We start from the raw sequence: 70,449 nt of genomic DNA, 5'->3' as shown, positions 1-70,449 counted from the left end.
AAATGAGACGTCATGGTGGAACGAGCTATCTAGAACCATGAATCACATTTGGTGCATGTCTATGCAACATAACCCAGAGTCCAGGCTGACTAATGCAGTACCAGCTGTGACAACCAACTGCAGGAGCCTGGGGAGGCACAGACCTCTACAGAAAGGATGATCTGATCAATTGGTCCTCAATCATTATGGGCCAGTTTTAGTTCCTCACAGTCGGATCAATGGTCTCTATGAAGGCCAATCAGAATAGATGATCACATGACGCACAATAGATCCGCTTTGATTGACGGCTCACTGACAGTTTAGTGTCCATGTCGGCGACAAAGAGACAGTGAGCAGATGTTTGTTTGTAGCCTCTTGGGGGCAAAAGCATCAGGGCTGAATCCCTCTGACTTTCTGTGGTCTGAAAGTCACTTTGAGGATTTCTCAACATTCACTTTCAACTTGTATTTCACAAACATCACTTCCACTCTGCTGTGTCCAGTCTCTCCAGTCTGGAGCCGCTCTGGGACGCCTCCCCTTTGATTTGCGCACATTGGAATGAACTTTTGGAGTTCTTCTATCGGACAAACAGGCGGCAGCACATTTTCTTTGGCGCCAGCTTCACTTGTGATCTCAAAATGTTGGTCAGTACGTTTCATTTGTAAAAGGAAGTAAAAGAGCGCTAAAAGGAGTAAAAAGTGTTCTTTGAGTGAGGACATTTGTTGTTCTATTGTTGCTGAGTTCACTCGCTCACAGAGAAAATGCAGAAATCCATCAAGACAAAGAAAAGAGACGAAAGCCACGCGGACCCCTGAGCCTGTTCCTCGTGTCTTGGTCTCGTGCTGAAGTCATGAACACTGACCTGAACATCGGTGCTATCAGAGGACGAGCCTGTTTGTCTTCTGAGCTCCGGCTTCTGCTTCTCCATCGTCCCGCAGGTCTCCGTGGTTCCTGCTGGACCGTGTAGTCCTGCTCTGACTCTGGACTCTGTCCTCGGAGACTCTCCGGGCTCAGACGAAGCAGCACCGCTGGATCTCTCGGAGCCTTTGTAGTCTCGCGATGTCACGTCGTCTCGCGGGCTCTTATTGGCTCGTTTGGGAGTGAGCTGCCCTTTCTCTAAGTCCCGCCCCTTAGTTACTGTTGCTAAGGCCGCTTTGAATCAGTGGCTCCTTGATTTCAGGCAGAAGATGAAGTTTAGTTTGGTGGTTTCCCTCCATCAAGTTTCTCCAAACTCAACAACTCCTGAATGTGTCAGATTGTTAAAGACAGTCTGGGACTTTCTCCCTGGGCCTCAAAGCAGTCGGCCTCTACTGGTCACTGTTTAAATGGTGAAACAGTTTGTTCACAGACATCTGCTAATGGGCCATAGGTGTGTCGTCGTCCTAAAAGGTCTCCCGGCCCCCACAGGCTGGATTATCACACTGAGTGTAAGGGCCCTGAACACCTTGATGTCTTTGTCTCCTCCCCACAAAACCACACTCCATACAAATGGGTATCAGCTGCTTAAAAAGGCCACATTCTCACCTCTCTTCAGGCGACCAGCTTGAAGAGGAGGGAGAGAGCTGAATATGTGTAAATCGGTGGGCTCTTGGGCTGCTTTAATGACCGGCCCAAAGAGATGCAAACACAAACCCACTGAAGAAAACGTCAGCAAGTGTTTAGTGAGTGTTGGCTTCAAACGTCCTGAGTCACTGTTCATGCAGTAGAAATGATGAAGGTGAAATCAACAGCTAAATGTGAAGCTCATATAATAGATCAATAACAGTTGGGGAGGGTCTCTTCACTGAGGCCTCTAAACGTTTGGAGGGTTTGGGTCCATGAATTAAAAAGCAGCAGCAGAATCATTGTCTTGGCTGTAAGAATCAGGCATCATATTGGTTTCACCTGAACTGACACAACAACACAATAGTAACGGTGCCCATGCCAGCTCACTGTGTACCAATAAAAACAGAGTCAATATTAGAAACACGTCTCTGGAGCAGCTCAACAGCAGCACAAACTGCAGCCTCCAAAATAAGAGCACAGCTGAATCGGCTCCTTTCTAAACTGAAAACTGAATGTTTCTTTTCTCATTAAAGGCTCATTTATTATTAGAGGGTCAAATAAACCCTATTGGTGCATATTTTGGTATCTAAATGAAAGTGCATTGACTAAAAGTTCTTTGTCTCCGTTAAGGAAAGGATCCCTACAGAGACAGACCTGTCAGATCCTTTTTCTTTAACCACACATGATCATTATAGCGCTCTCTTCAAAGCCGCCAGATTCAACTGACTAAACAGTATTTTTGCCCTCCCAGAACGCAGGACTGGTCGCTGGTCTTCCACTGCCTCCATCCTGTGTTACTGTTTTTTGTGTTCGATGTGAACGAACCCTTTAAAACACCAAAGTCACCAAATAATACAAATGAACTAACAGATCAAGGCACCAGCAGACCAGCAGCTCCTGTGTGTCTATGAGGTAAAATCAGCAGGTTTGTGGTTGTCGTATCTTCTCTCATGATAATCATGTGCAGTTGATGAAAGGAAACTTCCGCTGACAACGACTTAGTGCATAAAAATAGGTTTATTGCAAAAAGGTCAGTTGTCTAACAGGCACCATGGAGGCCTGGGAAGACGTTCAGCCAATTGTAGGAACAGACAGCGTAACCCTCAGCCAAATCTGCCGTGTCTCTGTCCCCGTCTTTCCAAGAGCCCACTCTGTGGTCACCTTATATCCTCTTCTTGACCACTCAGCCCAACATCTGCTGTCTTTATTTAAATGCAAAGGAATGTTAACATAAACATCTACTGCCTTCGGTGTCCAGATAAGAAGGCAAAGGTCAGGTCACTCCTGCTTAGGTCAAGCAGTTCCCAGTCTGTCTGTCTCCAGATAATCGATCACAGATCAGAAACATAGAAACAATGAACACTACTAACATGGTATGCCCTAAAGGCACATACCAGACACCACATGGTGAAACAAAAAGGATGTTACAGCTACTGATGAACCCACTGTTTGTCACCAGTGAAGTTAGAAAGTTCCCCAAATGTGTAGGCTGCTGTTCCCTCAGTGCTGTTCTTAATTACTGCTGATTTAACCTTCTTATGTGTGGACTGCATCATCGTTTGTGTTATGTGATTGTAATATCATTCACATTGTGATGGCATAAAGATTTTCTATGGTGAAAACCGGTGCAATCTGTGTTGCATTCAAGCCTTCGTTGTGTGCTTGTGTTTTTTTCACCCTATATAATAAAAACCACTTGACTTTTCCTCTACCAGAGTCAGACATGTACAGGTCCTGTACACCAAGAAGAATCCTGCAGAAATATTTCTTGGAGAAAAGTTCTTTGTTGTTCTGGGAGTTATTCTCTTTGGAAACACAATAAGTTTTAAAACGAGGAGATAGTTGTTAATAATGGCCCATTGATTCATAGCCTTAAAAATGATTATTATGAAGTCAATCAGCTTTTGCTGATGCAGGCAGGTATTTCTGTAGATTTTAGGTAGACTGCTGGTGGTGGTTTTCAGCTGCACAGCACACTATGTTCCTTTACTACAGAAACAAGTAATGTGACCCTCTGGTCATAAAAAGTGAAATTAGAATCATGTAAATCTCCTGTATAAAAACGTCAGGCTTGCTGAGCCAAAGATCAGTTATTATGGACAAATGTGTCGCTACAAATCATTTTCTGTTGAATGCTGGGAGCTGCCCCCGACACTTCATAAATGATGGTTCTCAGTAAAGACAAACGGCTGATGTTAGAGTCACTTTGGTGATGGTGAAAGTGACCAACAAGTAGGCATCCTATGGGCTGAGTAAAAAGCTTTTAGTGTGGCAGGAAGAGTGAAGCAGGAGTCAGGAAGAAGACAGAGGGGCAGCAGTTCTTCTGTCTCAATAAACACAGTAACGTATACATCTGTGGAGCTGCAGCTTGTTTTCTTTGGCTTTTCTTTCTCCCTGCAGATATGGGCAGAAACTCTGGGAGACCGAGCTGCTGACAATGCAGCAAGTGTCCCCGACCGACGAGACCGAGACCAAGAGCGGAGGATGTTATGTAACACGCTCAGACTTCCATACCCACACGCTCACACAGCAGCAGAACGTAGAGCGGCCGCCCTTTAATTCAATCTGCCTGCTGGACGGTCAGCTCGCAAGCAGAGCCAAAAGCAGCAGCTCACATTTAAGGCCCATTGAGTCATTCTTCACTTTCTGATTTATTTAACATAACAACAACTCTTTTGTGTCAAGAGTGAATTTAAAGGAAAATATTTGCCTGTTTTCGATACAGACATGAGGTTTTATTCTCATCGCACGCAGTAAGAACCACAAGCTTTACAGTCAACATGGCGGTGAAGAAAACACAAACAGGGATGTATTGGATTTAGTTATTAACCTTAGTAGATCTTAACATCAGATCAATTCATCTGCAGAGGCTCCAGTTCAAAAAGAGACCAAACTTTTCCTGAGCCACCACAAAGGCCTGGAACAGCCGTTAGGTCGGGCCTGTCTTTAGACTGGCTGAGTGACGGAGATCCTTTTGCTCTGTGATGTCAAACTGAAGCAGATGTTGGTGACTCGTGGCCCTGACTGGCCAGTTAAGCGAAGTGAGGAGTTAACCTTCAATGACGGTATAAAACAGGACAGTCAGTAACAAAACCAAGCCGCTCTGCTGCGACAAACTGCATCTTCTTCATCTGAGCTGACTGAAACTCAAATCTCATCAGCCCATGACTGTGCCCCCCCCCCCCTCTGCTCCCTGCCTGTGCTTTCACTTCTGAAAGAAGACATTTGCTTCAGCATCTTTTCTTAATAACACGGCGCCTCCTGCTGTCCTAAAACTAACATTTCTCTTTAAAGCTGAAATACCACAAAGGCCCAGTGTACAGACACAGATCAGTTTTTCACAGCTGCTCAGTCACTCAGATCAGGATCTCATGTTTCACTTTATTAGGTACACCTGTACTATCAAATGTACTCATGAAAAGGAGTCCAGCTGTTCTAGGATCTATAATCCTTGTGTGGTGAGTGGAAACACTGTTGGTGGATTTGAAACCACTTCAGGTTAAATGAAATAAAAGTGCAGATTTAGTGAGTTTTATGGTCAAAAAGAACCTAAATACACAGAGTAAATGTGCAGGTTCCTACTGATGGATCAAAAAATCCAGTAACATGATATTAAATTCACTGTGAAATTTCTTTGAGGCTTCCTGCTCATCTGGGCATTGTGGGTAATAAGATAGACAGCAGAATGAAAAACTCAGAATCAGAGGGAGGATAGATTGAGATAATAGAGTAGTAGACAGTGCTGTGCTCTCCTCTCCATAGAGAAGCTGTACAGATCCTGCTGCCACAGAAAGCATCCTGAAAGACTCACCCCATCCAGCACATCACCTGTTCCAACTGTAACCTTCAGGGAGACGGTACAGGACAATAAAAGCCAAAACCAGACTGAAAAATCACAATAATACATGAACACTGAAGGGCATGCCTCTTCTTCTCACTAACCTGTGCAGTATTCTACCTTGTGCCATCCATTTTAAATCTTTTAATCTTTGATTTATCTTTATCATCTTTATTTATTTCAAAGTTTGCTTTATTTGCACTGAATAGGATTGCATACAATTTGATTGTACTTTTGTATAATGATAACAAAGATTCCTGATTCCTGCTGGGATACAGATGAAAGCAGAGCTGAAACAACTAATTAATTAGTGACTTGATGTAAAAGAGTCAGCAATGACTTTAATTACCCACAAATTGTTCCAGGTAATTTTGAAAGTACAAGTTTCAGTCCTCATTTATGAAGATCTGCCTCTTTATTTGTCTCATGTGATAAACTAAAAAAATCAAACAATATAACAAAACAAAGCAATAAAAGCAGTGATGGACATGTTTTCAGGATGTAGTCATAGCCACAATAACACACATGCTGTTAAGAAAATGAGGACGCTGTCTTGGGCCATCCCTCTGTTTGTAGAGAAGCTCTGAATATAACAACACAGCAATCAGGGCATGTGGAGGAGGCAAGAGGAAACAGCTGGCTATTCTCTGATAGATGTTCAAAACAATACAGTGTGAGTGTTTTGGTGGGATCTAAGGCCACTCTGCGAAGTAAAAGTTTTCCCACATTGGTCACACCAAAATGGTTTCTCTCCAGTGTGAATGCGTTGATGGATATTTAAGGTAGTTGACTGAGTGAAAGCTTTCCCACATTGTTCACAGCTATACGGTTTCTCTCCAGTGTGAATGCGTCGGTGGATCCTTAAGTTAGCTGATTTACTGAAAGTTTTCCCACACTGGTCACAGCTATACGGTTTCTCTCCAGTGTGAATGCGTTGATGGCTCCTTAAGTGACCTGATGCAGTGAAAGCTTTCCCACACTGGTCACAGCTATACGGTTTCTCTCCAGTGTGAATGCGTTGATGGCTCCTTAAGCTAGCTGACTGACTGAAAGTTTTCCCACACTGGTCACAGCTATACGGTTTCTCTCCAGTGTGAATGCGTTGATGGATCCTAAAGCTAGCTGACTGACTGAAAGTTTTCCCACACTGGTCACAGCTGTACGGTTTCTCTCCAGTGTGAATACGTTGATGGATCCTTAAGTTAGCTGATTCACTGAAAGCTTTCCCACATTGGTCACAGCTGTGCAGTTTCTCTCCAGTGTGAATGCGTTGATGTCTCTTTAAGTGAGCTGATACAGTGAAAGCTTTCCCACATTGGTCACAGCTATACGGTTTCTCTCCAGTGTGAATACGTTGATGGATCCTTAAGTTAGCTGATTCACTGAAAGTTTTCCCACACTGGTCACAGCTATACGGTTTCTCTCCAGTGTGAATACGTTGATGTTTCCTTAAGTTAGCTGATTCACTGAAAGTTTTCCCACATTGGTCACAGTTGTACGGTTTCTCTCCAGTGTGAATACGTTGATGGTTCCTTAAGTGACCTGACTGACTGAAAGTTTTCCCACACTGGTCACAGCTGTGTAGTTTCTCTCCCAAATGAAGTCTCTGATGAACCTTTAAATCATTTCGTGTTGTGAAGGATTTGTCACAGTGCTGACAGCGGTGACAAGCGGGTCCATCTCTTCCTCTGCGTTTCTATAGCAACAGACACACAACAAAGAGAGAGTAAATGAGACGTCATGGTGGAACGAGCTATCTAGAACCATGAATCACATTTGGTGCATGTCTATGCAACATAACCCAGAGTCCAGGCTGACTAATGCAGTACCAGCTGTGACAACCAACTGCAGGAGCCTGGGGAGGCACAGACCTCTACAGACATTCACAGCCCCCCACCAATCTCCATTATCTAGTTGCATTTTAGGAAATATAAGATTGAAGGGTGATCTGATCAATCCCTCTGACTTTCTGTGGTCTCAACATTTACTTTCAAGTATTTAGACTTGATGTGTAGTGCACAGCTATAACCTACTACTTTCTAGTTCCTTATACCTGTTGCATTTCATTCATGTTTATTTTATATTTCATTGTGTCAGCTTGAAACCATAAAACCATGTAGTGTAGTCGAACAGGACTGTGGATGGTGAATCAAATCCCAAACAATCCATGAACCAATGAATGACATGTCTCGATTGCACTTCATTGTATTGACCACTAGGTGTGCTACTGAGCTCTGTGTCATTGAAGCCTCGAGGAATGAACCATTTTTTTAACCAAGTGTCGTTGGTGTTGGCCATCACTAACTATGGGCCAGTTTTAGTTCCTAACAGTCGGATCAATGGTCTCTATGAAGGCCAATCAGAATAGATGATCACATGACGCACAATAGATCCGGTTTGATTGACGGCTCACTGACAGTTTAGTGTCCATGTCGGCGACAAAGAGACAGTGAGCAGATGTTTGTTTGTAGCCTCTTGGGGGCAAAAGCATCAGGGCTGAATCCCTCTGACTTTCTGTGGTCTGAAAGTCACTTTGAGGATTTCTCAACATTCACTTTCAACTTGTATTTCACAAACATCACTTCCACTCTGCTGTGTCCAGTCTCTCCAGTCTGGAGCCGCTCTGGGACGCCTCCCCTTTGATTTGCGCACATTGGAATGAACTTTTGGAGTTCTTCTATCGGACAAACAGGCGGCAGCACATTTTCTTTGGCGCCAGCTTCACTTGTGATCTCAAAATGTTGGTCAGTACGTTTCATTTGTAAAAGGAAGTAAAAGAGCGCTAAAAGGAGTAAAAAGTGTTCTTTGAGTGTAGTGTCTGATATGTGCCTTTAGTGAGTATAAATACGAATGTGGTGTTTGGTATGTGCCTTTAGGGCATATGATGTTGGTAGTGGTCAGTGTTTCTCTGTTTTGGATCTGTGATCAATTATCTGGAGACGGAGAGACTGAGAATTGCTTGACCTGGCCAGGGGAGATCTGACCTTTGCTCCCCCTCACTAGATACTGGGGGATGGTGTCCTTCTAATATATCCTTGTACCCCTAAAACAAAGACTAGACCTGTCATATGGATGAAAACCAGATGTTGGGATGGATGGTCAAAGGGGGTATAAGAAGTGACCAGAGAGGTGGCTCGAGGAAGACGAGGACAGAGACACGGCAGATTTGGCTGAGGGTTACGCTGTCTGTTCCTACAATTGGCTGAACGTCTTCCCAGGCCTCCATGGTGCCTGTTAGACAACTGACCTTTTTGCAATAAACCTATTTTATTCATTAAGTCGTTGTCAGCGGAAGTTTCCTTTCATCAACTGCACATCATCATCAGAGAAGATACGACATGAGTGAGGACATTTGTTGTTCTATTGTTGCTGAGTTCACTCGCTCACAGAGAAAATGCAGAAATCCATCAAGACAAAGAAAAGAGACGAAAGCCACGCGGACCCCTGAGCCTGTTCCTCGTGTCTTGGTCTCGTGCTGAAGTCATGAACACTGACCTGAACATCGGTGCTATCAGAGGACGAGCCTGTTTGTCTTCTGAGCTCCGGCTTCTGCTTCTCCATCGTCCCGCAGGTCTCCGTGGTTCCTGCTGGACCGTGTAGTCCTGCTCTGACTCTGGACTCTGTCCTCGGAGACTCTCCGGGCTCAGACGAAGCAGCACCGCTGGATCTCGCGGAGCCTTTGTAGTCTCGCGATGTCACGTCGTCTCGCGGGCTCTTGGAGGCTCATTTGAATAAGATGCTGTCAGAAGTGCAGGTGGTTATTAAGAAGCACCTGAAGTGACTCTTCTCCAAATCAAACAGCAGGTTGCAACACAGCAGCCATTGTGTGGGACTGATACCTGTCAGGAAATATCAAAGGTGGGAGTGTCTGCCACTTCAGGGTGGGATTTTCATTTAATATCCTACAGTAGTTTGTCCCCACCACCTGAATTTAGCTCAAAGTTCAGCTGTAGTTTTCTTGCTCTGCACTAACAGCACCAGCTGCATCCACCCTCCTCTGCTGCTCTTTCTCAGGTTTCTCCTTTATTTTAAACTCAGGTGTGTTGGTGTGTGTGTAGCTTCTCTCTTTCTGAACACCTGTGTGCTTCCCACTGTTTCTTGTCACGTTGTGGTCATGTAACCCTGGAGTTTGTGCTTTTTCTTATTATTAGTTTTGGATTTCTTGGATAATAGATAGTTTTGTTCATTACCTGTTGCCTTCTGGTGTTTTAGCATTTGTGTGCAGCGGCCTGCAAACTGACAGTTGTGCTGCACAGATATAAAGATATAAGCCTCAGTGAATAAAGCTGACGTGACTGGAGGCCGAGGTGTGCAGCTCCTGAACAGTAAAAACCCCAGAAGAGGGGCACACTGGGCAGCAGGTGGGACTGAACCTGAACCAGTCCACTTCCATGTGGCTGCACTTTACCTTTTTCCAAGCAGGCGGAGTCACAGCTGAGTGGAAACTTTATTGTTTTATGTTTGTCTTTAATCATGAATCCAGCATCTTTCTTCCAAGGACACATGACCTCACTTTTACCTTTCATGTGTACTTTCAGCTTCAGCCATCCACAACTGTATTACTGAACTCCTACAAGGAAAAACTTCCAGTTCAGATCTCTACAAAGATGAAAAACCTTCCCAGGGAGGTGTTTCTGACATTCTGTATCTGAAGCAATAAATGTAAGTGATAGTTAAAACTCATCCGTGGTTTAATAACTGCTGCAGCTGATATTTCTCATCATAGTTTCACTGCTGAATTCACGAGTCATCGTCAACGCATGAGGAGACGCTTTTATTGTGAAGGCGGTGAGCCGGAAGTGGTGCCGCCCGCTGAAGCTGACAAACCCAAAGTGCTGCTGGACCAATGAGTGGTGAGGAGCGGCTGCAGCCTCGTTCAGAAGACACTGTGAAGTGTTGACATGTTGGATCCTCTCAGCAGAATCATGCAGCTTCTTCCTGTCGCGTGTCTCTGTCTCCTGAGCTGCTCTGCAGTCGCGGATGGAAACGGTAAGAAAAGTAAAGAGTGACTCAGTGAAGCGGCTTCTGCCTTTATTCTGCATTTAGAGCAACCAGAGAGCGGGAACACTGGTGAGGCTGCTGTGTAGTTTAGTGGGCAGGAAACACTGAGACACTGTGAGGAAATATAAAGACCATCAGCGCAGTATGACGTCATCTGTATCCAATCATTAGGATCGATACTAAAACTCATTGACATGTGATCACAGCATCCCTGTGATTGATTACAGCCGAAAACCAGACCTGCTCAGTATCATCAGCAGCTGTCGTAGAGGTGGTTTATAACTTTAAATGTGGCGTCAGTGCTGCTGCAGTGTGTGTGTGTGTGTGTGTGTGTGTGTGTGTGTGTGTGTGTGTGTGTGTGGGCGGGCGTCGTCTCCATCCTGTCTGAAGCTGCACTGATGTGCAGAAGCACCACTCTTCCTCAGAAGCTCTTCCTCTGAGAGCTGAAGTGAAAGCTGCACCGACTGTGTGCCTCTGGACTCTTTTCTTGTTTCTGCTGAGGTGTAACATCCGTGTGGCTGCTACCTGAAGCTGGCTGTGAACAAACCCAAGCAGGAAGCACAGTGACGCAGAAAGGTTTTCATGTTTCAGACGCAGCCGGTCAGACTCTGCAGGAACACTGACACAAACTAACAGCTCGCTCACATCAAGCTCTCTTTCTTTCTGCCTGCAGACACAACACAACTGGACAAAATCAGCTTCAGACTCATTTAGATTCATATTTTCCTCTTTATTTTCCTCATTAACACAAATATGAGCTTCTTCCCCTGCAGCAGTGATTCCTGGGTAATTACTGGTTAACAGGTTTATTGTAGTTCATCTATTGGGCCTCACTGACATAGAAAACAGTGAATCTTTCACCTGTGTGTGTCTCGTCCTTCTCCTCTCTCTCCCACACACATTTTATCAACCAGTGATGTTTGTGGTGTCGTGTTTGAATGTGGGTGATAAATGATAAGAGCTGTCGCGCCAACAGGGGCTGAAACAGTTTACATTCAGTCTCATTTCTACTGGAGAGCAGCAGCGTTAACCTACATTTACTAATGAACCGAGTCTGAAACACAACCAGAAATGAGACGGCAGAGGAGAAATCCAACTGCTCACTGAACTGCTCATGAACTGGTGTCTCTGAGTGATTGTTGGTGGCTCGTAGATGTTCTCTGACTTTCTTTCTACTCTGATTCATACGTGTGTTTGTCCTCCAGGGTCAGAGGTCACCAGAGTGGTCGTGAAAGAGGACGGCGATGCTTTGTTACCCTGCTCCCTCAGCACCGAGCAGAACATCCAGTCAGAGCTGTTTGACTGGAAGAAAGATGGCCGCAACGTGTTCCTGTACGATGCAGCCGACGAGTACAACAGCGGCCGCTCGGGTCAAGATGTGCAGTTCAAAGGTCGGGTCTTTCATTTTCAGGACCAGCTGAAACACGGCAACGCGTCCATAATCATCAGGAACACAAGGGTGGAGGACAGCGGAGACTACACCTGTGCTTTTCCACGTCTTCAAGGCCACGTGTTCCACATTAAGCTTGTTGTCGGTGAGTTGAGGAAACGGCTAAAGACGTCGGCTCATTTCTTCAGTTCCAGCAGTCTGTCGCAGACAAACTTCCTGTCTGAGCAGCTGGTGTTTCACAAGCAGTCTAACACGTGTTCTGTTTTGTCTTTTAGCTCCCATCTTAACCTCTTGGAGCTCGTTTTGATTCTGTGCATGTCCGTCTCTTAAGATCGTCCCATTTCAAACTGTATGATAGCGAGACCACGAGGAGCTGATGCTCGTCCACTGCATCGCTGTAAAGCAAACACTCGGAGGTTTCACTGGCTGCGTCGATGTCACTGCGGCCGCTGACAGAGCTGAACTGGTGAAAGGTTAAACAGGGAAAAATAGAAGTTTTCTTGACTTTTTTGTCATTTTGCTTCACATTTCAGATTCAGTAAAGCAGCCAAACACAGGCTATCAGGCTGAAATTCACAGGATCTCTGCCTCAGCTTGTCTGTCATGTCTGCAGCAGATTTCAGGCTGACAGACAGAAGTGGCTCTCAGATATTTTAGAAAGTGCAGTGCAGAGCATCTCCAGCAGGGGTCTGCAGAGCTCTGCACAACTTCTCCAAAGTTACCAGATGAGGATCATAAATCACTTCATGCTGCTGGAAAATGTCCCCAGGTGTTAAATGAGACTGTTGAACCTGAAGGAATCAACATTTAAATAAAGATTTACATATTTATCACCAGTGAAAGTCGCCTCCCTGAACAGATGGACAGTTTCTCTGTGGTGTGGGTGTCCCACTGCCGCTCAGAGGACAAACTACGGTCACTTCATATTTGGTCAGACAGGTAACTTTACTGGCTGCTGACTCGGCGTGTTTTCACGGTGCTGACTTACCATTGGATGAGAGGAGCTGTCAATAACACGCAGGTGGAGCTCACCTGGCGATGCTCTCCTGTGATTGGCTGGCGGAGTTAAAAGCGTGACAGTTGCGTCACGTTGTGTCGTAGAAAGACGCGGATTGGTCAGTTTAGTTCCGGGGCGTTTACTGATTTCAGAGATACTGAACATCATTGGTCAAATCTTCTGTCAATACTTTAAATTCACCGAAATCACGAAGTTTGGGAAGTTTGACGAGCGACGCTGAAAATAAACGAGAGACACAACCGACTTTAATTTTGGTGATTTGTTCTTCGTCCTGAACTGAAATGAGCTGAATTTACTCGGCGGGTTCTTGTTCTTTAAAACGAGCCCTTGTTTGTGAGTGTGAGGTTGAAGGAGCTTCTCCAAAACCACTTCTACAGTGGAAGGACAGTGCTGGAAACATCCTTCCTGCTAAAGAACCACAGTTCACAGAAAGAGGAGGCAGCTACGACGTTATCCTCCAAACTACTGTGACCAAGACAGACCACTATCACTGTGTAGTCACACAGGAGGAGATCAGCCATCAGACTGAGGCTGAGACATACGTGCACATCAGTGGTGAGTTTTTAATCTTCAAATTATTCTAATTATTCACGTGTTGTTTGTCTGTTAATTCACTTCCAAATCATGACGGCATGTTTTTCTGTCAACAGTTTCCGTCACTTTCCTGTCCCTCTTTTCCATTAATCTATTCCTCTTTTCCAGAGGACGTCCCTTTTCTCATCCACTGTCTTCTCCCACAATGCTTTGTGGTAGGAAAGTGGCCGGCTGTTGTCATGTTTATTTCTGCTGTGTGATTGGCTGTTGCATCGATCCATATCGAGTAGAAAATGTCCAGAGTTGATCAGGATCCCGTATTGAGATAATTTTATGGGCCTGACGTACAGGAAGGACTCATATTCTTTTTAATAAAATAATTATATTGAGGAAAAGTGGTAAAACCACAAAGTAAAAATACTGTTACAAGTAAAAGTCCTGCAGTCAAAGACGTCAGCAAAATGTAGTAAAAGTAGTAAAAGTGTTCTGTTTTCTGTTTTGTTAGATCAAAGTAACGAGGGACTCTGTCTGTGTGATCAATGCAGTGCAGTAAAAAGCTCAGTATTTCCCTCTGAAATGTGCTGAAGTATGAAGCAGCATGAATGTGGAACAGTCCAGTAAAGTCCAAGTAGCTCTAAAGTGTACTTCAGCACAGTGCTGCAGTAACTGTACCTGGTCTGTGTAGAAATGTTCCTGTGATCATCTGAGCGGTCGTCAGCGTCTCAAACCTGCTGCCAGAACCTGAACATGAGATCTGAGCAGCTCCACAACTTTCTCACTGAAACTGTTGAAGAAACAAGACGTTTGTTAGCTTTTAAAAACTTGAGTCTGATATTTCACAGCAGCTTTTATTTGAGTTCAGTGCAGTTCAGAGTGTTTTCTGAGTGTCAGGGAGCAGTTTGGACTCTTCTCACGTCTTCATGTTCTGTACAGAGTTTCTTTAAATGGTTCACCTCTCGTCTCATCTGGAGCTGATTCGGTTCTGCTGAAGTATTTGATCAAAGCTTCGTTTTTCTTTGGCTCTGATTGGTTTTTATGGATTTTAGAGTGATGGATGAGGAAACATGAACTAACCTGTAGTTTTCTAGATGAAATAAATGATGACGCTCTCCTTCCTGTTGGAGAAAATAAAATACAGTCCAGTGAAATGTACCAGCTGCTGTTGGCAACAAAAGAAGAAGAAGAACAAATGTGATGATGAGTTTTCCCTTCTGGCAGCATGAGCCTGTTGATCAGATGCACTCAGTGGCCACTTTATTAGGTCCACCTGTACAGTCTGACGTCCTTCAGTACAACAGCTCTGCTACAGATTCTACCTTCAAGTTTATGATGTTCAGTGTTTGTTGACTTTGTGTGAAATGTGTAAATGAAACTGTGAGTTTGTTCCTGATGGAGGTGAGACACTACAGGCTACAGCATGTTTCATGCTCTGCTCAGTTTTTGCTCTGTTTTCCTTCCATAACATGTCTTCTTTCAGACCAGTGGAAACAAAACATCCCAAGTGAACATTTAGTTTTTTTAGTTTTCTTTACTTTGTCTGTAGAATTCTTTTCAGTTTCACATCTTTAAAGGTGGTTTTTTCTCTCTCTGAGCCAAAAGTCTCCACTTCAGCAGCTCTTCCAGACTCCAGACTCTTGTTTCTGTCTGTATTCTGAAGGTTTTCACTGAGGGCTTTGTTCAGATATGATCCACAGCCTGATTCACACAGTTTATTCCTAAAAACATGGTGAACGTTGTTTTTTATGGCTGTTGGCAGTTTTGTCTGATTTATGGAGCGATTAAAAAAAACAGAGATCCAAAGTTTCCTCAGTAAAAACCTTTTGGCTCTAATGTGTCGACAACATGAAATAAGAGTTTTAAACCTGCTTCATTCAATGTTCAGATTTGTGTTCTGGAACTGTGTGAAAATTAATGTATATTTAATTAGATTCTGCCTCATTCTCATATCTAAACACAGAGTTTCATAGAAGCTGTAGTCCAGAAACTAATTGTGTTAATATCAGTGCTGAAGTGGGGAAGGTTCATGGTGATGTGTGGTAGTTAAAATGTTGACCCTGTTCACCTGCAGTGCCCCCCCCCCCCCTCTAAGGTGGGGCTGTCCTGGACTGGACTACATTATCCTGGGGGGGTGTTAATGTTTGGTCCTCCCTGTTTACAGACATGAGGGGGTCAGAATATTAGAACCCCCTCTGAATATGATTCAGTCCAGTACAACAGCACCACTGACTGGGACCTCAGTGATCAAACCCAGCTGAACTAACAGCTCTGGGACATTATAGGTGTCAGGAAGGTAAACTTAAAGGCAGAGCAGGTGTGTTGGATTGTGTTAGACTGTACAGGTGTACCTAATAAAGTGACCACTGAGTGAAAGTATCACTGACACTGTTCAGACCTGATAACACAAGGGCTGCACACACTTTTAAACTCTCTGTTTCATATTTTAGAGCATGTTTCATTTTACTTTAGTGCAGCAGAAAATGTTTTCTGCGCTTCAGACAAAAAACTTCATCTGAAGTCAATTCAACAGAATTTTTAGCAGAACAAATGTAGCGTAAAACGTTTTCTCAAATACAGTGAAGACACTGTATTTGTGCCTCTGTCACGATGTGAGTCAGTGTTTTATTTATGTGTTAAACAGTGTTTGCAGTTATAAATAGTTATCAAACTTATGGTGGAAGTTAGAAGTGTTTGAAAATATGATCCCGTTTCAGATAATTCTGGGAGGTGTAATTAAGCAATTAATCACAATTTTAATGTTATTAATCCTGTATTGTCCTGCACGAATTATTGGTTCACAGGTGCAGCTACAGAACCGTCAATTGCACTACTTGGTCCAACAGAGGACGGGGTTCTGCTGCAGTGTCTGGTTAGAGGAGCTTCTCCAAAACCACTTCTACAGTGGAAGGACAGTGCTGGAAACATCCTTCCTGCTAAAGAACCACAGTTCACAGAAAGAGGAGGCAGCTACGACGTTATCCTCCAAACTACTGTGACCAAGACAGACCACTATCACTGTGTAGTCACACAGGAGGAGATCAACCATCAGACTGAGGCTGAGACATACGTACCTGTCAATGGTGAGATTATCCCTCATAGTGTTTTAATATTCAAACAAACAGCAAACAAAATACTACAGCAACTATAATACTGGCAATATGAATATGACTAATCATTATCAACGTGGTAACAGTGAAAAACATGACAATAGTTGATATCTAAATAATGATAACAGGACCAATATTAGTAAAAAGTGTCGGTGGCCGACGATCCACAGCAGGTCCAACTTCCTTCTTTAGGAAATGAAGCAACGACCTCACAAGCAGTAGCTCTGCTCTGGACTTCTCTCAGCACAGTAAACACTCTGAAAGGTTCATCACTGAATGTACCACGACAACATTTAGACACTTTAATGTGGACGCCGCTGGGCAGCAGTCAGAGGTGGAGGAAGTACTCAGATACTTTACTGTAGTAACAGTGTGTAAAAGTACTGTTACTCTGTTACCACATTCAAAAGTCCAGTAGAGTTTAAGTATCAAAGGACAGAAAAATGTTCTTAATGGAGCAAAAGTTTGAGGAAAAGTATTTTATACATTGATCACATGTTCAGTATGTCAGATAGAGCTGCAAAGATCAGTCAATAATTTATCAACTATTGAGTTAATCACCAACCATTTTGAGAAGCGATTGATTGGTTTGAGTGATTGTTCAAGACAAAGAAAGTTACAATTCTCTGATTCCAGCTTCTTAAATGTGAATATTTTCTGGTTTCTTCTTTGTGACAGTAAACTGAATATCTTTGGCTTGTGGACAAAACTAGATATTTGAAACTGATCAACACTTTTTACTATTTTCTGACATTTTATTGACCAAACAATTTATTGATTAACCGAGAAAATAATTGACTTATTAATCCATGAATGAAAATAAGTTTCATTTTAACACAAGATTAAATGAACTAGTAACTTGTTAGTTTGATTGATGTAGTGGAGTAAAAGTACAATATTTAGCTCTGAAATGTGTTGAAGTACAAGTAGAAAGTCCCACAGACTGGAAATCCTCTATGAAGCAGCAAAGTGGTTCAAAGCTGGACAGAAACTCAGTGTCTGTAATACAGACTGTGTCCTCTAGAGCTCAGTGTCCAGCTGAGAGTCTCACTGTAAAATGTCCCGCTCACATGTGCTCACTGTTCCTCAGTCATCAGACCTGAAGGGGTAGAAATACTGTTGAAGGCTTCGTGTTTTACATTTTCTAACACAAGCTTTGTGTTCCTTTACTGCAGGAAAGATTGTGCAGATGTTGGATTTGGTCCTTAAAAGCACCACGTCTGCACTGATTCTTTTCAAGTCTTCACTGTTCAGACTGTTCAGTCTGATCACTCTTCTCTGTTGGACTAACTCAGACTGCTGAAGCTCCATATGAGCTGAAGCTGAACTTCACTCTGATGTTTGGACCAAACGAGGGCTGTGGGTTTTACCGTCTCTGTCGGTGTAGTCGCCCTGTGAAGGCTCTGTCTCCTGAGTGTGGACAGGAAGGACTTTTACAGCCACCAAGAAGTCTGATTAACGTTTATATGATGTGTGATAGACTGCAAAAAATCCAAGTCTCTCAAGAGTAAACCAATATGATGTGAACATTTATTGGAAACATAAACAGCATTCACATACAAACAGAGTTAATTATGCAGGAAGATGTATCAGTAATTCATTTGAAGATTTTTAACAAACGCTAACTTTCTAACAATAAGATGTGTCAACTCTGGAGAGCAGTCACAAGGTTCAGGTATGTCAACTCTACAGTCACAGCATCCTGTGTGTGTGATGGTTTATAATCAAACTGTGGTGGCTCCAGTTTAGTGGCACAAGAGGCAGGAAATGAGGTGACTAACCAAGACTTCCTCCTCCAGACAGAAGAACTGTCTGCCTTAAACCAAACCAACACAAGCTCCTGCTGGCTTTTCACGTAATGTCTCTCTTTAATGTCTCTCTTACGGCTGCAGGTACAAACTGCAGCCTTTCACCAACTATTATGCTGCAGCCTGAGCTTCTCCAGATACTTGATGGCTGAAAAAACAACTTAAATACCAATAATCATCTAAAAGCAGGAGCGTTTCTCGGCTGAGACTCACTCCAAATAGCAAGACATGACATCACAATGACCCAGAAGTTGGCAAGGCTTGTCCTGTCCAATAACAGAAGTTGGAACCATGAATTTCATGTGAAAAGTGGCTTCAATGATTATTGATTGATTTCAGCTGTACTAGAATAAACTGTTGGGTAGTTTAGTTAATGATTGAATATGTTTTGCTGTTCCTGCTGAGATTCATCCCACTGCTGTTTTAATCTGCTGATAGTTTTACATGTTAGACTCAGAGCAGAAACACCTTCAGTTGTTCTCTGTGTCGGCTGTGATGTTCAGTCTGCTGTAGATGATATGCAGTTACACTCAGAGTCTCACACTCACTTCCTGTTTTCTGTTTCAGATTCCACTGGGTGGATTGTTGCTGCAGTTGTCGGCCCTTTTTTAGGTGTTGGTGTTGGTGTTCTTCTGGCTGTGCTTTACACCAAAGGCTGCATCACAGTAAATCCTAACAAAGGTGAGTTTAGATAATTAGTTATATCAACATATAAAAGATGAGCAGACAACACAACAGATTCTTAACGTGTGTCTCATGTTTAGAGTCTTGACAGTTGTTTCATCTTCTCAGACATGAAACATGTTGTTGGTGTTTACACCCACAGGAGGATCAAGTCAGTCTGGATTTTCTCAAATGTAACTTTGTTTTCCTCCTGCAGGTTCACAGGCAGAGAGAGACCCCCTCTAAAAGCCCCCAGTCATTCAGGGCAGATACCTGATCCAGAGACTTCACTGTCTTTACATGTGCTGTGAAGTGTGTGTGTGTGTTTCTCTACTTTTATTTCTCTGTCTGAAAGTGAGGACATTTTTTCTGCTCCTCACTTTGACAGTTAAGACTTTTGGTTTTAAGGCTAAAGTTGGGATCGGGGTTGTGGTTGTCATGGTAACAAGGTGAAAGTGAGGTCGTCGGGGTGGCGGATGTGCATGTAGCTCCTTGTGCTTCATATGGAAACATTAGGATGTCCCATCAGCACAGTGTGTCCCTGACCTTCACCAGGTGTTTCCTCCTGTCAGGAGTCCTCCCTGTCCAGGTCATCTGGGATCTCAAACCTCTCACAAGACAAAGTGGTCTTCCTCTCCTTTCTCCTTCTTTGTTTTCAAACTGGTGCATTTGTGCCACCAAATTCAAGCTGCCAATTTAACATAAAACTGCAAAAAGCCCTGTTTGTATGTTCAGGGCTGCTGTAACAACATGGCTGACTCCATAGAATCTCTCTGGAGATAAAGGCAAGCTAAAGAAAACACAATTCTACTACTGGAAACACAGTTCTGAATGTTGTGTTCCATGTCTGCCAAGAGGTCCCTCTAAAGTCTACAGACTTTACCTTTAAATATTTAGAAATACATTACTGTTATCAAATGGAACAGGTTTATTTAGTGATTAATGTGAAATCTTTAACATGGTTAATGCTGCTGCATTCTGTCGCCCTCCTCTGCATCTTGAGATGGTCTCAGACTCGTCCAGTGTCCGTGGAAATGTTCAGTCTGATGAGGTCAGTTTATGTCTCAGCAGTTGTTCAGCTGCTTTCATTTACTGCTTTATTTAACACGGACCGAGCACCTTAATGTAGACCACTATCAGCCCTTCACAATAAAAGCTGGACAACATGCCAGGACAGTAACAGGAAAGAGACGGCGGTCAGTAACACAGACTGGAGTCACCATGGTGACAACAGGAGAGAGCTGGTTATTAATTAATCATCATTAATTAATTATGGAGGGATCGAGTTCCACTCTTGAGCAGCTTTAAGAGCACTTGTTTTATTTTTATACTCTGATAGTTCGCTGCCGTCGGTGTGTGAATGAGTGAGTGAGTGTGAACGGATGAATGAGGGATAAAAGCTCTTTATAAATGCAGCCAATGAACCAAATATTATCCTGCTGCTTGAAGTTCTTGAAGGTCTTAACTGAGCTCAACACGGACATGAAAGAGACATCAAACTGCTGTTGTTCTGCAAATGAATGTGAATATACTGAAGCTAAAGTGAAATATAAAGTGACTTCATGTTATATTTTGATATTTGTGTTATTGACATCATTTGGGACGAACCTGTGCTGCTTCTTTTTATGAGTTAAGGTGCTGAGCCAGTCTGTCAGGTACAGTCACACACTGAACTATACACTCAGTGTCCAGTTTATTAGGTCGACCGAGCTGAAACTACTGCAGCTCAGACCTGAACATCATGACCTTCATGAAGGAGGATTTACTGCAGGACTGTTGTATTAGACTGCATTAGTTTGAGCTCAGTGTTCCTAATAAACTGAACACTTGGCTGTGACATTTGAGTGGTGGCGCTCTGAAGCTTCATGTGTGTTGATGTTATTAGCTCCTGTGGGCTATCAGGTCATTTCTATACAAACGTCTGAATAAACCATGAAAAATGTCAAAATGTGTGTTGTGATTGTCTTCATGTTTCTGTGTTTACCAGTTTAGTAGGATGAGGTGTTCCCTCGTGGGCTGAGAAAACTGTCCACTTCAGGATAAATAAACTGTCAAACCCTTTTGGAGAAGCTGGAAAATGCATCATAGATTGTGAAAAGTTTGTGGTACATTAATCCTCCTTGAGATTTGAAGACTCTGAAGACATCCAGTCAGAGTTTTAGAGTCACAAGGAGTCAACACGCACCACAAACCATTCAACACCTAAGATCTCTGCTGCTCCACCCTAAAGACTGGACGCCCCTGAGGTGGTGTATGGCATCACATGTGACAGCGAGGGAAGTGTCTGCCGGTGAACACCAGGCCTGAACCTCTCACAGCATCCACTGGGAGGAGGTCAAAGGTCATCGCCCAGGAGTCACTGGACGGCCGGAGAAAGATGAGGGAGGACAATCACATCTGACAGCAGAGACCAACTTTGAACAGAGACAGAGGTTACCGTGTCCACCTGTACACAACCACCTGTTAGCATGTGATGACAACTAAACTTGATCTGTTGGCTGAAGAAGGCTGCTGGGATACAGATGAAAGCAGAGCTGAAACAATTAATCAGTTAGTAACTTGATGCAAAAGAGTCAGCAATGACTTTATTTACCCATAAATTGTTCCAGGTCATTTTTAAAGTAAAAACAGCAACCATGCTGAGTTCCAGTCCTCAGTTATTAAGATCTGACTCTTTATTGTCTAAAAAACAAACAATTAAAACAAGCAATTCATTAACATCACCCTGGACTTTTTTCAGCAGTGATGGACATGTTTTCAGTATGTAGTCATAGCCACAATAACACACATGCTGTTAAGAAAATGAGGATGCTGTCTTGGGCCATCCCTCTGTTTGTAGAGAAGCTCAGAATATAACAACACAGCAATCAGGGCATGTGGAGGGGGCAAGAGGAAACAGCTGATTATTCTCTGGAAAATGTTCAAAACAATGAAGTGTGAGTGTTTTGGTGGGATCTAAGGCCACTCTGCGAAGCAAAGGTGCTCCCACATTGGTCACACCAGAACGGTTTCTCTCCAGTGTGAATGCGTTGATGGCTCCTTAAGCTATTTGATTGAGTGAAAGCTTTCCCACATTGGTCACAGCTATACGGTTTCTCTACAGTGTGAATGCGCTGATGGCTCCTTAAGCTAGCTGGTGCAGTGAAAGTTTTCCCACACTGGTCACAGCCATACGGTTTCTCTCCAGTGTGAATGCGTTGATGGCTCCTTAAGCTAGCTGATTCAGTGAAAGTTTTCCCACACTGGTCACAGCCATACGGTTTCTCTCCAGTGTGAATGCGTTGATGGATCCTTAAGGTAGCAGATTGACTGAAAGTTTTTCCACATTGGTCACACCAGAACGGTTTCTCTCCAGTGTGAATGCGTTGATGTCTCCTTAAGTCAGCTGATTCAGTGAAAGTTTTCCCACACTGGTCACAGCTATAAGGTTTCTCTCCAGTGTGAATGCGTTGATGGCTCCTTAAATTGGTTGATTGACTGAAAGTTTTTCCACATTGGTCACACCAGAACGGTTTCTCTCCAGTGTGAATGCGTTGATGGGTACTTAAGCTAGTTGATCGAGCGAAAATCTTTCCACATTGCTCACACCAGAACGGTTTCTCTCCAGTGTGAATGCGTTGATGGAGCCTTAAGCTAGCTGATTGAGTGAAAGCTTTCCCACACTGGTCACAGCTATACGGTTTCTCTCCAGTGTGAATGCGTTGATGTCTCCTTAAGTTAGCTGAAAGAGTGAAAGTTTTCCCACACTGGTCACAGCTATACAGTTTCTCTCCAGTGTGAATGCGTTGATGTCTCCTTAAGTTAGCTGAGAGAGTGAAAGCTTGCCCACACTGGTCACAGCTGTACGGTTTCTCTCCAGTGTGAATGTGTTGATGTCTCCTTAAGTTAGCTGAGAGAGTGAAAGCTTTCCCACACTGGTCACAGCTGTACGGTTTCTCTCCAGTGTGAATGTGTTGATGTCTCCTTAAGTAACCTGACTGACTGAAAGTTTTCCCACATTGGTCACAGCTGTACGGTTTCTCTCCAGTGTGAATGTGTTGATGTCTCCTTAAGTAACCTGACTGACTGAAAGTTTTCCCACACTGGTCACAGCTGTGTAGTTTCTCTCCCAAATGAAATCTCTGATGAACCTTTAAATCATTTCGTGTTGTGAAGGATTTGTCGCAGTGCTGACAGCGGTGACAAGTGGGTCCATCTCTTCCTCTGCGTTTCTATAGCAACAGACACACAACAAAGAGAGTAAATGAGACGTCATGGTGGAACGAGCTATCTAGAACCATGAATCACATTTGGTGCATGTCTATGCAACATAACCCAGAGTCCAGGCTGACTAATGCAGTACCAGCTGTGACAACCAACTGCAGGAGCCTGGGGAGGCACAGACCTCTACAGAAAGGATGATCTGATCAATTGGTCCTCAATCATTATGGGCCAGTTTTAGTTCCTAACAGTCGGATCAATGGTCTCTATGAAGGCCAATCAGAATAGATGATCACATGACGCACAATAGATCCGGTTTGATTGACGGCTCACTGACAGTTTAGTGTCCATGTCGGCGACAAAGAGACAGTGAGCTTAAGCTAGTTGATCTCTCTGTTGGTGACCATCTTGAGTCTAACCTCGTCTCCATCACTTCATACTGGTGCTACCGAAGAAGAAAAATATAAATGTTACTCAGATGTAAAACACATAGGATTGAGGTCTGCTGCTCACAACTCAACCAAAACACAGAGATGTCAATCACTCAAAGTATTTCATTCAGGATGGGCCGAAATCAGATTAGTGTCAAACATCCTCTTCTCGTGGAACATGAGGGTTGCAGCTGATCACCTTCTCAGTGCAGAGATGTGCTGTAATCAGCTCTTGTCCCAGTCGGTAGCACCAGTATGAAGTGATGGAGACGAGGTTAGACTCAAGATGGTCTCCAACAGGCAGGACACAAAATCATCATCAACATTGGGCCTTGCAACGCGTTCCCAATGGAACCAATATGTGCATGATGTGCATCAATCTGATAAATTTTTTTTCTCTCTCCAAAGACTAATTTATTTATCTTTCAGATTGATGCACATCATGCACATATTGGTTCCATTGGGAACGCGTCGCAAGGCCCAATGTTGATGATGATTTTGTGTCCTGCCTGTTGGAGACCATCTTGAGTCCAGACCTCAATCCTATGTGTTTTACATCTGAGTAACATTTATATTTTTCTTGTGCAGCTGATGACATTTGCGTCGCTGATTTGTAGCAGAACTGCAGGTTGACAGAACTGGTGTAACGGGCTGTTTTATTGTGCCGCAGACTAACGAAATAGTGAGACGGTGTCACTCAGCACTGGGCGGTGTGGTCACAAGTTGGTCTGGCTTCCTCCTGTCTTCCGGAGACCGCTGCCTGTGTCCTATATGTCTTGTTATATGACAGGTCAGTGATGCGGCCCTGTAATGATAGTGGCGCACACAGAATGTCCCTGCTGTTTGTTTATTTTCCCAAAATGGCGCGAGTTCGAATCTCGGAAAATAAAACAACTAATTTTTCACATTTAAAAGGGGTGTGTGTGTGCGTGTGTGTGTGTGTGTGTGTGTGTGTGTGTGTGTGTGTGTGTGTGTGTGTGTGTGTGTGTGTGTGTGTGGAGGGTGGGGCGTCTACATTACAAATACTCAAACAAGACTGAAAACGACGGGTATTTAGGATATTTATCCATTTATTAAAACAGACAATCACAGGAAGGTTCGGCTTGTCGACTTCCTGTTTTCAACATTTTCCGTTACAGCAAGCAGCGTTCAAAACGTGACCCCACACCACTATGAGACACGTTTCCACAGGTACGACTCTAAAGTGGACTCAGATCGGTATGTTTAGACATTGTGATGAAAACTAAACAAAGAGACATTCACACGGCCAGCTACGGACCCGATGTCCTGATTTCAACAGCTGCCGTAACCATGACAACAACAGACGCATTCGGCTGACGGTCGCCAGTTAACGTGGTCACTCGTTGAACTGAAACACCCCTGAGCCTGTTCCTCGTGTCTTGGTCTCGTGCTGAAGTCATGAACACTGACCTGAACATCGGTGCTATCAGAGGACGAGCCTGTTTGTCTTCTGAGCTCCGGCTTCTGCTTCTCCATCGTCCCGCAGGTCTCCGTGCTTCCTGCTGGACCGTGTAGTCCTGCTTCGCTTGTTCTCGCGATGTCACGTCGTCTCGCGGGCTCTTATTGGCTCGTTTGGAGTGAGCTGCCCTTTCTCTAAGTCCCGCCCCTTAGTTACTGTTGCTAAGGCCGCTTTGAATCAGTGGCTCCTTGATTTCAGGCAGAAGATGAAGTTTAGTTTGGTGGTTTCCCTCCATCAAGTTTCTCCAAACTCAACAACTCCTGAATGTGTCAGATTGTTAAAGACAGTCTGGGACTTTCAATCAATCAATGACTTTATTTGTCCCCAATGGGGCAATTGCTTGTGCAGCAGTGGAAGCAAAACATAACATAAAATACATGCACACTTGAAACAATAGAATAAATTGGATGAATCAACCTGGAATTTTGAGAGTTTTCTTAGACAAAATAGGCGCTGCTGACTTTTCTTGTAAATTGTCTTAATGTCAGTTTATTGTCTATTATAGTTCCTAAATACTTAAAGGACTCTACAATTTCTACATCCTGCCCATCAGTCACTGTGCTGTCAGGAGAGGGCTGCGAGCGTCTAAAATCAATACACATGTCCTTTGTTTTTGATACATTCAGAGATAAAAACTGTTAACTATTGACTCTGATATTGCAACAAAATGTCTTCAATGTAAATTAGAACTTTAAATCATAAAGTGTTTCATATGTTTCTCAAACGTTGTACAGGTCAGTGTGACCTGACAGACTGGTGTCTCCTCTAGTGTTTTAAGAAGCAGATGTAATATCTTGATTGTAAGAAACAGAGAGTTCTTGTTCTGTAAACATATTCCTGATAGATACATGCCTACGCAGACAACGCTGACGGCTGGTGGAGACTGACGTACGGACCTTAGCGTCCAATCAAACAATGGTTATGTGTGATATTGTGATACTCTGCCCTTTAAAATCTGTTGGAAAACCCAGTTCTTAGCTCCTCTGACCAGAACCAGTCATGAGCCCGGCGCTGCCTGAACCCCAGAGTTGTATTGCATTGTATTTCACCTGTGAATCTGAATTAAAGGCGCTTCTGAGACCGACTGAACCCTCCGGCCGATGATGTGAATAATCTCGGGCTGTCCATTAAAGAATGCGGGTGTGTTTCTAACAAAACGAACCCTGGCACCACTTTAGAAAATAATCCACCACAGGACCATAAGAGGTTTCAGTACTGTTCAACAGACTCAGTATGACCGTGTCATCAGCAAATTTCAATATATGGTGGTTTTCAAATGTGCTACAGCAGCTGTTGGTGTACAGTATGTGCAACAGAGGGGAGAGGACGCATCCTCGCGGGGAGCCAGTAGATGTTACAGATATCAGGGAGGAGGAGGAAACAGCTGGCTATTCCCTGGAAAATGTTCAAAACAATGAAGTGTGAGTGTTTTGGTGGGATCTAAGGCCACTCTGTGAAGCAAAAGTTTTCCCACACTGCTCACACCAGAATGGTTTCTCTCCAGTATGAGTGCGTTGATGGATTCTTAAGGTAGTTGATACAGTGAAAGCTTTCCCACACTGGTCACAGCTATACGGTTTCTCTCCAGTGTGAGTGCGTTGATGGCTCCTTAAGCTAGCTGATTGAGTGAAAGTTTTCCCACATTGGTCACAGCTATATGGTTTCTCTCCAGTGTGAATGCGTTGATGGATCCTTAAGTGAGCTGATCGAGCGAACGTTTTCCCACATTGGTCACAGCTACACGGTTTCTCTCCAGTGTGAATGCGTTGATGGATCCTTAAGTTAGCTGACTGACTGAAAGTTTTCCCACACTGGTCACAGCTGTGCAGTTTCTCTCCCAAATGAAATCTTTGATGAACCTTTAAATCATTTCGTGTTGTGAAGGATTTGTCACAGTGCTGACAGCGGTGACAAGTGGGTCCATCTCTTCCTCTGCGTTTCTATAGCAACAGACACACAACAAAGAGAGAGTAAATGAGACGTCATGGTGGAACGAGCTATCTAGAACCATGAATCACATTTGGTGCATGTCTATGCAACATAACCCAGAGTCCAGGCTGACTAATGCAGTACCAGCTGTGACAACCAACTGCAGGAGCCTGGGGAGGCACAGACCTCTACAGAAAGGATGATCTGATCAATTGGTCCTCAATCATTATGGGCCAGTTTTAGTTCCTAACAGTCGGATCAATGGTCTCTATGAAGGCCAATCAGAATAGATGATCACATGACGCACAATAGATCCGCTTTGATTGACGGCTCACTGACAGTTTAGTGTCCATGTCGGCGACAAAGAGACAGTGAGCAGATGTTTGTTTGTAGCCTCTTGGGGGCAAAAGCATCAGGGCTGAATCCCTCTGACTTTCTGTGGTCTGAAAGTCACTTTGAGGATTTCTCAACATTCACTTTCAACTTGTATTTCACAAACATCACTTCCACTCTGCTGTGTCCAGTCTCTCCAGTCTGGAGCCGCTCTGGGACGCCTCCCCTTTGATTTGCGCACATTGGAATGAACTTTTGGAGTTCTTCTATCGGACAAACAGGCGGCAGCACATTAACGAAATAGTGAGACGGTGTCACTCAGCACTGGGCGGTGTGGTCACAAGTTGGTCTGGCTTCCTCCTGTCTTCCGGAGACCGCTGCCTGTGTCCTATATGTCTTGTTATATGACAGGTCAGTGATGCGGCCCTGTAATGATAGTGGCGCACACAGAATGTCCCTGCTGTTTGTTTATTTTCCCAAAATGGCGCGAGTTCGAATCTCGGAAAATAAAACAACTAATTTTTCACATTTAAAAGGGGTGTGTGTGTGCGTGTGTGTGTGTGTGTGTGTGTGTGTGTGTGTGTGTGTGTGTGTGTGTGTGTGTGTGTGTGTGTGTGTGTGTGTGTGTGTGGAGGGTGGGGCGTCTACATTACAAATACTCAAACAAGACTGAAAACGACGGGTATTTAGGATATTTATCCATTTATTAAAACAGACAATCACAGGAAGGTTCGGCTTGTCGACTTCCTGTTTTCAACATTTTCCGTTACAGCAAGCAGCGTTCAAAACGTGACCCCACACCACTATGAGACACGTTTCCACAGGTACGACTCTAAAGTGGACTCAGATCGGTATGTTTAGACATTGTGATGAAAACTAAACAAAGAGACATTCACACGGCCAGCTACGGACCCGATGTCCTGATTTCAACAGCTGCCGTAACCATGACAACAACAGACGCATTCGGCTGACGGTCGCCAGTTAACGTGGTCACTCGTTGAACTGAAACACCCCTGAGCCTGTTCCTCGTGTCTTGGTCTCGTGCTGAAGTCATGAACACTGACCTGAACATCGGTGCTATCAGAGGACGAGCCTGTTTGTCTTCTGAGCTCCGGCTTCTGCTTCTCCATCGTCCCGCAGGTCTCCGTGCTTCCTGCTGGACCGTGTAGTCCTGCTTCGCTTGTTCTCGCGATGTCACGTCGTCTCGCGGGCTCTTATTGGCTCGTTTGGAGTGAGCTGCCCTTTCTCTAAGTCCCGCCCCTTAGTTACTGTTGCTAAGGCCGCTTTGAATCAGTGGCTCCTTGATTTCAGGCAGAAGATGAAGTTTAGTTTGGTGGTTTCCCTCCATCAAGTTTCTCCAAACTCAACAACTCCTGAATGTGTCAGATTGTTAAAGACAGTCTGGGACTTTCAATCAATCAATGACTTTATTTGTCCCCAATGGGGCAATTGCTTGTGCAGCAGTGGAAGCAAAACATAACATAAAATACATGCACACTTGAAACAATAGAATAAATTGGATGAATCAACCTGGAATTTTGAGAGTTTTCTTAGACAAAATAGGCGCTGCTGACTTTTCTTGTAAATTGTCTTAATGTCAGTTTATTGTCTATTATAGTTCCTAAATACTTAAAGGACTCTACAATTTCTACATCCTGCCCATCAGTCACTGTGCTGTCAGGAGAGGGCTGCGAGCGTCTAAAATCAATACACATGTCCTTTGTTTTTGATACATTCAGAGATAAAAACTGTTAACTATTGACTCTGATATTGCAACAAAATGTCTTCAATGTAAATTAGAACTTTAAATCATAAAGTGTTTCATATGTTTCTCAAACGTTGTACAGGTCAGTGTGACCTGACAGACTGGTGTCTCCTCTAGTGTTTTAAGAAGCAGATGTAATATCTTGATTGTAAGAAACAGAGAGTTCTTGTTCTGTAAACATATTCCTGATAGATACATGCCTACGCAGACAACGCTGACGGCTGGTGGAGACTGACGTACGGACCTTAGCGTCCAATCAAACAATGGTTATGTGTGATATTGTGATACTCTGCCCTTTAAAATCTGTTGGAAAACCCAGTTCTTAGCTCCTCTGACCAGAACCAGTCATGAGCCCGGCGCTGCCTGAACCCCAGAGTTGTATTGCATTGTATTTCACCTGTGAATCTGAATTAAAGGCGCTTCTGAGACCGACTGAACCCTCCGGCCGATGATGTGAATAATCTCGGGCTGTCCATTAAAGAATGCGGGTGTGTTTCTAACAAAACGAACCCTGGCACCACTTTAGAAAATAATCCACCACAGGACCATAAGAGGTTTCAGTACTGTTCAACAGACTCAGTATGACCGTGTCATCAGCAAATTTCAATATATGGTGGTTTTCAAATGTGCTACAGCAGCTGTTGGTGTACAGTATGTGCAACAGAGGGGAGAGGACGCATCCTCGCGGGGAGCCAGTAGATGTTACAGATATCAGGGAGGAGGAGGAAACAGCTGGCTATTCCCTGGAAAATGTTCAAAACAATGAAGTGTGAGTGTTTTGGTGGGATCTAAGGCCACTCTGTGAAGCAAAAGTTTTCCCACACTGCTCACACCAGAATGGTTTCTCTCCAGTATGAGTGCGTTGATGGATTCTTAAGGTAGTTGATACAGTGAAAGCTTTCCCACACTGGTCACAGCTATACGGTTTCTCTCCAGTGTGAGTGCGTTGATGGCTCCTTAAGCTAGCTGATTGAGTGAAAGTTTTCCCACATTGGTCACAGCTATATGGTTTCTCTCCAGTGTGAATGCGTTGATGGATCCTTAAGTGAGCTGATCGAGCGAACGTTTTCCCACATTGGTCACAGCTACACGGTTTCTCTCCAGTGTGAATGCGTTGATGGATCCTTAAGTTAGCTGACTGACTGAAAGTTTTCCCACACTGGTCACAGCTGTGCAGTTTCTCTCCCAAATGAAATCTTTGATGAACCTTTAAATCATTTCGTGTTGTGAAGGATTTGTCACAGTGCTGACAGCGGTGACAAGTGGGTCCATCTCTTCCTCTGCGTTTCTATAGCAACAGACACACAACAAAGAGAGAGTAAATGAGACGTCATGGTGGAACGAGCTATCTAGAACCATGAATCACATTTGGTGCATGTCTATGCAACATAACCCAGAGTCCAGGCTGACTAATGCAGTACCAGCTGTGACAACCAACTGCAGGAGCCTGGGGAGGCACAGACCTCTACAGAAAGGATGATCTGATCAATTGGTCCTCAATCATTATGGGCCAGTTTTAGTTCCTAACAGTCGGATCAATGGTCTCTATGAAGGCCAATCAGAATAGATGATCACATGACGCACAATAGATCCGCTTTGATTGACGGCTCACTGACAGTTTAGTGTCCATGTCGGCGACAAAGAGACAGTGAGCAGATGTTTGTTTGTAGCCTCTTGGGGGCAAAAGCATCAGGGCTGAATCCCTCTGACTTTCTGTGGTCTGAAAGTCACTTTGAGGATTTCTCAACATTCACTTTCAACTTGTATTTCACAAACATCACTTCCACTCTGCTGTGTCCAGTCTCTCCAGTCTGGAGCCGCTCTGGGACGCCTCCCCTTTGATTTGCGCACATTGGAATGAACTTTTGGAGTTCTTCTATCGGACAAACAGGCGGCAGCACATTGTCTTTGGCGCCAGCTTCACTTGTGATCTCAAAATGTTGGTCAGTACGTTTCATTTGTAAAAGGAAGTAAAAGAGCGCTAAAAGGAGTAAAAAGTGTTCTTTGACTGAGGACATTTGTTGTTCTATTGTTGCTGAGTTCACTCGCTCACAGAGAAAATGCAGAAATCCATCAAGACAAAGAAAAGAGACGAAAGCCACGCGGACCCCTGAGCCTGTTCCTCGTGTCTTGGTCTCGTGCTGAAGTCATGAACACTGACCTGAACATCGGTGCTATCAGAGGACGAGCCTGTTTGTCTTCTGAGCTCCGGCTTCTGCTTCTCCATCGTCCCGCAGGTCTCCGTGGTTCCTGCTGGACCGTGTAGTCCTGCTCTGACTCTGGACTCTGTCCTCGGAGACTCTCCGGGCTCAGACGAAGCAGCACCGCTGGATCTCGCGGAGCCTTCGTAGTCTCGCGATGTCACGTCGTCGGCTCTCATTGGCTCGTTTGGAGTGACCTGCCCTTTCTCTAAGTCCCGCCCCTTAGTTACTGTTGCTAAGGCCGCTTTGAATCAGTGGCTCCTTGATTTCAGGCAGAAGATGAAGTTTAGTTTGGTGGTTTCCCTCCATCAAGTTTCTCCAAACTCAACAACTCCTGAATGTGTCAGATTGTTAAAGACAGTCTGGGACTTTCTCCCTGGGCCTCAAAGCAGTCGGCCTCTACTGGTCACTGTTTAAATGGTGAAACAGTTTGTTCACAGACATCTGCTAATGGGCCATAGGTGTGTCGTCGTCCTAAAAGGTCTCCCAGCCCCCACAGGCTGGATTATCACACTGAGTGTAAGGGCCCTGAACACCTTGATGTCTTTGTCTCCTCCACACAAAACCACACTCCATACAAATGGGTATCAGCTGCTTAAAAAGGCCACATTCTCACCTCTCTTCAGGCGACCAGCTTGAAAAGGAGGGAGAGAGCTGAATATGTGTAAATCAGTGGGCTCTTGGGCTGCTTTAATGACCGGCCCAAAGAGATGCAAACACAAACCCACTGAAGAAAACGTCAGCAAGTGTTTAGTGAGTGTTGGCTTCAAACGTCCTGAGTCACTGTTCATGCAGTAGAAATGATGAAGGTGAAATCAACAGCTAAATGTGAAGCTCATATAATAGATCAATAACAGTTGGGGAGGGTCTCTTCACTGAGGCCTCTAAATGTTTGGAGGGTTTGGGCCCATGAATTAAAAAGCAGCAGCAGAATCATTGTCTTGGCTGTAAGAATCAGGCATCATATTGGTTTCATCTGAACTGACACGTGTCTGTGATCATTTTTCTGCTTTACCACACACAGACCTTCTGCTGGCTTTGGGGTAGTGAGTCCACAGTGATGCTCAGGACACAAAGATGTTTCCACTTGATGGAGTAATGTGAGCATAAAAACATGGAGGATTTGGTTTGAATACTTCAGTGTTATTGCTGAAATGTTACAGTTCATTCTGTGAGAATAAAACAGATTTAACATGTTTATTTTATCTTTTATCTAAATATTAAAGACCCCTCAGTCTTTTGGCAACTGAATCTAAACAGTGATTCTTTGGTTAAACTGTCTGTCACACTGAATATGAACCACCATGTATTGTCTCTCTCTCTCCCCAGTTCTCTGATGCAGACTGTCCAGCTGCTTCTTCTTGTCGACTCTGATCAGAGAAACTAACTCAGTTTTTTCTAATCCTAAATATCTGTTTAACAGTGGGAGTCTTCTAATATTAATACTAATATTACTGTAAGTACTATAAAGAAAGGTTTATCTGTCCAGGATCCTTTCAACAACACAATATAAGGCAGAAAGGACGTGACGTGACAGAAATATAATCACAGACATGCGAGCGTCAGTTCAGATTAAACCAACATGATGCCTGATTCTTACAGCCAAGAGAATGATTTCACTGCTGTTTCTGAATGTATGCAGAAACCCTCTACTCATTTTTGTCTCAAGTACTTTTAATACCTGCCACTGTCACAGCGAGGAGATTATTCCCCAAATGTTATTTATCATGTGAGCATCACATTTAGCACCAAATAAATGTTGGGGTTTGGACCATTTCTGGAGCAATTTGGAGATAATTGGGAAATAATCACCAATTATGAAAGATACTTAGTGAAAAGTCCACCCTGATTGGGGTAACCACCTCGATAGCTGAGGACAAAGAGACAATTTAACTGATTCAGTCTCATGAAATACTTATCTATCAATCTGGCATTATGATTAATAATTAATTTAATATGTCAAACCAAAATTACCACCTTGATAGCTAGTTGAAGGATTCTCTGGCTGTGACATTTGAGTGGTGGCGCTCTGAAGCTTCATGTGTGTTGATGTTATTAGCTCCTGTGGGCTATCAGGTCATTTCTATACAAACGTCTGAATAAACCACGAAAAATGTCAAAATGTGTGTTGTGACTGTCTTCATGTTTCTGTGTTTACCAGTTTAGTAGGATGAGGTGTTCCCTCGTGGGCTGAGAAAACTGTCCACTTCAGGATAAATAAACTGTCAAACCCTTTTGGAGAAGCTGGAAAATGCATCATAGATTCTGAAAAGTTTGTGGTACATTAATCCTGTTGTGCTTTAACAAGTGGTAATGTTCAATTGGGCTATCAGAAATAATTAATAATTATCAAAGATAATTAATAATTATTAAAATTAATGGAACTTTGATTAAAGTCCACCTCGATTGGGGCACCACCTCGAAAAACGAGGAAAAGATAGCCGTTCTAACTGATTTAGTCTCATAAAAATACTAAACTATCAATCTGGAATTATGTTTTAGAATTAATTTAATAATTACTACCAAAATTACCACATTGATAGCTAGCTGAAGGATTTTGGAGTTCTTGACAGTGTAGAGGTTGGCAGTGTTCACCCTTGTACAACATTAAAGGAGACAGCAGGTATTAAAACATTTATTAAAACAGAGCAAAACGCAGGGACATCATTTGTTATTCATTAAGGTGAAGGACTTGTACTTTGGTTGCAAGTACAGCTGAAGCAGAGTAGGTATTAAAGACATCTGCTGTTACAGAAACAAAATCAACCAAACAATCTAACTAAGTCTCTATGACTAAACTAACACATAATAAGAGTGTGTGTGTGTGTGTGTGTGTGAGATAAGGCTGAGGAATGTGAGATGGTTCCCACAAAGGTGGGGGAGAGAGACCAAATGGTGGTGGCCAGACCCCCTGGGGTGTGGGGCACAGGAGACAAAGGAAGCTAAGTGCTGTTAGCTTAGCTTTGTCCCTCAGTGGCCTGTTGCGGACTGTGTGTGTGTGAGAGATAAAGGTGCAGGTTAAGAAAGGATGGTTAGTTGCATGTAGACCCTGTGTCTGTGTGAACAACTAACATCAACTAAACTTAATGGCTACACAGTAACTACAACACATCACAATAATCAAACTCAATGAACATTAAAGCAAGTCAATACATTAACAGGGGTAAACCATGTATGCAGTAATGCTATGCTAATTATGCCCAGTTAGAGTTTGTTACCAGTCCTTAAAGGGGAGAAGAAGTGTCCTTGAGGATGCTGCTTTCTCAGCCTGTTGCTGGAGGAAAGGTGTGGTTCTTGTCCGTTGCTGTGTGGTTGCAGGCTGAAGGAATCTGGTCGCTCCTTTGTTCCTGTTAGTTAGCAGCTCTGTGCTAACTTGCTGGTGTGCTCCTGTTGTTGGTTCTGGTTATCAGCTGGCAGACTCTGGGTCGTGCCTGCTGGCGCTGATCTGCTTACTTCAGGCAGGACCTTGTGTCGCTACCATGAAGGAGGTGGCTGCTCTGGTACAGACCACACTGAGGCAGAGTTTAGCTGAATTGAGCTTCTCTCCTCTTCAGGAGAGATCAGGAGAGCTGGTCTCTCCTCTGCAGGAGAGACATCAGGAAAAGAGAGGGGAGATGTCTCTCCTTCACGAGAGGCATCAGAAAGAGAGAGTTGGTGGTCTCTCCTCTTCAGGAGAGACGTCCGGAAAAGAGAGAGTTCAGTGGGGGTGAACTGGTTTTGTTGGCCTGAGGTCGTAAAATCATGTGTCCCCCCCGGCCAATGGTGACAGTGGAGCTGGGTGCGGGGGTGATTTCACACCTATCCGTGAAACTGGGGGACATTGGGGAAAGGAGTCCACAGGAATTCCACAGACAAAGAAACATGCGGTTTCACCATATGCTATTCACCGTTTCGTGAAGCACAACAATCCTTGAGATTTGAAGACTTTGAAGACATCCAGTCAGAGTTTGAGAGTCACAAGGAGTCAACACGCACCACAAACCATTCAACACCTAAGATCTCTGCTGCTACACCCTAAAGACTGGACGCCCCTGAGGTGGTGTATGGCATCACATGTGACAGCGAAGGAAGTGTCTGCTGGTGAACACCAGGCCTGAACCTCTCACAGCATCCACTGGGAGGAGGTCAAAGGTCATCGCCCAGGAGTCACTGGACGGCCGGAGAAAGATGAGGGAGGACAATCACATCTGACAGCAGAGACCAACTTTGAACAGAGACAGAGGTTACCGTGTCCACCTGTACACAACCACCTGTTAGCATGTGATGACAACTAAACTTGATCTGTTGGCTGAAGAAGGCTGCTGGGATACAGATGAAAGCAGAGCTGAAACAATTAATCAGTTAGTAACTTGATGCAAAAGAGTCAGCAATGACTTTATTTATCCATACATTGTTCCAGGTCATTTTTAAAGTAAAAACAGCAACCATGCTGAGTTCCAGTCCTCAGTTATTGTGATCTGACTCTTTATTGTCTCATGCGATGAACTAAAAAAACAAAAAAAATTAAACAAGCAATTCATTAACATCACCCTGGACTTTTTTCAGCAGTGATGGACATGTTTTCAGTATGTAGTCATAGCCACAATAACACACTGAAAAATGTTCAAATCAATGAAGTGTGAGTGTTTTGGTGGGATCTAAGGCCACTCCTCCGAGCAAAAGTTTTCCCACATTGTTCACACCAGAACGGTTTCTATCCAGTGTGACTGCGTTGATGTCTCCTTAAGTGAGCTGATTGAGCGAAAGTTTTCCCACACTGGTCACAGCTATACGGTTTCTCTCCAGTGTGAATGCGTTGATGGCTCCTTAGGTGATCTGACTGACTGAAAGTTTTCCCACACTGGTCACAGCTATACGGTTTCTCTCCAGTGTGAATACGTTGATGGATCCGTAACTCAGCTGATCGAGTGAAAGTTTTCCCACATTGGTCACACCAGAACGGTTTCTCTCCAGTGTGAATGCGTTGATGGCTCCTTAAGCTAGCTGATTCACTGAAAGTTTTCCCACACTGGTCACAGCTATACGGTTTCTCTCCAGTGTGACTGCGTTGATGTCTCCTTAAGTGAGCTGATCGAGCGAAAGTTTTCCCACATTGTTCACACCAGAATGGTTTCTCTCTCGTGTGACTGCGTTGATGGCTCCTGAAGTTAGCTGATTGACTGAAAGTTTTCCCACACTGGTCACAGCTATACGGTTTCTCTCCAGTGTGAATGCGTTGATGGCTCCTTAGGTAAGCTGATCGACTGAAAGTTTTCCCACACTGGTCACAGCTATACGGTTTCTCTCCAGTGTGAATACGTTGATGGATCCGTAACTCAGCTGATCGAGTGAAAGTTTTCCCACATTGGTCACACCAGAACGCTTTCTCTCCAGTGTGAATGCGTTGATGGTTCCTTAAGCTAGTTGAGTCACTGAAAGTTTTCCCACACTGGTCACAGCTATACGGTTTCTCTCCAGTGTGAATGCGTTGATGGCTCCTTAAGTTAGAAGATGCAGTGAAAGCTTTCCCACATTGGTCACAGCTATACGGTTTCTCTCCAGTGTGAATGCGTTGATGTCTCCTTAAGCTAGTTGATTCACTGAAAGTTTTCCCACATTGGTCACAGCTATACGGTTTCTCTCCAGTGTGACTGCGTTGATGTCTCCTAAAGTTAGCTGACTGAGTGAAAGCTTTCCCACACTGGTCACAGCTGTACGGTTTCTCTGCAGTGTGAATACATTGATGGATCCTTAAGTTAGCTGATTCACTGAAAGTTTTCCCACACTGGTCACAGCTGTGCAGTTTCTCTCCCAAATGAAGTCTCTGATGAACCTTTAAATCATTTTGTGTTGTGAAGGATTTGTCACAGTGCTGACAGCGGTGACAAGCGGGTCCATCTCTTCCTCTGCGTTTCTATAGCAACAGACACACAACAAAGAGAGAGTAAATGAGACGTCATGGTGGAACGAGCTATCTAGAACCATGAATCACATTTGGTGCATGTCTATGCAACATAACCCAGAGTCCAGGCTGACTAATGCAGTACCAGCTGTGACAACCAACTGCAGGAGCCTGGGGAGGCACAGACCTCTACAGACATTCACAGCCCCCCACCAATCTCCATTATCTAGTTGCATTTTAGGAAATATAAGATTGAAGGGTGATCTGATCAATCCCTCTGACTTTCTGTGGTCTCAACATTTACTTTCAAGTATTTAGACTTGATGTGTAGTGCACAGCTATAACCTACTACTTTCTAGTTCCTTATACCTGTTGCATTTCATTCATGTTTATTTTATATTTCATTGTGTCAGCTTGAAACCATAAAACCATGTAGTGTAGTCGAACAGGACTGTGGATGGTGAATCAAATCCCAAACAATCCATGAACCAATGAATGACATGTCTCGATTGCACTTCATTGTATTGACCACTAGGTGTGCTACTGAGCTCTGTGTCATTGAAGCCTCGAGGAATGAACCATTTTTTGAGTGTCGTTGGTGTTGGCCATGTAGTGTCTGATATGTGCCTTTAGTGAGTATAAATATGAATGTAGTGTCTGATATGTGCCTTTAGTGAGTATAAATATGAATGTAGTGTTTGGTATGTGCCTTTAGGGCATATGATGTGGTAGTGGTCATTGTTTGTATGTTTCTGATCTGTGATCGATTATCTGGAGACAGACAGAACTGCCTGACCTGGGCAGTGGAGATCTGACCTTTGCTCCCCCTCACTAGATACTGGGGGATGGTGTCCTTCTAATATATCCTTGTACCCCTAAAACAAAGAATAGAACTGTTATATGGATGAAAACCAGATGTTGGGATGGATGGTCAAAGGGGGTATAAGAAGTGACCAGAGAGGTGGCTCGAGGAAGACGAGGACAGAGACACTGCAGATTTGGCTGAGGGTTATGCTGTCTGTTCCTACAATTGGCTGAACGTCTTCTCAGGCCTCCATGGTGCCTGTTAGACAACTGACCTTTTTGCAATAAACCTATTTTATTCACTAAGTCGTTGTCAGCGGAAGTTTCCTTTCATCAACTGCATATCATCATCATCGGAGAAGATACGACAGCCATCACTAACTATGGGCCAGTTTTAGTTCCTAACAGTCGGATCAATGGTCTCTATGAAGGCCAATCAGAATAGATGATCACATGACGCACAATAGATCCGCTTTGATTGACGGCTCACTGACAGTTTAGTGTCCATGTCGGCGACAAAGAGACAGTGAGCAGATGTTTGTTTGTAGCCTCTTGGGGGCAAAAGCATCAGGGCTGAATCCCTCTGACTTTCTGTGGTCTGAAAGTCACTTTGAGGATTTCTCAACATTCACTTTCAACTTGTATTTCACAAACATCACTTCCACTCTGCTGTGTCCAGTCTCTCCAGTCTGGAGCCGCTCTGGGACGCCTCCCCTTTGATTTGCGCACATTGGAATGAACTTTTGGAGTTCTTCTATCGGACAAACAGGCGGCAGCACATTTTCTTTGGCGCCAGCTTCACTTGTGATCTCAAAATGTTGGTCAGTACGTTTCATTTGTAAAAGGAAGTAAAAGAGCGCTAAAAGGAGTAAAAAGTGTTCTTTGAGTGAGGACATTTGTTGTTCTATTGTTGCTGAGTTCACTCGCTCACAGAGAAAATGCAGAAATCCATCAAGACAAAGAAAAGAGACGAAAGCCACGCGGACCCCTGAGCCTGTTCCTCGTGTCTTGGTCTCGTGCTGAAGTCATGAACACTGACCTGAACATCGGTGCTATCAGAGGACGAGCCTGTTTGTCTTCTGAGCTCCGGCTTCTGCTTCTCCATCGTCCCGCAGGTCTCTGTGGCTCCTGCTGGACCGTGTAGTCCTGCTCTGACTCTGGACTCTGTCCTCGGAGACTCTCCGGGCTCAGACGAAGCAGCACCGCTGGATCTCGCGGAGCCTTTGTAGTCTCGCGATGTCACGTCGTCTCGCGGGCTCTTATTGGCTCGTTTGGGAGTGAGCTGCCCTTTCTCTAAGTCCCGCCCCTTAGTTACTGTTGCTAAGGCCGCTTTGAATCAGTGGCTCCTTGATTTCAGGCAGAAGATGAAGTTTAGTTTGGTGGTTTCCCTCCATCAAGTTTCTCCAAACTCAACAACTCCTGAATGTGTCAGATTGTTAAAGACAGTCTGGGACTTTCTCCCTGGGCCTCAAAGCAGTCGGCCTCTACTGGTCACTGTTTAAATGGTGAAACAGTTTGTTCACAGACATCTGCTAATGGGCCATAGGTGTGTCGTCGTCCTAAAAGGTCTCCCGGCCCCCACAGGCTGGATTATCACACTGAGTGTAAGGGCCCTGAACACCTTGATGTCTTTGTCTCCTCCCCACAAAACCACACTCCATACAAATGGGTATCAGCTGCTTAAAAAGGCCACATTCTCACCTCTCTTCAGGCGACCAGCTTGAAGAGGAGGGAGAGAGCTGAATATGTGTAAATCGGTGGGCTCTTGGGCTGCTTTAATGACCGGCCCAAAGAGATGCAAACACAAACCCACTGAAGAAAACGTCAGCAAGTGTTTAGTGAGTGTTGGCTTCAAACGTCCTGAGTCACTGTTCATGCAGTAGAAATGATGAAGGTGAAATCAACAGCTAAATGTGAAGCTCATATAATAGATCAATAACAGTTGGGGAGGGTCTCTTCACTGAGGCCTCTAAACGTTTGGAGGGTTTGGGTCCATGAATTAAAAAGCAGCAGCAGAATCATTGTCTTGGCTGTAAGAATCAGGCATCATATTGGTTTCATCTGAACTGACACAACAACACAATAGTAACGGTGCCCATGCCAGCTCACTGTGTACCAATAAAAACAGAGTCAATATTAGAAACACGTCTCTGGAGCAGCTCAACAGCAGCACAAACTGCAGCCTCCAAAATAAGAGCACAGCTGAATCGGCTCCTTTGTAAACTGAAAACTGAATGTTTCTTTTCTCATTAAAGGCTCATTTATTATTAGAGGGTCAAATAAACCCTATTGGTGCATATTTTGGTATCTAAATGAAAGTGCATTGACTAAAAGTTCTTTGTCTACGTTAAGGAAAGGATCCCTACAGAGACAGACCTGTCAGATCCTTTTTCTTTAACCACACATGATCATTATAGCGCTCTCTTCAAAGCCGCCAGATTCAACTGACTAAACAGTATTTTTGCCCTCCCAGAACGCAGGACTGGTCGCTGGTCTTCCACTGCCTCCATCCTGTGTTACTGTTTTTTGTGTTCGATGTGAACGAACCCTTTAAAACACCAAAGTCACCAAATAATACAAATGAACTAACAGATCAAGGCACCAGCAGACCAGCAGCTCCTGTGTGTCTATGAGGTAAAATCAGCAGGTTTGTGGTTGTCGTATCTTCTCTCATGATGATCATGTGCAGTTGATGAAAGGAAACTTCCGCTGACAACGACTTAGTGCATAAAAATAGGTTTATTGCAAAAAGGTCAGTTGTCTAACAGGCACCATGGAGGCCTGGGAAGACGTTCAGCCAATTGTAGGAACAGACAGCGTAACCCTCAGCCAAATCTGCAGTGTCTCTGTCCCCGTCTTTCCAAGAGCCCACTCTGTGGTCACCTTATATCCTCTTCTTGACCACTCAGCCCAACATCTGGTGTCTTTATTTAAATGCAAAGGAATGTTAACATAAACATCTACTGCCTTCGGTGTCCAGATAAGAAGGCAAAGGTCAGGTCACTCCTGCTTAGGTCAAGCAGTTCGCAGTCTGTCTGTCTCCAGATAATCGATCACAGATCAGAAACATAGAAACAATGAACACTACTAACATGGTATGCCCTAAAGGCACATACCAGACACCACATGGTGAAACAAAAAGGATGTTACAGCTACTGATGAACCCACTGTTTGTCACCAGTGAAGTTAGAAAGTTCCCCAAATGTGTAGGCTGCTGTTCCCTCAGTGCTGTTCTTAATTACTGCTGATTTAACCTTCTTATGTGTGGACTGCATCATCGTTTGTGTTATGTGATTGTAATATCATTCACATTGTGATGGCATAAAGATTTTCTATGGTGAAAACCGGTGCAATCTGTGTTGCATTCAAGCCTTTGTTGTGTGCTTGTGTTTTTTTCACCCTATATAATAAAAACCACTTGACTTTTCCTCTACCAGAGTCAGACATGTACAGGTCCTGTACACCAAGAAGAATCCTGCAGAAATATTTCTTGGAGAAAAGTTCTTTGTTGTTCTGGGAGTTATTCTCTTTGGAAACACAATAAGTTTTAAAACGAGGAGATAGTTGTTAATAATGGCCCATTGATTCATAGCCTTAAAAATGATTATTATGAAGTCAATCAGCTTTTGCTGATGCAGGCAGGTATTTCTGTAGATTTTAGGTAGACTGCTGGTGGTGGTTTTCAGCTGCACAGCACACTATGTTCCTTTACTACAGAAACAAGTAATGTGACCCTCTGGTCATGAAAAGTGAAATTAGAATCATGTAAATCTCCTGTATAAAAACGTCAGGCTTGCTGAGCCAAAGATCAGTTATTATGGACAAATGTGTCGCTACAAATCATTTTCTGTTGAATGCTGGGAGCTGCCCCCGACACTTCATAAATGATGGTTCTCAGTAAAGACAAACGGCTGATGTTAGAGTCACTTTGGTGATGGTGAAAGTGACCAACAAGTAGGCATCCTATGGGCTTAGTAAAAAGCTTTTAGTGTGGCAGGAAGAGTGAAGCAGGAGTCAGGAAGAAGACAGAGGGGCAGCAGTTCTTCTGTCTCAATAAACACAGTAACGTATACATCTGTGGAGCTGCAGCTTGTTTTCTTTGGCTTTTCTTTCTCCCTGCAGATATGGGCAGAAACTCTGGGAGACCGAGCTGCTGACAATGCAGCAAGTGTCCCCGACCGACGAGACCGAGACCAAGAGCGGAGGATGTTATGTAACACGCTCAGACTTCCATACCCACACGCTCACACAGCAGCAGAACGTAGAGCGGCCGCCCTTTAATTCAATCTGCCTGCTGGACGGTCAGCTCGCAAGCAGAGCCAAAAGCAGCAGCTCACATTTAAGGCCCATTGAGTCATTCTTCACTTTCTGATTTATTTAACATAACAACAACTCTTTTGTGTCAAGAGTGAATTTAAAGGAAAATATTTGCCTGTTTTCGATACAGACATGAGGTTTTATTCTCATCGCACGCAGTAAGAACCACAAGCTTTACAGTCAACATGGCGGTGAAGAAAACACAAACAGGGATGTATTGGATTTAGTTATTAACCTTAGTAGATCTTAACATCAGATCAATTCATCTGCAGAGGCTCCAGTTCAAAAAGAGACCAAACTTTTCCTGAGCCACCACAAAGGCCTGGAACAGCCGTTAGGTCGGGCCTGTCTTTAGACTGGCTGAGTGACAGAGATCCTTTTGCTCTGTGATGTCAAACTGAAGCAGATGTTGGTGACTCGTGGCCCTGACTGGCCAGTTAAGCGAAGTGAGGAGTTAACCTTCAATGACGGTATAAAACAGGACAGTCAGTAACAAAACCAAGCCGCTCTGCTGCGACAAACTGCATCTTCTTCATCTGAGCTGACTGAAACTCAAATCTCATCAGCCCATGACTGCGCCCCCCCCCCCCCCCCCCCCCTCTGCTCCCTGCCTGTGCTTTCACTTCTGAAAGAAGACATTTGCTTCAGCATCTTTTCTTAATAACACAGCGCCTCCTGCTGTCCTAAAACTAACATTTCTCTTTAAAGCTGAAATACCACAAAGGCCCAGTGTACAGACACAGATCAGTTTTTCACAGCTGCTCAGTCACTCAGATCAGGATCTCATGTTTCACTTTATTAGGTACACCTGTACTATCAAATGTATTCATGAAAAGGAGTCCAGCTGTTCTAGGATCTATAATCCTTGTGTGGTGAGTGGAAACACTGTTGGTGGATTTGAAACCACTTCAGGTTAAATGAAATAAAAGTGCAGATTTAGTGAGTTTTATGGTCAAAAAGAACCTAAATACACAGAGTAAATGTGCAGGTTCCTACTGATGGATCAAAAAATCCAGTAACATGATATTAAATTCACTGTGAAATTTCTTTGAGGCTTCCTGCTCATCTGGGCATTGTGGGTAATAAGATAGACAGCAGAATGAAAAACTCAGAATCAGAGGGAGGATAGATTGAGATAATAGAGTAGTAGACAGTGCTGTGCTCTCCTCTCCATAGAGAAGCTGTACAGATCCTGCTGCCACAGAAAGCATCCTGAAAGACTCACCCCATCCAGCACATCACCTGTTCCAACTGTAACCTTCAGGGAGACGGTACAGGACAATAAAAGCCAAAACCAGACTGAAAAATCACAATAATACATGAACACTGAAGGGCATGCCTCTTCTTCTCACTAACCTGTGCAATATTCTACCTTGTGCCATCCATTTTAAATCTTTTAATCTTTGATTTGATTTATTATCATCTTTATTTATGTCAAAGTTTGCTTTATTTGCACTGAATAGGATTGCATACAATTTGATTGTACTTTTGTATAATGATAACAAAGATTCCTGATTCCTGCTGGGATACAGATGAAAGCAGAGCTGAAACAACTAATTAATTAGTGACTTGATGTAAAAGAGTCAGCAATGACTTTAATTACCCACAAATTGTTCCAGGTCATTTTGAAAGTACAAGTTCCAGTCCTCATTTATGAAGATCTGCCTCTTTATTTGTCTCATGTGATAAACTAAAAAAATCAAACAATACAACAAAACAAAGCAATAAAACAAGCAATTCATTAACATCACCCTGGACTTTTTTCAGCAGTGATGGACACGTTTTCAGGATGTAGTCATAGCCACAACAACACACATGCTGTTAAGAAAATGAGGATGCTGTCTTGGGCCATCCCTCTGTTTGTAGAGAAGCTCAGAATATAACACAGCAAACAGGGCATGTGGAGGGGGCAAGAGGAAACAGCTGGCTATTCTCTGGAAAATGTTCAAAACAATGAAGTGTGAGTGTTTTGGTGGGATCTAAGGCCACTCTGCGAAGTAAAAGTTTTCCCACATTGGTCACACCAAAATGGTTTCTCTCCAGTGTGAATGCGTTGATGGATATTTAAGGTAGTTGACTGAGTGAAAGCTTTCCCACATTGTTCACAGCTATATGGTTTCTCTCCAGTGTGAATGCGTTGATGTCTCCTAAAGTGAGTTGAGTGAGTGAAAGTTTTCCCACACTGATCACAGCTATACGGTTTCTCTCCAGTGTGAATGCGTTGATGGCTCCTTAAGCTAGCTGATGCAGTGAAAGCTTTCCCACATTGGTCACAGCTATACGGTTTCTCTCCAGTGTGAATGCGTTGATGGCTCCTTAAGCTAGCTGATGCAGTGAAAGCTTTCCCACATTGGTCACAGCTATACGGTTTCTCTCCAGTGTGAATGCGTTGATGGATCCTTAAGCTAGCGGATGCAGTGAAAGCTTTCCCACATTGGTCACAGCTATACGGTTTCTCTCCAGTGTGAATGCGTTGATGGATCCTTAAGCTGGCTGACTGAGTGAAAGCTTTCCCACATTGGTCACAGCTATACGGTTTCTCTCCAGTGTGAATGCGTTGATGGATCCTTAAGCTGGCTGACTGAGTGAAAGCTTTCCCACATTGGTCACAGCTATACGGTTTCTCTCCAGTGTGAATGCGTTGATGGCTCTTTAAGTGAGCTGATTCAGTGAAAGTTTTCCCACACTGGTCACAGCTATACGGTTTCTCTCCAGTGTGAATGCGTTGATGGCTCCTTAAGCTAGCTGATTCGGTGAAGGTTTTCCCACACTGGTCACAGCTATACGGTTTCTCTCCAGTGTGAATGCGTTGATGGTTCCTTAAGTGAGCTGATTGAGTGAAAGCTTTCCCACACTGGTCACAGCTATATGGTTTCTCTCCAGTGTGAATGCGTTGATGTCTCCTAAAGTTAGCCAAGTCAGTGAAAGTTTTCCCACACTGGTCACAGCTGTGTAGTTTCTCTCCCAAATGAAATCTCTGATGAACCTTTAAATCATTTCGTGTTGTGAAGGATTTGTCACAGTGCTGACAGCGGTGACAAGTGGGTCCATCTCTTCCTCTGCGTTTCTATAGCAACAGACACACAACAAAGAGAGAGTAAATGAGACGTCATGGTGGAACGAGCTATCTAGAACCATGAATCACATTTGGTGCATGTCTATGCAACATAACCCAGAGTCCAGGCTGACTAATGCAGTACCAGCTGTGACAACCAACTGCAGGAGCCTGGGGAGGCACAGACCTCTACAGACATTCACAGCCCCCCACCAATCTCCATTATCTAGTTGCATTTTAGGAAATATAAGATTGAAGGGTGATCTGATCAATCCCTCTGACTTTCTGTGGTCTCAACATTTACTTTCAAGTATTTAGACTTGATGTGTAGTGCACAGCTATAACCTACTACTTTCTAGTTCCTTATACCTGTTGCATTTCATTCATGTTTATTTTATATTTCATTGTGTCAGCTTGAAACCATAAAACCATGTAGTGTAGTCGAACAGGACTGTGGATGGTGAATCAAATCCCAAACAATCCATGAACCAATGAATGACATGTCTCGATTGCACTTCATTGTATTGACCACTAGGTGTGCTACTGAGCTCTGTGTCATTGAAGCCTCGAGGAATGAACCATTTTTTTTAACCAAGTGTCGTTGGTGTTGGCCATGTAGTGTCTGATATGTGCCTTTAGTGAGTATAAATATGAATGTAGTGTTTGGTATGTGCCTTTAGGGCATATGATGTGGTAGTGGTCATTGTTTGTATGTTTCTGATCTGTGATCGATTATCTGGAGACAGACAGAACTGCCTGACCTGGGCAGTGGAGATCTGACCTTTGCTCCCCCTCACTAGATACTGGGGGATGGTGTCCTTCTAATATATCCTTGTACCCCTAAAACAAAGAATAGAACTGTCATATGGATGAAAACCAGATGTTGGGATGGATGGTCAAAGGGGGTATAAGAAGTGACCAGAGAGGTGGCTCGAGGAAGACGAGGACAGAGACACTGCAGATTTGGCTGAGGGTTACGCTGTCTGTTCCTACAATTGGCTGAACGTCTTCCCAGGCCTCCATGGTGCCTGTTAGACAACTGACCTTTTTGCAATAAACCTATTTTATTCACTAAGTCGTTGTCAGCGGAAGTTTCCTTTCATCAACTGCATATCATCATCATCAGAGAAGATACGACAGCCATCACTAACTATGGGCCAGTTTTAGTTCCTAACAGTCGGATCAATGGTCTCTATGAAGGCCAATCAGAATAGATGATCACATGACGCACAATAGATCCGCTTTGATTGACGGCTCACTGACAGTTTAGTGTCCATGTCGGCGACAAAGAGACAGTGAGCAGATGTTTGTTTGTAGCCTCTTGGGGGCAAAAGCATCAGGGCTGAATCCCTCTGACTTTCTGTGGTCTGAAAGTCACTTTGAGGATTTCTCAACATTCACTTTCAACTTGTATTTCACAAACATCACTTCCACTCTGCTGTGTCCAGTCTCTCCAGTCTGGAGCCGCTCTGGGACGCCTCCCCTTTGATTTGCGCACATTGGAATGAACTTTTGGAGTTCTTCTATCGGACAAACAGGCGGCAGCACATTTTCTTTGGCGCCAGCTTCACTTGTGATCTCAAAATGTTGGTCAGTACGTTTCATTTGTAAAAGGAAGTAAAAGAGCGCTAAAAGGAGTAAAAAGTGTTCTTTGAGTGAGGACATTTGTTGTTCTATTGTTGCTGAGTTCACTCGCTCACAGAGAAAATGCAGAAATCCATCAAGACAAAGAAAAGAGACGAAAGCCACGCGGACCCCTGAGCCTGTTCCTCGTGTCTTGGTCTCGTGCTGAAGTCATGAACACTGACCTGAACATCGGTGCTATCAGAGGACGAGCCTGTTTGTCTTCTGAGCTCCGGCTTCTGCTTCTCCATCGTCCCGCAGGTCTCCGTGGTTCCTGCTGGACCGTGTAGTCCTGCTGTGACTCTGGACTCTGTCCTCGGAGACTCTCCGGGCTCAGACGAAGCAGCACCGCTGGATCTCGCGGAGCTTTTCGTGTTCTCGCGATGTCGTCTCGCGGGCTCTTATTGGCTCGTTTGGAGTGAGCTGCCCTTTCTCTAAGTCCCGCCCCTTAGTTACTGTTGCTAGGGCCGCTTTGAATCAGTGGCTCCTTGATTTCAGGCAGAAGATGAAGTTTAGTTTGGTGGTTTCCCTCCATCAAGTTTCTCCAAACTCAACAACTCCTGAATGTGTCAGATTGTTAAAGACAGTCTGGGACTTTCTCCCTGGGCCTCAAAGCAGTCGGCCTCTACTGGTCACTGTTTAAATGGTGAAACAGTTTGTTCACAGACATCTGCTAATGAGCCATAGGTGTGTCGTCGTCCTAAAAGGTCTCCCGGCCCCCACAGGCTGGATTATCACACTGAGTGTAAGGGCCCTGAACACCTTGATGTCTTTGTCTCCTCCACACAAAACCACACTCCATACAAATGGGTATCAGCTGCTTAAAAAGGCCACATTCTCACCTCTCTTCAGGCGACCAGCTTGAAAAGGAGGGAGAGAGCTGAATATGTGTAAATCAGTGGGCTCTTGGGCTGCTTTAATGACCGGCCCAAAGAGATGCAAACACAAACCCACTGAAGAAAACGTCAGCAAGTGTTTAGTGAGTGTTGGCTTCAAACGTCCTGAGTCACTGTTCATGCAGTAGAAATGATGAAGGTGAAATCAACAGCTAAATGTGAAGCTCATATAATAGATCAATAACAGTTGGGGAGGGTCTCTTCACTGAGGCCTCTAAACGTTTGGAGGGTTTGGGTCCATGAATTAAAAAGCAGCAGCAGAATCATTGTCTTGGCTGTAAGAATCAAGCATCATATTGGTTTCATCTGAACTGACACGTGTCTGTGATCATTTTTCTGCTTTACCACACACAGACCTTCTGCTGGCTTTGGGGTAGTGAGTCCACAGTGATGCTCAGGACACAAAGATGTTTCCACTTGATGGAGTAATGTGAGCATAAAAACATGGAGGATTTGGTTTGAATACTTCAGTGTTATTGCTGAAATGTTACAGTTCATTCTGTGAGAATAAAACAGATTTAACATGTTTATTTTATCTTTTATCTAAATATTAAAGACCCCTCAGTCTTTTGGAAACTGAATCTAAACAGTGATTCTTTGGTTAAACTGTCTGTCACACTGAATATGAACCACCATGTATTGTCTCTCTCTCTCCCCAGTTCTCTGATGCAGACTGTCCAGCTGCTTCTTCTTGTCGACTCTGATCAGAGAAACTAACTCAGTTTTTTCTAATCCTAAATATCTGTTTAACAGTGGGAGTCTTCTAATATTAATACTAATATTACTGTAAGTACTATAAAGAAAGGTTTATCTGTCCAGGATCCTTTCAACAACACAATATAAGGCAGAAAGGACGTGACGTGACAGAAATATAATCACAGACATGTTAGCGTCAGTTCAGATTAAACCAACATGATGCCTGATTCTTACAGCCAAGAGAATGATTTCACTGCTGTTTCTGAATGTATGCAGAAACCCTCTACTCATTTTTGTCTCAAGTACTTTTAATACCTGCCACTGTCACAGCGAGGAGATTATTCCCCAAATGTTATTTATCATGTGAGCATCACATTTAACTAATGTTGTAAATAGTACCTTGCCTCACACAATGGAGCCAAAGTGTTGTGCTCAGAACTCTGGGGCACCAATAAATGTTGGGGTTTGGACCATTTCTGGAGCAATTTGGAGATAATTGGGAAATAATCCCCAATTATAAAAAAATAAGTAGTGCAAAGTCCACCCTGATTGGGGTAACCACCTCGATAGCTGAGGACAAAGAGACAATTTAACTGATTCAGTTTCATAAAATACTTATTTATCAGGATTAATAATTAACTTAATATCTAAAACCAAAATTACCACCTTAATAGCTAGTTGAAGGATTCTCTGGCTGTGACATTTGAGTGGTGGCGCTCTGAAGCTTCATGTATGTTTATGTTATTAGCTCCTGTGGGCTATCAGGTCATTTCTATACAAACGTCTGAAAAAATGTCAAAAATGTGTGTTGTGATTGTCTTCATGTTTCTGTGTTTACCAGTTTAGTAGGATGAGGTGTTCCCTCGTGGGCTGAGAAAACTGTCCATTCCAGGATAAATAAACAGTGAAATGAATGAGCTGGAAAATGCCTCATAGCTTCTGAATAGTTTGTGGTACATTAATCCTCCTGAGGCCCAACCACCTGTTAACATGTGATGACAACTAAACTTGATCTGTTGTCTGAAGAAGGCTGCTGGGATACAGATGAAAGCAGAGCCGAAACAATTAATCAGTTAGTAACTTGATGCAAAAGAGGCAACAATGACTTTATTTACCCATAAATTGTTCCAGGTCATTTTTAAAGTAAAAACAGCAACCATGCTGAGTTCCAGTCCTCAGTTATTAAGATCTGACTCTTTATTGTCTCATGTGATGAACTAAAGAAACAAACAACTAAACAAGCAATTCATTAACATCCCTCTGGACTTTTTTCAGCAGTGATGGACATGTTTTCAGGATGTAGTCATAGCCACAATAACACACATGCTGTTAAGAAAATGAGGATGCTGTCTTGGGCCATCCCTCTGTTTGTAGAGAAGCTCAGAATATAACAACACAGCAATCAGGGCATGAGGAGGGGGCAAGAGGAAACAGCTGACTATTCTCTGGAAAATGTTCAAAACAATACAGTGTGAGTGTTTTGGTGGGATCTAAGGCCACTCTGCGAAGCAAAGGTGCTCCCACATTGGTCACACCAGAACGGTTTCTCTCCAGTGTGAATGCGTTGATGGCTCCTTAAGCTATTTGATTGAGTGAAAGTTTTCCCACATTGGTCACAGCTATACGGTTTCTCTCCAGTGTGAATGCGCTGATGGCTCCTTAAGCTAGCTGGTGCAGTGAAAGCTTTCCCACATTGGTCACACCAGAACGGTTTCTCTCCCGTGTGAATGCGTTGATGGCTCCTTAAGCTAGTTGATTCAGTGAAAGTTTTCCCACACTGGTCACAGCTATACGGTTTCTCTCCAGTGTGAATACGTCGATGTCTCATTAACTCAGTTGATCGAAAGAAAGTTTTCCCACACTGGTCACAGCCATACGGTTTCTCTCCAGTGTGAATGCGTTGATGGCTCCTTAAATTGGTTGATTGACTGAAAGTTTTCCCACATTGGTCACAGCTATACGGTTTCTCTCCAGTGTGAATACGTCGATGTCTCATTAACTCAGTTGATCGAATGAAAGTTTTCCCACACTGGTCACAGCCATACGGTTTCTCTCCAGTGTGAATGCGTTGATGGCTCCTTAAGCTATCTGATGCAGTGAAAGTTTTCTCACACTGGTCACAGCTATATGGTTTCTCTCCAGTGTGAATGCGTTGATGGATCCTTAAATTAGTTGACTGAGCGAAAGCTTTCCCACACTGGTCACAGCTATATGGTTTCTCTCCAGTGTGAATGCGTTGATGGATCCTTAAATTAGTTGATTGAGTGAAAGTTTTCCCACACTGGTCACAGCTGTGCAGTTTCTCTCCCAAATGAAGTCTCTGATGAACCTTTAAATCATTCCGTGTTGTGAAGGATTTGTCACAGTGCTGACAGCGGTGACAAGTGGGTCCATCTCTTCCTCTGCGTTTCTATAGCAACAGACACACAACAAAGAGAGAGTAAATGAGACGTCATGGTGGAACGAGCTATCTAGAACCATGAATCACATTTGGTGCATGTCTATGCAACATAACCCAGAGTCCAGGCTGACTAATGCAGTACCAGCTGTGACAACCAACTGCAGGAGCCTGGGGAGGCACAGACCTCTACAGAAAGGATGTTCTGATCAATTGGTCCTCAATCATTATGGGCCAGTTTTAGTTCCTAACAGTCGGATCAATGGTCTCTATGAAGGCCAATCAGAATAGATGATCACATGACATCACAGCCCCCCACCAATCTCCATTATCTAGTTGCATTTTAGGAAATATAAGATTGAAGGGTGATCTGATCAATCCCTCTGACTTTCTGTGGTCTCAACATTTACTTTCAAGTATTTAGACTTGATGTGTAGTGCACAGCTATAACCTACTACTTTCTAGTTCCTTATACCTGTTGCATTTCATTCATGTTTATTTTATATTTCATTGTGTCAGCTTGAAACCATAAAACCATGTAGTGTAGTCGAACAGGACTGTGGATGGTGAATCAAATCCCAAACAATCCATGAACCAATGAATGACATGTCTCGATTGCACTTCATTGTATTGACCACTAGGTGTGCTACTGAGCTCTGTGTCATTGAAGCCTCGAGGAATGAACCATTTTTTTAACCAAGTGTCGTTGGTGTTGGCCATCACTAACTATGGGCCAGTTTTAGTTCCTAACAGTCGGATCAATGGTCTCTATGAAGGCCAATCAGAATAGATGATCACATGACGCACAATAGATCCGCTTTGATTGACGGCTCACTGACAGTTTAGTGTCCATGTCGGCGACAAAGAGACAGTGAGCAGATGTTTGTTTGTAGCCTCTTGGGGGCAAAAGCATCAGGGCTGAATCCCTCTGACTTTCTGTGGTCTGAAAGTCACTTTGAGGATTTCTCAACATTCACTTTCAACTTGTATTTCACAAACATCACTTCCACTCTGCTGTGTCCAGTCTCTCCAGTCTGGAGCCGCTCTGGGACGCCTCCCCTTTGATTTGCGCACATTGGAATGAACTTTTGGAGTTCTTCTATCGGACAAACAGGCGGCAGCACATTTTCTTTGGCGCCAGCTTCACTTGTGATCTCAAAATGTTGGTCAGTACGTTTCATTTGTAAAAGGAAGTAAAAGAGCGCTAAAAGGAGTAAAAAGTGTTCTTTGACTGAGGACATTTGTTGTTCTATTGTTGCTGAGTTCACTCGCTCACAGAGAAAATGCAGAAATCCATCAAGACAAAGAAAAGAGACGAAAGCCACGCGGACCCCTGAGCCTGTTCCTCGTGTCTTGGTCTCGTGCTGAAGTCATGAACACTGACCTGAACATCGGTGCTATCAGAGGACGAGCCTGTTTGTCTTCTGAGCTCCGGCTTCTGCTTCTCCATCGTCCCGCAGGTCTCCGTGGTTCCTGCTGGACCGTGTAGTCCTGCTCTGACTCTGGACTCTGTCCTCGGAGACTCTCCGGGCTCAGACGAAGAAGCACCGCTGGGTCTCGCTTGTTCTCGCGATGTCACGTCGTCTCGCGGGCTCTTATTGGCTCGTGTGATGGGAATTTGCATGTCAGAAGACAAAGAAATGTAAATTCACAGTTTGATCCACCAGGGTGTGTCCCGACCAGACCGCAGAAGAAAGAGGTGTTAAAACATTTGGTCTGTCAGGACGCATCCCGGCCAGGTATGGGAACAAAGGAGGTGTTGAAATAACGTCTGATCAACAGGATGTGTATTCTTTTGCATATCCCAGGGTCTACAGGCCAAACCCCCAAGCCTACAGGTCCCCACCTCATAAAAAGCAACAGAGATACAGACTCAGGGAACTCTGTTGCAGAACTGTTAGACTGCGGGACTGTCTCTGTAACAGCTGTTCCTTTTTCAAAAATAAATGCGCACAAGAACTCCATGCAACAGACTTTATCTTTCAAAAATTTCCACGACACTCGTTTGGAGTGAGCTGCCCTTTCTCTAAGTCCCGCCCCTTAGTTACTGTTGCTCAGGCCGCTTTGAATCAGTGGCTCCTTGATTTCAGGCAGAAGATGAAGTTTAGTTTGGTGGTGTAGCTCCCTCCAGTAACAACATGAGTCGCGAGATCTCGATTAAAAAAACAGGGTTTATTCTGCTTCCAGGCCAACCCGTGAGAACTGGGTTAAAGACAAAATAAAAATAAAGAATACACAAAATTAAATCACATGTTTGTCCATCTTAAGAATTTAGCTTCCATTGCTAGCCTAATAGCATGTAGAGCTTATGCAACATGCAGCATACCTTTCACATCTGAAACAGCAATTAACGTTTACAGACTCCTTGTCAATGTGAGGCATCAATAACATGTCAAACATACAGTAGACTGCTTAACTCATACATCTGAAGTGAAGCACAGCACGTCCACATATCATTAGCAGGCTAATTACCATAACAATACGAGTGCTATTTGCATGTCATTTACACGTCTTTACTTTAATAATAATATGAACATAAATGTAAACGTACCTCGTAGGCTGCTTGTAACAAAGAGGGGCTCGTATTAGACTGCTCTTCTCTTCCTCTTTCTTTAGTTGTGCAAGATAAACTTTAGAATCTTAGCCTGAAGTCTGCCGCTTCATTCATTCCTTTCGCGCTCAGTTTTCATTTCCGTATTGCAGTCCGTCCGTAAAACATGACGTGTGGAACACTCTATTAACGATAAATAGTTCCGCCTCATTAACAACAATATGAACGCAGTTAGAATGAAGAAATGACATAACTAATAATGAGAGGCAGTTACAGAGGAAAACCACCAAACTAAACTTCATCTTCTGCCTGAAATCAAGGAGCCACTGATTCAAAGCGGCCTTAGCAACAGTAACTAAGGGGCGGGACTTAGAGAAAGGGCAGCTCACTCCAAACGAGCCAATAAGAGCCCGCGAGACGACGTGACATCGCGAGACTACAAAGGCTCCGCGAGATCCAGCGGTGCTGCTTCGTCTGAGCCCGGAGAGTCTCCGAGGACAGAGTCCAGAGTCAGAGCAGGACTACACGGTCCAGCAGGAACCACGGAGACCTGCGGGACGATGGAGAAGCAGAAGCCGGAGCTCAGAAGACAAACAGGCTCGTCCTCTGATAGCACCGATGTTCAGGTCAGTGTTCATGACTTCAGCACGAGACCAAGACACGAGGAACAGGCTCAGGGGTCCGCGTGGCTTTCGTCTCTTTTCTTTGTCTTGATGGATTTCTGCATTTTCTCTGTGAGCGAGTGAACTCAGCAACAATAGAACAACAAATGTCCTCACTCAAAGAACACTTTTTACTCCTTTTAGCGCTCTTTTACTTCCTTTTACAAATGAAACGTACTGACCAACATTTTGAGATCACAAGTGAAGCTGGCGCCAAAGAAAATGTGCTGCCGCCTGTTTGTCCGATAGAAGAACTCCAAAAGTTCATTCCAATGTGCGCAAATCAAAGGGGAGGCGTCCCAGAGCGGCTCCAGACTGGAGAGACTGGACACAGCAGAGTGGAAGTGATGTTTGTGAAATACAAGTTGAAAGTGAATGTTGAGAAATCCTCAAAGTGACTTTCAGACCACAGAAAGTCAGAGGGATTCAGCCCTGATGCTTTTGCCCCCAAGAGGCTACAAACAAACATCTGCTCACTGTCTCTTTGTCGCCGACATGGACACTAAACTGTCAGTGAGCCGTCAATCAAAGCGGATCTATTGTGCGTCATGTGATCATCTATTCTGATTGGCCTTCATAGAGACCATTGATCCGACTGTTAGGAACTAAAACTGGCCCATAGTCAGTGATGGCCAACACCAACGACACTTGGTTAAAAAAATGGTTCATTCCTCGAGGCTTCAATGACACAGAGCTCAGTAGCACACCTAGTGGTCAATACAATGAAGTGCAATCGAGACATGTCATTCATTGGTTCATGGATTGTTTGGGATTTGATTCACCATCCACAGTCCTGTTCGACTACACTACATGGTTTTATGGTTTCAAGCTGACACAATGAAATATAAAATAAACATGAATGAAATGCAACAGGTATAAGGAACTAGAAAGTAGTAGGTTATAGCTGTGCACTACACATCAAGTCTAAATACTTGAAAGTAAATGTTGAGACCACAGAAAGTCAGAGGGATTGATCAGATCACCCTTCAATCTTATATTTCCTAAAATGCAACTAGATAATGGAGATTGGTGGGGGGCTGTGAATGTCTGTAGAGGTCTGTGCCTCCCCAGGCTCCTGCAGTTGGTTGTCACAGCTGGTACTGCATTAGTCAGCCTGGACTCTGGGTTATGTTGCATAGACATGCACCAAATGTGATTCATGGTTCTAGATAGCTCGTTCCACCATGACGTCTCATTTACTCTCTCTTTGTTGTGTGTCTGTTGCTATAGAAACGCAGAGGAAGAGATGGACCCACTTGTCACCGCTGTCAGCACTGTGACAAATCCTTCACAACACGAAATGATTTAAAGGTTCATCAGAGACTTCATTTGGGAGAGAAACTGCACAGCTGTGACCAGTGTGGGAAAACTTTCAGTCAGTCAGCTAGCTTAAGGAGACATCAGCGCATTCACACTGGAGAGAAACCGTATAGCTGTGACCAATGTGGGAAAACTTTCAGTCGATCAACCAATTTAAGGAGCCATCAACGCATTCACACTGGAGAGAAACCATATAGCTGTGACCAGTGTGGGAAAGCTTTCGCTCAGTCAACTAATTTAAGGATCCATCAGCGCATTCACACTGGAGAGAAACCGTATAGCTGTGACCAATGTGGGAAAACTTTCAGTCGATCAACCACTTTAAGGAGCCATCAACGCATTCACACTGGAGAGAAACCATATAGCTGTGACCAGTGTGGGAAAGCTTTCGCTCATTCAACTAATTTAAGGATCCATCAGCGCATTCACACTGGAGAGAAACCTTATAGCTGTGACCAGTGTGGGAAAACTTTCACTGAATCAGCTATCTCAAGGAGCCATCAACGCATTCACACTGGAGAGAAACCATTCTGGTGTGACCAATGTGGAAAAACTTTCAGTCAATCTGCTACCTTAAGGATCCATCAACGCATTCACACTGGAGAGAAACCGTATGGCTGTGACCAGTGTGGGAAAACTTTCTTTCGATCAACTGAGTTAATGAGACATCGACGTATTCACACTGGAGAGAAACCGTATAGCTGTGACCAGTGTGGGAAAGCTTTCGCTCATTCAACTAATTTAAGGATCCATCAGCGCATTCACACTGGAGAGAAACCGTTCTGGTGTGAACAATGTGGGAGCACTTTTGCTTCGCAGAGTGGCCTTAGATCCCACCAAAACACTCACACTTCATTGTTATGAACATTTTCCAGAGAATAGTCAGCTGTTTCCTCTTGCCCCCTCCACATGCCCTGATTGCTGTGTTGTTATATTCTGAGCTTCTCTACAAACAGAGGGATGGCCCAAGACAGCATCCTCATTTTCTTAACAGCATGTGTGTTATTGTGGCTATGACTACATCCTGAAAACATGTCCATCACTGCTGAAAAAAGTCCAGGGTGATGTTAATGAATTGCTTGTTTAGTTGTTTGTTTCTTTAGTTCATCACATGAGACAATAAAGAGTCAGATCACAATAACTGAGGACTAGAACTCAGCATGGTTGCTGTTTTTACTTTAAAAATGACCTGGAACAATTTATGGGTAAATAAAGTCATTGTTGACTCTTTTGCATCAAGTTACTAACTGATTAATTGTTTCAGCTCTGCTTTCATCTGCATCCCAGCAGCCTTCTTCAGCCAACAGATCAAGTTTAGTTGTCATCACATGCTAACAGGTGGTTGTGTACAGGTGGACACGGTAACCTCTGTCTCTGTTCAAAGTTGGTCTCTGCTGTCAGATGTGATTGTCCTCCCTCATCTTTCTCCGGCCGTCCAGTGACTCCTTGGCGATGACCTTTGACCTCCTCCCAGTGGATGCTGTGAGAGGTTCAGGCCTGGTGTTCACCGGCAGACACTTCCCTCGCTGTCACATGTGATGCCATACACCACCTCAGGGGCGTCCAGTCTTTAGGGTGGAGCAGCAGAGATCTTAGGTGTTGAATGGTTTGTGGTGCGTGTTGACTCCTTGTGACTCTAAAACTCTGACTGGATGTCTTCAAAGTCTTCAAATCTCAAGGAGGATTAATGTACCACAAACTTTTCACAATCTATGATGCAATTTCCAACTTATCCAAAAGGGTTTGACAGTTTATTTATCCTGAAGTGGACAGTTTTCTCAGCCCACGAGGGAACACCTCATCCTACTAAACTGGTAAACACAGAAACATGAAGACAATCACAACACACATTTTGACATTTTTCATGGTTTATTCAGACGTTTGTATAGAAATGACCTGATAGCCCACAGGAGCTAATAACATCAACACACATGAAGCTTCAGAGCGCCACCACTCAAATGTCACAGCCAAGTGTTCAGTTTATTAGGAACACTGAGCTCAAACTAATGCAGTCTAATACAACAGTCCTGCAGTAAATCCTCCTTCATGAAGGTCATGATGTTCAGGTCTGAGCTGCAGTAGTTTCAGCTCGGTCGACCTAATAAACTGGACACTGAGTGTATAGTTCAGTGTGTGACTGTACCTGACAGACTGGCTCAGCACCTTAACTCATAAAAAGAAGCAGCACAGGCTCGTCCCAAATGATGTCAATAACACAAATATCAAAATATAACATCAAGTCACTTTATATTTCACTTTAGCTTCAGTATATTCACATTCATTTGCAGAACAACAGCAGTTTGATGTCTCTTTCATGTCTGTGTTGAGCTCAGTTAAGACCTTCAAGAACTTCAAGCAGCAGGATAATATTTGGTTCATTGGCTGCATTTATAAAGAGCTTTTATCCCTCATTCATCCGTTCACACTCACTCACTCATTCACACACCGACGGCAGCGAACTATCAGAGTATAAAAATAAAACAAGTGCTCTTAAAGCTGCTCAAGAGTGGAACTCGATCCCTCCACAATTAATTAATGATGATTAATTAATAACCAGCTCTCTCCTGTTGTCACCATGGTGACTCCAGTCTGTGTTACTGACCGCCGTCTCTTTCCTGTTACTGTCCTGGCATGTTGTCCAGCTTTTATTGTGAAGGGCTGACAGTGGTCTACATTAAGGTGCTCGGTCCGTGTTAAATAAAGCAGTAAATGAAAGCAGCTGAACAACTGCTGAGACATAAACTGACCTCATCAGACTGAACATTTCCACGGACACTGGACGAGTCTGAGACCATCTCAAGATGCAGAGGAGGGCGACAGAATGCAGCAGCATTAACCATGTTAAAGATTTCACATTAATCACTAAATAAACCTGTTCCATTTGATAACAGTAATGTATTTCTAAATATTTAAAGGTAAAGTCTGTAGACTTTAGAGGGACCTCTTGGCAGACATGGAACACAACATTCAGAACTGTGTTTCCAGTAGTAGAATTGTGTTTTCTTTAGCTTGCCTTTATCTCCAGAGAGATTCTATGGAGTCAGCCATGTTGTTACAGCAGCCCTGAACATACAAACAGGGCTTTTTGCAGTTTTATGTTAAATTGGCAGCTTGAATTTGGTGGCACAAATGCACCAGTTTGAAAACAAAGAAGGAGAAAGGAGAGGAAGACCACTTTGTCTTGTGAGAGGTTTGACATCCCAGATGACCTGGACAGGGAGGACTCCTGACAGGAGGAAACACCTGGTGAAGGTCAGGGACACACTGTGCTGATGGGACATCCTAATGTTTCCATATGAAGCACAAGGAGCTACATGCACATCCGCCACCCCGACGACCTCACTTTCACCTTGTTACCATGACAACCACAACCCCGATCCTAACTTTAGCCTTAAAACCAAAAGTCTTAACTGTCAAAGTGAGGAGCAGACAAAATGTCCTCACTTTCAGACAGAGAAATAAAAGTAGAGAAACACACACACACACTTCACAGCACATGTAAAGACAGTGAAGTCTCTGGATCAGGTATCTGCCCTGAATGACTGGGGGCTTTTAGAGGGGGTCTCTCTCTGCCTGTGAACCTGCAGGAGGAAAACAAAGTTACATTTGAGAAAATCCAGACTGACTTGATCCTCCTGTGGGTGTAAACACCAACAACATGTTTCATGTCTGAGAAGATGAAACAACTGTCAAGACTCTAAACATGAGACACACGTTAAGAATCTGTTGTGTTGTCTGCTCATCTTTTATATGTTGATATAACTAATTATCTAAACTCACCTTTGTTAGGATTTACTGTGATGCAGCCTTTGGAGTAAAGCACAGCCAGAAGAACACCAACACCAACACCAAGACCTAAAAAAGGGCCGACAACTGCAGCAACAATCCACCCAGTGGAATCTGAAACAGAAAACAGGAAGTGAGTGTGAGACTCTGAGTGTAACTGCATATCATCTACAGCAGACTGAACATCACAGCCGACACAGAGAACAACTGAAGGTGTTCCTGCTCTGAGTCTAACATGTAAAACTATCAGCAGATTAAAACAGCAGTGGGATGAATCTCAGCAGGAACAGCAAAACATATTCAATCATTAACTTAACTACCCAACAGTTTATTCTAGTACAGCTGAAATCAATCAATAATCATTAAAGCCACTTTTCACATGAAATTCATGGTTCCAACTTCTGTTATTGGACAGGACAAGCCTTGCCAACTTCTGGGTCATTGTGATGTCATGTCTTGCTATTTGGAGTGAGTCTCAGCCGAGAAACGCTCCTGCTTTTAGATGATTATTGGTATTTAAGTTGTTTTTTCAGCCATCAAGTATCTGGAGAAGCTCAGGCTGCAGCATAATAGTTGGTGAAAGGCTGCAGTTTGTACCTGCTGCCGTAAGAGAGACATTAAAGAGAGACATTACGTGAAAAGCCAGCAGGAGCTTGTGTTGGTTTGGTTTAAGGCAGACAGTTCTTCTGTCTGGAGGAGGAAGTCTTGGTTAGTCACCTCATTTCCTGCCTCTTGTGCCACTAAACTGGAGCCACCACAGTTTGATTATAAACCATCACACACACAGGATGCTGTGACTGTAGAGTTGACATACCTGAACCTTGTGACTGCTCTCCACAGTTGACACATCTTATTGTTAGAAAGTTAGCGTTTGTTAAAAATCTTCAAATGAATTACTGATACATCTTCCTGCATAATTAACTCTGTTTGTATGTGAATGCTGTTTATGTTTCCAATAAATGTTCACATCATATTGGTTTACTCTTGAGAGATTTGGATTTTTTGCAGTCTATCACACATCATATAAACGTTAATCAGACTTCTTGGTGGCTGTAAAAGTCCTTCCTGTCCACACTCAGGAGACAGAGCCTTCACAGGGCGACTACACCGACAGAGACGGTAAAACCCACAGCCCTCGTTTGGTCCAAACATCAGAGTGAAGTTCAGCTTCAGCTCATATGGAGCTTCAGCAGTCTGAGTTAGTCCAACAGAGAAGAGTGATCAGATTGAACAGTCTGAACAGTGAAGACTTGAAAAGAATCAGTGCAGACGTGGTGCTTTTAAGGACCAAATCCAACATCTGCACAATCTTTCCTGCAGTAAAGGAACACAAAGCTTGTGTTAGAAAATGTAAAACACGAAGCCTTCAACAGTATTTCTACCCCTTCAGGTCTGATGACTGAGGAACAGTGAGCACATGTGAGCGGGACATTTTACAGTGAGACTCTCAGCTGGACACTGAGCTCTAGAGGACACAGTCTGTATTACAGACACTGAGTTTCTGTCCAGCTTTGAACCACTTTGCTGCTTCATAGAGGATTTCCAGTCTGTGGGACTTTCTACTTGTACTTCAACACATTTCAGAGCTAAATATTGTACTTTTACTCCACTACATCAATCAAACAAAAAGTACTGGTTCATTAATAACATGGCGAGTTGGACTCAGGTTGTTAATGCTGCTGTTATTAGTAGACTTGGTTTCTGTAACTGGGTCTTCTCAGGTCTTTGTAACAATCAGCTGCAGCTTATTCAGACTGCTGCTGCCTTTCTTATGTGTGTCCTACTGGATTTTCTACTGTATCTTATTCAGTCTTTCCTTTATTAAGTGAGCCGATATCTGCAGGTGATCACTGCTTTGCCTAACCATAACCTGATCTAAACCTAATCCCGTCTATGGAGGGCACCACTACAGGAAATGGTATCTCATGGGGGAACAGACTTCGACATAACAGCTTTAACAGCAGCTTATTTACACTGAAAATGGCGGCAAAGATAACAGGGGATGTATTCATGTCATAACATAACACGTATGGAGTTAATCTGCAGATGCTCTGGTTCAAAACAAGACCAAACATTTCCAAGAATGTCAGATTCTGAGACAGTTATAGGCTAAAATGTGGCCGATAACAGACTAGGTAAGGTTTGGTTTTCGCCTCTGTCATGTCAAGCTGAAGCTTCGTTGGTGATTTGCAGTCTCAACCTGCTGGTTAAGAGAAATGAGGAGTCCGCCGTCTAATATGGAGATAATCAAAAATATTGGAATATGAAAATACAGCTGGGAAGAAACTGCTGCTTCATACTTCAGCACATTTCAGAGGGAAATACTGAGCTTTTTACTGCACTGCATTGATCACACAGACAGAGTCCCTCGTTACTTTGATCCAACAAAACAGAAAATAGAACACTTTTACTACTTTTACTACATTTTACTGACGTCTTTGACTGCAGGACTTTTACTTGTAACAGTATTTTTACTTTGTGGTTTTGCCACTTTTCCTCAATATAATCATTTTATTAAAAAGAATATGAGTCCTTCCTGTACGTCAGGCCCATAAAATGATCTCAATACGGGATCCTGATCAATCGATAACAACGACGAACTCTGGACATTTCCTACTCGATATGGATCGATCCAACAACCAATCACACAGCAGGAATAAACCTGACAACAGCCGGTCAGTCTGCAGTTTGTGGCTGATAGTTCAAAGCACACGCCCACTTCCTACCACAAAGCATTGTGGGAGCTGCTCATAAAGACAGTGGAGGTGAAAGAGGACGTCCTCTGGAAAAGAGGAATGACTGAGTGGAAACAAGGGGCAGGAAAGTGAAAGTGAACTGTCGTTAAACTCTGATAATGCAATTTGTATTGCTTTACTTAAATAAGAGTAAATGTGCTGTATATATCTCTTTTTCTTAAGTTCACTCTGAACAAACGTTAACATTTATGGAAACTAATAACTCAATTACAATATCTGAATTTCAAACCACTGCCAGGAATACTCTCACCATTGACAGGGACATATGTCTCAGTTTGAATCTGATGGCTGATCTCCTCCTGTGTGGCTACGCAGCGATACCAGCCTGTCTTGGTCACAGTAGTTTGGAGGATAACGTCGTAGCTGCCTCCTCTTTCTGTGAACTGTGGTTCTTTAGCAGGAAGGATGTTTCCAGCACTGTCCTTCCACTGTAGAAGTGGTTTTGGAGAAGCTCCTTCAACCAGACACTGGAGTGAAACCCCATCATCTGTTGAACCAAGTGTCACAATGTTTGGTTTTGAAGATGCACCTGGGAACATAAAAGTCAATAGATTTGTCAGACAATTACTGCATTTAGAGATGTGACATCAAAAGGGTGTTTGTGCCTTCTTAGATATAAATACTAAATAAACTCAAACTCAACTGAGTGTATTTGACTTGTTGTTTTCCAGTGGGCTGGATGGAATTGTTAGGACAATATGACTTTATCAATGTCAGGGTATCAATAAAGATCCACTGGACTGGTTTTAGCACAGGTAACTTAACAAAGTGCTGGATGTTGCCCTGAAATTACCCTTAAATGCAATTTGTGGTCGTTATGAAAATTCAACAAAGTCAAAGTCATTCTTATAACAATAAATTCTTATTTCTACGAACACATTTGATGATTTACAACATAAATCATAATCATAATAAAGTTTTATAATCATTCAAATGACTACATTTTCTCATCATCATCTGGTAACTTTGGAGAAGTTGTGCAGAGCTCTGCAGACCCCTGCTGGAGATGCTCTGCACTGCACTTTCTAAAATATCTGAGAGCCACTTCTGTCTGTCAGCCTGAAATCTGCTGCAGACATGACAGACAAGCTGAGGCAGAGATCCTGTGAATTTTGGATTGATCTGTTGATTGTTCTCTCAGTTATTCAAGGAGTTGTTTGCTCCACAAAACGTCTGAAAATGTCTTGTTTAGTCCACAACCCAAAGATATTCAGTTTACTGTCACAGAGGAAAGAAACCAGAAAATGTAGAATGTATTTAAGAAGCTGGAATTAGAAATGACTCAAACCAACTGATCGATAATCAGAATAATTGGGGATTAATTTACTAGCTGATAACTAATCGATTCATCGTTGCAGCTCTGGTTTCACACCAGTGATTTACTAAACCAGGTCGGACCATTCAGTCGTCACTCGTGTCTCAGTGGAGCCTGTAGTCCTGTGATAAATGGTTGCCAGGCAACATCTGGAGCAACAAAACAAACATGGACACAGCGACACATCACAGAGAGCTGCTAGTACTTTGTTAAGGCTCAGCAGGTTTGCTTTGGTCCTGCCCTCCTAGTTTCAGAATAATAATAATAATAATAATATGTATTGATGCAGGTCAGAGTCAGAGGGAAATATGCTGCCTCACACACACACAGCTGAGACATTAAGTTTAACATTACTGCCATAACTCATCATTTTACATCATTATATTCTCCTGTTAAATCTAATCTAACACACTTAAAATAAGTCACATCAGTTCCTTTAACACATCCTGCTTGTTCAGTCAGAGCGAATTCAGATCATCATCACTCATCATAGTTTGGCAGGTGGAGCTCAAACATCAGGATCATTTGACACCAGAGTCATGTCAGGTCCTTCTCTAGCTGCTCCTCTACTCACTCTCTGCAGGTCAGACATCGTGTTTTCTGCAGCGAACTATCAGCTCCTCCACAGAAGCACCTCACAGTTAGTATGTGGTAACATTTCTAACAACAAGCTCAACTGGTGTAAGAACTAGTGTGTGTGTGCTGTGACCCATTTCAATGTGCTGATGCAGGAATCTTCACCTATTAATCTCCTTAATATATAAAGAGAATCTGACCTTCAGTCGATGCTCAGCAGTGAAGAAGTGCTGGGGACCAGGTCTGTGGCACTAAACTAGTTTGTATGGTATAATAAGAGGGTCGTGATGCACAACACTTTGAAATGTTCATCGTTTCTGTCCTCAAACGTTTCCTCTGAAACATGTTCAGCACATGTAGTTTTAGTGTATAATCTCAGCTGTAAGCCGTCACAAAGAGAATGATTCACGATCTACGAGCTCCTAAAAGGTGAATCCAGACTGAACAAAGTCCAGTTTTATCTCTATTTCATCCTGAGAGTTTGACTGTTGGAGTGATCCACTGTTTTTATTCACACAAACACCTGAAGCTCTGATGATACAGACGCCTGCTACAGCTGCTCAGGAATGTGTTGGTGTCTTAACATTAACCAGCAGGTACAGTTTGGTCTGTTATTCATCACCACAATCCTCTTATTCGCTCTGCTTTCTGTGATGATTGATGAACAAGCATCACTAATTGTACACATTCAATGCTTAACCCAGTTTGATGCAGGAATAGGAAGAATCTCACCATTGATGGTCACAGAGGTCTCAGAATAAATCTGATGGTGGATTGTCTCCTGTGTGGCTACACAACGATAGCGGCCGGTCTTGGTCACGGTCGTGTTGACGGTGATGTAAAACCGGCCTCCTCTTTCAGAGACCTGTGTATCCTCAGCAGGAAGGATGTTTCCAGCACTGTCCTTCCACTCTACTGTAGGTTTGGGAAAAGCACCATGAACCTCACACTGCAACACCTCCCTGTCGTTTGTTTCTTCAAGTGTAGTGATGGACGGCTTTGGAGCTGCACCTGTGAAAATAATAGAAACAATAAATTACATAAGGTAATTACAGCTGCAAATGCTTTGTTCAACACATCTCTGATTGTGTGATCAAAGTGTGTTTTAAGTGGAAAACAGAGGAGCTGAGAGACAGAAACATATAATAGTTTGTCCTTAACTATTTCTGATTCTCTTATCCTGACAGAAGCACGTACACTGTGCTGAGGTTTAGATTTAAAATGTTGTAAATGTTGCTAAATATGCTGAGGCACAACATTACACAAATTATTATGTTGTTTAGCATAATTAAAAATGTTTTTAATATGAAAGACAGTGTCCGTCTGTTATCATGTATGTAACTGTGATCGTGAGACTTGATCATCACATTTCTAGTCATTTCACTCCTCAAATGGTTTTAACTTCACTAAACATCATAAACCTGATGATTTGTTACAGAGATGCTGAACCACACTGCATTAGCTTCAGACAGGTGAACCTGATGAAATCTCAGCACGGCCAGGTGAAGGAGGAGAGTGACGTCAGCAGCGAGGACTCACCTGGGACCTCTGGTCTGTTCTTTAATCTTTTGAGGCGCGGAGGTTGCAGACGACCCGAGATTTACATGTAAACATCCATAAATAATCAGACTCCATGTTTTCATGGTGACTGCAGGCGGCAGCACACACATGTTGTAGCTCGTTTCAAAGGTCACGAGTTCGTTTTTTCAGCAGTTTTCAGAGTCTAAATTAAGGATTTACGACATTAAAGCGGCAGCGTCTCACTTTACGGCAGTAAGAAGTTAGCATGCTCCTAGCTAGCCTGTGTCACCGCAGTTAAAATGTTTTTATGGGTCGAAAAACAAACACTTATGGATGAACAAGGGCTCGTTTTAAAGAACAAGAACCCGCCGAGTAAATTCAGCTCATTTCAGTTCAGGACGAAGAACAAATCACCAAAATTAAAGTCGGTTGTGTCTCTCGTTTATTTTTAGCGTCGCTCGTCAAACTTCCCAAACTTCGTGATTTCGGTGAATTTAAAGTATTGACAGAAGATTTGACCAATGATGTTCAGTATCTCTGAAATCAGTAAACGCCCCGGAACTAAACTGACCAATCCGCGTCTTTCTACGACACAACGTGACGCAACTGACTCGCTTTTAACTCCGCCAGCCAATCACAGGAGAGCATCGCCAGGTGAGCTCCACCTGTGTGTTATTGACAGCTCCTCTCATCCAATGGTAAGTCAGCACCGTGAAAACACGCCGAGTCAGCAGCCAGTAAAGTTACCTGTCTGACCAAATATGAAGTGACCGTAGTTTGGCCTCTGAGCGGCAGTGGGACACCCACACCACAGAGAAACTGTCCATCTGTTCAGGGAGGCGACTTTCACTGATGATAAATATGTAAATCTTTATTTAAATGTTGATTCCTTCAGGTTCAACAGTCTCATTTAACACCTGGGGACATTTTCCAGCAGCATGAAGTGATTTATGATCCTCATCTGGTAACTTTGGAGAAGTTGTGCAGAGCTCTGCAGACCCCTGCTGGAGATGCTCTGCACTGCACTTTCTAAAATATCTGAGAGCCACTTCTGTCTGTCAGCCTGAAATCTGCTGCAGACATGACAGACAAGCTGAGGCAGAGATCCTGTGAATTTCAGCCTGATAGCCTGTGTTTGGCTGCTTTACTGAATCTGAAATGTGAAGCAAAATGACAAAAAAGTCAAGAAAACTTCTATTTTTCCCTGTTTAACCTTTCACCAGTTCAGCTCTGTCAGCGGCCGCAGTGACATCGACGCAGCCAGTGAAACCTCCGAGTGTTTGCTTTACAGCGATGCAGTGGACGAGCATCAGCTCCTCGTGGTCTCGCTATCATACAGTTTGAAATGGGACGATCTTAAGAGACGGACATGCACAGAATCAAAACGAGCTCCAAGAGGTTAAGATGGGAGCTAAAAGACAAAACAGAACACGTGTTAGACTGCTTGTGAAACACCAGCTGCTCAGACAGGAAGTTTGTCTGCGACAGACTGCTGGAACTGAAGAAATGAGCCGACGTCTTTAGCCGTTTCCTCAACTCACCGACAACAAGCTTAATGTGGAACACGTGGCCTTGAAGACGTGGAAAAGCACAGGTGTAGTCTCCGCTGTCCTCCACCCTTGTGTTCCTGATGATTATGGACGCGTTGCCGTGTTTCAGCTGGTCCTGAAAATGAAAGACCCGACCTTTGAACTGCACATCTTGACCCGAGCGGCCGCTGTTGTACTCGTCGGCTGCATCGTACAGGAACACGTTGCGGCCATCTTTCTTCCAGTCAAACAGCTCTGACTGGATGTTCTGCTCGGTGCTGAGGGAGCAGGGTAACAAAGCATCGCCGTCCTCTTTCACGACCACTCTGGTGACCTCTGACCCTGGAGGACAAACACACGTATGAATCAGAGTAGAAAGAAAGTCAGAGAACATCTACGAGCCACCAACAATCACTCAGAGACACCAGTTCATGAGCAGTTCAGTGAGCAGTTGGATTTCTCCTCTGCCGTCTCATTTCTGGTTGTGTTTCAGACTCGGTTCATTAGTAAATGTAGGTTAACGCTGCTGCTCTCCAGTAGAAATGAGACTGAATGTAAACTGTTTCAGCCCCTGTTGGCGCGACAGCTCTTATCATTTATCACCCACATTCAAACACGACACCACAAACATCACTGGTTGATAAAATGTGTGTGGGAGAGAGAGGAGAAGGACGAGACACACACAGGTGAAAGATTCACTGTTTTCTATGTCAGTGAGGCCCAATAGATGAACTACAATAAACCTGTTAACCAGTAATTACCCAGGAATCACTGCTGCAGGGGAAGAAGCTCATATTTGTGTTAATGAGGAAAATAAAGAGGAAAATATGAATCTAAATGAGTCTGAAGCTGATTTTGTCCAGTTGTGTTGTGTCTGCAGGCAGAAAGAAAGAGAGCTTGATGTGAGCGAGCTGTTAGTTTGTGTCAGTGTTCCTGCAGAGTCTGACCGGCTGCGTCTGAAACATGAAAACCTTTCTGCGTCACTGTGCTTCCTGCTTGGGTTTGTTCACAGCCAGCTTCAGGTAGCAGCCACACGGATGTTACACCTCAGCAGAAACAAGAAAAGAGTCCAGAGGCACACAGTCGGTGCAGCTTTCACTTCAGCTCTCAGAGGAAGAGCTTCTGAGGAAGAGTGGTGCTTCTGCACATCAGTGCAGCTTCAGACAGGATGGAGACGACGCCCGCCCACACACACACACACACACACACACACACACACACACACACACACACACACACACACACTGCAGCAGCACTGACGCCACATTTAAAGTTATAAACCACCTCTACGACAGCTGCTGATGATACTGAGCAGGTCTGGTTTTCGGCTGTAGTCAATCACAGGGATGCTGTGATCACATGTCAATGAGTTTTAGTATCGATCCTAATGATTGGATACAGATGACGTCATACTGCGCTGATGGTCTTTATATTTCCTCACAGTGTCTCAGTGTTTCCTGCCCACTAAACTACACAGCAGCCTCACCAGTGTTCCCGCTCTCTGGTTGCTCTAAATGCAGAATAAAGGCAGAAGCCGCTTCACTGAGTCACTCTTTACTTTTCTTACCGTTTCCATCCGCGACTGCAGAGCAGCTCAGGAGACAGAGACACGCGACAGGAAGAAGCTGCATGATTCTGCTGAGAGGATCCAACATGTCAACACTTCACAGTGTCTTCTGAACGAGGCTGCAGCCGCTCCTCACCACTCATTGGTCCAGCAGCACTTTGGGTTTGTCAGCTTCAGCGGGCGGCACCACTTCCGGCTCACCGCCTTCACAATAAAAGCGTCTCCTCATGCGTTGACGATGACTCGTGAATTCAGCAGTGAAACTATGATGAGAAATATCAGCTGCAGCAGTTATTAAACCACGGATGAGTTTTAACTATCACTTACATTTATTGCTTCAGATACAGAATGTCAGAAACACCTCCCTGGGAAGGTTTTTCATCTTTGTAGAGATCTGAACTGGAAGTTTTTCCTTGTAGGAGTTCAGTAATACAGTTGTGGATGGCTGAAGCTGAAAGTATACATGAAAGGTAAAAGTGAGGTCATGTGTCCTTGGAAGAAAGATGCTGGATTCATGATTAAAGACAAACATAAAACAATAAAGTTTCCACTCAGCTGTGACTCCGCCTGCTTGGAAAAAGGTAAAGTGCAGCCACATGGAAGTGGACTGGTTCAGGTTCAGTCCCACCTGCTGCCCAGTGTGCCCCTCTTCTGGGGTTTTTACTGTTCAGGAGCTGCACACCTCGGCCTCCAGTCACGTCAGCTTTATTCACTGAGGCTTATATCTTTATATCTGTGCAGCACAACTGTCAGTTTGCAGGCCGCTGCACACAAATGCTAAAACACCAGAAGGCAACAGGTAATGAACAAAACTATCTATTATCCAAGAAATCCAAAACTAATAATAAGAAAAAGCACAAACTCCAGGGTTACATGACCACAACGTGACAAGAAACAGTGGGAAGCACACAGGTGTTCAGAAAGAGAGAAGCTACACACACACCAACACACCTGAGTTTAAAATAAAGGAGAAACCTGAGAAAGAGCAGCAGAGGAGGGTGGATGCAGCTGGTGCTGTTAGTGCAGAGCAAGAAAACTACAGCTGAACTTTGAGCTAAATTCAGGTGGTGGGGACAAACTACTGTAGGATATTAAATGAAAATCCCACCCTGAAGTGGCAGACACTCCCACCTTTGATATTTCCTGACAGGTATCAGTCCCACACAATGGCTGCTGTGTTGCAACCTGCTGTTTGATTTGGAGAAGAGTCACTTCAGGTGCTTCTTAATAACCACCTGCACTTCTGACAGCATCTTATTCAACCACTCATGTGTTTCAGCTGTCAATTACAGTTGAAGAGTGAGAGTTGCTTCAGGCGCAGAATCTCACACACACACACACACACACACACACACACACACACACACACACACACACACACACACACACACACTTATGTGTCTCTGTCTCAGTGGGAACTTCCCACTGACACTGTGTTCACCAAAGAATACTAACATCCCTGATACTGAGCAAATGAGCCTCCAAGAGCCCGCGAGACGACGTGACATCGCGAGACTACAAAGGCTCCGCGAGATCCAGCGGTGCTGCTTCGTCTGAGCCCGGAGAGTCTCCGAGGACAGAGTCCAGAGTCAGAGCAGGACTACACGGTCCAGCAGGAACCACGGAGACCTGCGGGACGATGGAGAAGCAGAAGCCGGAGCTCAGAAGACAAACAGGCTCGTCCTCTGATAGCACCGATGTTCAGGTCAGTGTTCATGACTTCAGCACGAGACCAAGACACGAGGAACAGGCTCAGGGGTCCGCGTGGCTTTCGTCTCTTTTCTTTGTCTTGATGGATTTCTGCATTTTCTCTGTGAGCGAGTGAACTCAGCAACAATAGAACAACAAATGTCCTCACTCAAAGAACACTTTTTACTCCTTTTAGCGCTCTTTTACTTCCTTTTACAAATGAAACGTACTGACCAACATTTTGAGATCACAAGTGAAGCTGGCGCCAAAGAAAATGTGCTGCCGCCT

General features: G+C 43.8%; 4 protein-coding genes, 1 long non-coding RNA gene and 2 pseudogenes across 6 annotated transcripts; 2 read left to right on the top strand and 5 right to left on the bottom strand.

The window, feature by feature from the left end:
* The window catches only part of LOC139220023 (zinc finger protein ZFP2-like), a 5,822-nt pseudogene extending 4,915 nt beyond the window's left edge, over window positions 1-907 (bottom strand).
* An 11,794-nt stretch (window positions 908-12,701) lies between these two features.
* Window positions 12,702-20,828, top strand: LOC139208114 (uncharacterized). 2 transcript variants are annotated; one of them, XR_011585179.1, is made up of 3 exons: window positions 12,702-13,326; window positions 18,785-18,898; window positions 19,098-20,828. It is a non-coding gene; the product is annotated as an uncharacterized lncRNA (long non-coding RNA). The 2 variants fall into 2 exon arrangements; XR_011585180.1 differs by lacking the exon at window positions 12,702-13,326 and adding an exon at window positions 16,103-16,382.
* Window positions 20,829-21,801: 973 nt separating this feature from the next.
* LOC139220014 (zinc finger protein 420-like) lies at window positions 21,802-31,398 on the bottom strand. Its single transcript, XM_070852054.1, has 3 exons — window positions 31,180-31,398; window positions 26,477-26,931; window positions 21,802-22,972 (listed from the first exon to the last, which is right to left on the bottom strand). Exons 1-3 carry the CDS (start codon window positions 31,396-31,398, stop codon window positions 21,802-21,804), a joined length of 1,845 nt encoding a protein of 614 aa, XP_070708155.1.
* A 4,424-nt stretch (window positions 31,399-35,822) lies between these two features.
* Window positions 35,823-39,009, bottom strand: LOC139220002 (zinc finger protein ZFP2-like; annotated as a pseudogene).
* A 5,120-nt stretch (window positions 39,010-44,129) lies between these two features.
* On the bottom strand, window positions 44,130-50,620 carry LOC139208098 (zinc finger protein ZFP2-like). Its single transcript, XM_070837663.1, has 2 exons — window positions 50,367-50,620; window positions 44,130-45,173 (listed from the first exon to the last, which is right to left on the bottom strand). The coding sequence occupies exons 1-2, from the start codon at window positions 50,485-50,487 to the stop codon at window positions 44,167-44,169; spliced, it is 1,128 nt and encodes a 375-aa protein (XP_070693764.1). The 5' UTR covers window positions 50,488-50,620; the 3' UTR covers window positions 44,130-44,166.
* Window positions 50,621-54,000: 3,380 nt separating this feature from the next.
* Window positions 54,001-56,513, top strand: LOC139219991 (zinc finger protein 664-like). The gene is made up of 3 exons (XM_070852033.1): window positions 54,001-54,066; window positions 55,333-55,955; window positions 56,124-56,513. Exons 1-3 carry the CDS (start codon window positions 54,001-54,003, stop codon window positions 56,284-56,286), a joined length of 852 nt encoding a protein of 283 aa, XP_070708134.1. The 3' UTR covers window positions 56,287-56,513.
* A 5,614-nt stretch (window positions 56,514-62,127) lies between these two features.
* Window positions 62,128-68,608, bottom strand: LOC139219971 (V-set domain-containing T-cell activation inhibitor 1-like). Its single transcript, XM_070852000.1, has 5 exons — window positions 68,473-68,608; window positions 66,918-67,247; window positions 64,588-64,866; window positions 62,215-62,493; window positions 62,128-62,132 (listed from the first exon to the last, which is right to left on the bottom strand). Exons 1-5 carry the CDS (start codon window positions 68,558-68,560, stop codon window positions 62,128-62,130), a joined length of 981 nt encoding a protein of 326 aa, XP_070708101.1. The 5' UTR covers window positions 68,561-68,608.
* Window positions 68,609-70,449: the final 1,841 nt, after the last annotated feature.

This window comes from Pempheris klunzingeri, chromosome 2 (genome assembly GCF_042242105.1).
Source record: "Pempheris klunzingeri isolate RE-2024b chromosome 2, fPemKlu1.hap1, whole genome shotgun sequence".
NCBI classification, from domain to species: Eukaryota; Metazoa; Chordata; class Actinopteri; order Acropomatiformes; family Pempheridae; genus Pempheris; species Pempheris klunzingeri.
Note: the sequence above shows the minus strand (reverse complement) of the source record. Positions and strands in the feature narration are given on the sequence as shown.

What these genes read in the sequence shown, in the direction of transcription:
- LOC139220014 (XM_070852054.1), bottom strand. Translation starts at nt 31,398, where the DNA reads ATGAGAGCCGACGACGTGACATCGCGAGACTACGAAGGCTCCGCGAGA. An exon ending in CTGATAGCACCGATGTTCAG is followed by an intron (nt 26,932 to 31,179) that starts GTCAGTGTTCAT and finishes CTGTTGCTATAG; the next exon opens with AAACGCAGAGGAAGAGATGG. An exon ending in ACTGGAGAGAAACCATTCTG is followed by an intron (nt 22,973 to 26,476) that starts GTGTGAGCAGTG and finishes GAAACTACACAG; the next exon opens with CTGTGACCAGTGTGGGAAAA.
- LOC139208098 (XM_070837663.1), bottom strand. Translation starts at nt 50,487, where the DNA reads ATGAGACATCGACGTATTCACACTGGAGAGAAACCGTATAGCTGTGAC. An exon ending in TCACACTGGAGAGAAACCGT is followed by an intron (nt 45,174 to 50,366) that starts ATGGCTGTGACC and finishes GAGAGAAACTAC; the next exon opens with ACAGCTGTGACCAGTGTGGG.
- LOC139219991 (XM_070852033.1), top strand. Translation starts at nt 54,001, where the DNA reads ATGGAGAAGCAGAAGCCGGAGCTCAGAAGACAAACAGGCTCGTCCTCT. An exon ending in CTGATAGCACCGATGTTCAG is followed by an intron (nt 54,067 to 55,332) that starts GTCAGTGTTCAT and finishes CTGTTGCTATAG; the next exon opens with AAACGCAGAGGAAGAGATGG. An exon ending in ACTGGAGAGAAACCATTCTG is followed by an intron (nt 55,956 to 56,123) that starts GTGTGACCAATG and finishes GAAACCGTATAG; the next exon opens with CTGTGACCAGTGTGGGAAAG.
- LOC139219971 (XM_070852000.1), bottom strand. Translation starts at nt 68,560, where the DNA reads ATGTTGGATCCTCTCAGCAGAATCATGCAGCTTCTTCCTGTCGCGTGT. An exon ending in CCACATTAAGCTTGTTGTCG is followed by an intron (nt 64,867 to 66,917) that starts GTGAGTTGAGGA and finishes TTATTTTCACAG; the next exon opens with GTGCAGCTCCAAAGCCGTCC. An exon ending in GACCTCTGTGACCATCAATG is followed by an intron (nt 62,494 to 64,587) that starts GTGAGATTCTTC and finishes TTATGTTCCCAG; the next exon opens with GTGCATCTTCAAAACCAAAC.